This window comes from Cryptomeria japonica, chromosome 2, assembly GCF_030272615.1.
Source record: "Cryptomeria japonica chromosome 2, Sugi_1.0, whole genome shotgun sequence".
NCBI classification, from domain to species: domain Eukaryota; kingdom Viridiplantae; phylum Streptophyta; class Pinopsida; order Cupressales; family Cupressaceae; genus Cryptomeria; species Cryptomeria japonica.
Window position 1 is genome coordinate 590,603,216 of NC_081406.1, and position 72,089 is coordinate 590,675,304.

A 72,089-nucleotide genomic window follows, 5' to 3' on the forward strand; every position below is an offset into this window, starting at 1 on the left:
TCAAGGTGAAGGGTAGAGTGTTAGATATAAATCCTTTATGGATCCAGTCACACAAATTGTTGTGTGAGTTGAGAACTTGTTATGTGTGTTGTTTGACACCTTGAACAAACAAAACAACTTGGTTTGGACATAGTAGTTGTGGGTGAGAAGTGTTTATCACCTAGTTTGTTGCCTGGGTCTGCATCAAAATGTACTCATCAGATATCAAGATTTGTGACTGGCTACTAAGACATAGCACCCCTTTCCTACCTCCACATGAAGATTGATTCATTCTCTACACTGAAAGTCTTAAGAATCTGGTGATTTTCCTTGGCACTTGCTCCCCATTCTCTTGTGTACATGGCACAAACTCAGGTATGTCTTCACTTATGTGAATTTTGTCTTCACAATCAACACCATCTTGCTGCTCCCTATTGACTGCATCGGTGAAGTAATGTATCACATCTTCTGGATCAATTTCTAGCATACTTGGCATGAAAAGGGTTACATCATCACAATTGGTTTCTTCTTGGGTCTAGTCTGGTATGATAGCTTGTGTTGGCAAAGACATGCTTGCTAATGTATTTTCCAAACCCTCATTTGGCTGGCTAGTTTGTGGGGGCAGATGAGGTTTGGTAGTTTGTGGTGTCAAACTTATACCCTCAACTATTGCTTGTGTTTCACTATGGCACTCTACAAAATCTTGAATGTCTTCCTCATTAGAACCAACCAATCGCAAGCAAGCTTCCGCTGCCATATACTCTAGTTCTTCATCCCTTGAAGTGGCATCATGTTATGTTCCAATAGTTGGTTGTATATCAACTGCAACCTCAAATCCCTCACTTGGCCTCATATCATTCTGCAATGCAGATCGGTTAAGTGACCAAATCCCTATCCTATGGAAGCCACTAATTATATTAGCCGGTGTTAATGCTTGGGCAAAGGCCTTGCTCGCAAGAGTTGCCAACTCTTCCCTTCCAATTTTAATTTGTGGGTACTTTGGCATCCATATACTCCTCTACTTTTTGAAATAATTCTTGAAAGGTGAGAATACAAAAACAACAAGTGGCTGCAATTTGTGGCTTGTATGAGTAGGAAGACTTACCAAATCTATACCTATCCGCCTTTCTTCTTCAATTGTCTTGAAGGCTACATGGTTGCCATGACTGTCAAAGATCAGTAGGGCTCTACGTGAGGGTGAAAATTCACCAGGGACTAAATGTGCAAAATGTTCCAACCAATTTAAGAACAACTCCTTTGTCATCCATGCATGTTCTTGGACTGCCATGCATGCTCCCGAATCACAATTTGCAATGTACTTTCGAATATGCCTCTTGGTTTTGAACAAATAAAATTAAAGAATGCTGAAACCACATGCACTAACACATGATAAAATAGTAATCCACTCTCTACTCTTGGAAATTAGGTGCGGTACACACCTCTGGCCCAATTTGGCTATCACTCTCATTCCACAATTTATCCTAACTTGTACACTAGTCTCATCACAATTCCAAATCTGACTGCTCCCATAGTGATTGAGATTGTACATTACCTCCAAGTTGTCATAGAAAGAGGCAACAATACAAGGTCAAAGCATAATAGCCCTATTGGAGTCCACTACTTCTATTGTTCTCATCATCAGATCAAGGTGCCTTCATCTAAAACCTACCCACCATGACCTCCCTGGCATCTCATTTTTGAATGGATTAGGCCTATTATCGGTAATTTGGGCAATAGTTGATTTAAGTTGACTGATTTGGAGACTGTGACTAATTTCAGCCATGTCTTTGCACCATTGGAAAAATTCATCCTCTTCCTTTGCTGATAAAATGGCGTGTGGCTCCCATCAGCCATGCCCTTAAAGAGGCAATTGGGGTACCATACTTGATTGATGTGCCTCTAAGAGACATATAAAACTATAAAATTGATGTGCCTATATGTCGACAATAACACACACACACACACACAGAGATATATATTATTTATAGTGAGTATATTAACAAATTGAAGGCAAAGAAAACAATGAAATTGCCTAAAAAAATCTTCATTTCCCAAAGTTTTTAGGGCAATGTAGTTGACGGTAATTCATGCTAAGTGGCCCATAACATGTATGTGAGAATATTGTTATATGTAGATAATAACACACACACACACACACACATTAGTTACTGCTTCTCATGCAAGGATTATGGCCATAGGGTAGTTGAATGCAAAAAGAGGTCTAGGAATAGTAATTAATGTTCTTCCTAGAAATAACAACGTTATCTGCCAAAGATATAATGGTTTTGGCCACAGAAGCTCTGATTGCAGAAAGATGGGATTGCAATCATATGACAACTGATATAGTAGCTATGCTCAACATAGAAACAAATATAGAGCATATGGAAGTCAAAGACAAAATGCTACGTGGAACAAAAGGAGAAGAGGTTTTTTTCCTGCAAGATCAAGTGGTCCATCGATTCTGGTAGCTGGTTACAATAGCATGACCGGAAGATGATGGTCTAACTAGTTTAATAGAAGGTCCTCCAATCATGCAATTGGCATGAACACAATTTGCTTCTAAAAGAATGCTTTCGGTAGTAGTGTAGAATCCGGTAGATCAAGGACCCATCAACAAAAGAAAGTAAAACCTACTCCCAAGATTGAAAGTGGGAAAAAAAATGAAGTCAAGCAGGTACGGAGGAAGAAGCAAGAAGATGCAACCATGGACCGACACTGTGCATTCAATGCACAAGTGATATCCCCTAAGGCTTAAAGGAGATGCAGGACCTTAGGGGGAGTAGTACATTAACCATATTATTCACCCCCTCAATAGAAGAGGACAAATTGAAGAACAGGTTGCTACCAGCATAAAGGAAAAAAATGAGATGACAAGTGTGTGTAGTGGCTGCCTTGGCTCCATACATACAGATGAGAGATGGATCACTACTGCATGTGTCAATAGATGGGAAATTTTCAATTGGGATCGGAAGAAAATTGACACAAGAGGACAAGAGTTAGAGGAAGATGCTCTGATAGTGTTGATCGTCCGGTATGGAAAACCGATTTGTGCAGTAGGATACTAGTATGTATACTAACCGATATTTGCAGGTTATGTAAGACAATGAGTTCCAGGATCATTGCAATAACTCAAACGGTGTGATAAGAAGAAGTGGTTATGTCTCAAGTGGTATTGGAAAAGGCCTAAATGACACATGTTGGCCCAATAATTGATCTTGTATGCATGCATCCTTTGTGGGTTAATCGGCTTGATATGTGGCATGATAATGATATTGTATGGCATTGTGTACACCTAGGATCATGTCATATGCTATGGTAGAAATTGTGGAGATGATAGATCATCAAATTGATCACATATGCACTACTCAACTGGTATAAGGGGCAGGTTGGCTCTGGCTTAGAACCTAAGAAATAAATGAAGACCTGAGATGTATGACTCAGGAGGAGTTGACAACCATGTTTTTTTGACTTGTATCAGACTTGCTGGACAAAGGGGGTGTGCAAGTGTCTATGGTTGTACCAGTATGATTGTATCTTTGGAAGTGTAGGGGGTTGTGAGATATTTCAATATCTATCTGTGGCATAGAAATTAGGAATCATCACAAGATAAGTATATCAAATCAAAACATTAAACATAGATAGCTCAATCATAGGAAAACTCAATGCAAATGAACCTAATTTAATGCACATTCAATAGAGGTATGAAAATGAAGCATTCAAAAGAAAACATTATGCAAACCAGATTCAAGATTGAATACTCCTTCCATGCGGCTCCATTGTTGTTCTTTCCTCTTCAATAGTTTTGTGGATCTCACCTACAAGTGCTCTCACAATTGAAAGCAAAAAGCTCAAGAGTACTAGAACAAAAATTCAGTAGTTTGTTAGCAATTTAGAATTCATGAAGTGATTGAAGGGGTTGAAGGGATTTGAAGGATTCCAAGGGATTAAGGATTCGAAGGGCCGAAGGGTATTGATTGAAGAAAATTATCCAATTTATAGAGAAATTGGATAAATGACAAAATTGGCATGATGCAATTCAAATGGAAATTGCAAATCAATATGTCAATTATGACAAATTATGCATTTCCATGCACAATTTGATTGATTGATTATGACATATTTCATGTCAAAATTGATTGATTAATCAATTATGACAATTTCATGACAAATTGAAATGCCACTCCCATAGAATTAGGAGATGAATTAGGAGGGAAAAGGAATTAGAAATTTGAAAAATAGGAAATTGAAATTGATGACAAATTAGGAAATTGGAATTAGAAATTGATGAAAAATAGGATTTAAGAATTAGTGAATTAATTAATAATTTTTCATTTATTAATCAATTCACAAAGAAGAATAATTAGCCAATTAAATAAAGATTTAATTGTAATGAGAAGACCTAGGATAAATAAGTAATTTATTTAATCCTAAAGGAAGAAATGACAAATTAGGTTAAATGAATAAATCATAAAACCCTAGAAGACGAATTAGAAATGCGAAAATGACAATTAGGTCTTGATTAAAGATAATTAATGTCATGATTCTGAATTGATAAATGACCAATGCGACAAAATGATTTGATTGATAGATGCGCCAATTGACGAGGAACAATGACAAATTGATCCAAATTGACATAATTGAGACAGACAATGATCGATAGCAAAATTGATCGCAAAATGACAAGATTAACAAAAGGACAAGAATCGATGACAAAATGGATTGCAAGATGACAAGATTGAAAATGACCACGATCGATGACAAATCGATCGCCAAAATGACAAGATTGATAAGGACCACGATCAATGACAAATTGATCGCAAGATGACAAGATCAAACATGACAACGATCGATGACAAATCGATCGTAAAACGACAAGATTGAAGGATTGACGATGTCCAAAATGATGACAAATAAGTATGCACATTGATGCGACAGGGTAAAATTAATCAAAATCATGATTGGATAATGTTATCGACAAGACCAAATTCGAAGACGAGATGATTGAAGAATGTAGAAGAATGACTCGATGCTCGCAAATGATAAAAATCAAGTGCGTGACATAGGAGAAATGTTAATGCGACACAAAAACCTAAAATGAGGCAATGCGCAAATGTTAAAGTATGACCTCGCAAGCGTTGACCATTTTTGGGTGTCTACATTTTGCCCCTCTTTGAGACAATGCGATTCTGAGCGTTGTTTCAAAGAACAATAACGAAAATGCCCCAGACAATAACAATGACATATGCATGCCCCCTCGAGGAATTGGCCGGAAACATGCAGAAAAGAGGCCAATTGATCGATAAAAATGATAGAATCGAATAGACTGACAATCGGAGATCGGATGCATGACAGACAATCAATTTAAGGTGCACAAGACCGCGACCAACATAAGATGGAGAGGATGCACGTCCATCTATGCAATGACAAAGAGCTATAAATGAGACCAAGAGGGTGAAAATGACTCATTTGCATTAGCTAAAGAGGAGGATTTGTTGCTCTGGACAAGGACACTTGTAGACAGATGGCGAACATTCCAATGGCAGATCACCTTGGGGAACGTGTACGTACATTTAGACGATCAGAGGACGCAGGAGCAGCGGTATGTATCTCGAAAACCCATGTGTTGAATTTCATGAATTTTGATGGCTTACGGGACATTGCGGGGATGAGGAGGACAGAGGGAGCACCCAGTGACAGAGGCACGTACTCCTTATGACAGACAGTGGACATTATGTAGTTTGCCATTTTGTAGTCAGCCTGCGGGTCATACTTAGGACAGACAGTCCGATTTTGTACTCCGATATTATTATGATATGTGATATGATATGCATCGATATGATTGGATGCAATATGTTATGACTTATGTTTTTTTGCATTTATGGATGACTTATGCACTGGTTTATGAACATGTATGGATGTATTTTTATGGATTTTTGATGTATTTATGAAATGAAATGGACAAAATGCTTGATGCAATATACGTGATGGAATGCAAATGTACTAACCAAATGGATGCAGGATGCAGCATATGAGGAGTGGATATCGGAGCACTAGACCGAACTGACTATCCGACCGGACGGAAGAAGTGTTAGTAAAAAATAAATGAGATAGAAGACAGTTAGAGATGATGAAAGCTTGCTTTCAGTAATGCACTTTGTAGGTGAGAACCTTTATTTTTATTGAGCAAAATGGATGCGTAGCATCATGGCATTGAAGGCCAGAGCTGAAATGCAACCCGATTTGCATAAGACAAACACAGCATAAACAAACGACAATCACAATCAAAAAAGAAAAGGATCATGAGCCATCCCGGTCACTCTAAATCACTCAGTGACATCATCGAGCAACATAGGAACATGATCGAAGATAAATCAATAAAAAGATAAGATGCGCAAATTCAAACAAACAAACAAACATCTTGATCTTCATTGTCAAAAGTTGAACGTGCTGATAGGACGATCATGCTGTCTGGTTTCAGGAAATGTGGTACCCTGTCTAAGACAGGACATAGTCTGGTTTCGAGTATACCACACCCTGTATAAGACCCATGATAATGTGACAAGGACAAATGATTTTTAATGCGGATATTCGATTGATAAGACAATTTGGATCAGTTTGAATGCTTGGTTTGAGTTGAAAAAGTTCAACTGTTAATGCGTGATTTCATTAAAGCACAATGTTGGATGGCAAGTGTCGTTGGATGAATGCTCAGTGATTTGTCGATGCATAAAGGGAACACCTTATTGCAAAAATGCATGTTTTTGGTTTTTGGAGTTTTACAATTTTTTTGTTCGTTCATTCTTTTTTCAGGACTTTATTTGATTTTTATGAATTTTTTCAGGACATTATTCAATTTTTTTATGGATTATTTCAGGACAATTTTCAATTTTTTTGAATTTTTTCAGGACATTTTTCAATTTTTATGACTTTTTTCAGGACTTTTTTTGAATTTTTTATGGATTTTTTCAGGACATTATTCAATTTTTATGGAGTTTTTTCAGGACATTTTTGGATTTTTATGGATTTTTTTTAGGACATTATTTGATTTTTATGAATTTTTTCAGGACTTTTTTCAATTTTTTATCATCTTATTTCAGGACATTTTTCGATTTTTTTGGATTTTTTAAGGACATTTTTCAATTTTTAAGACTTTTTTTTCAGGACTTTTTTCAATTTTTAAGACTTTTTTCTTTTTTCAGGACTTTTTTGGATTTTTATGACTTTCTTCAGGACTTTTTTGGATTTTTATGACTTTTTCAAATTTTGCCCCCAGTGTCTAGCAATGCAAGGAATATGACAAATGGATAAATAGGCTTGCTGCAATGATGGTGGATAGAGAGAAGACAAAGGCCTTTTATCATGGAGACAATACAGATGCAATTTCCAAGGACTATGACGTGATGGGACAAGAGACTGGATATGACAATGTATAGCAGTGACATGGCATGAGGGACATGTCAAGAGGTTTCTGAAACCATGTTTAAATTTTGCGTCCTTATGTCAGATCAAGATCAAGGAATGAAACAGAGTGTATGGATAGTGATAAGATATGGATAGGATAAGCAAGACCAAGAATGGATAAAGGACATGGACTGAAGGTCAGGATAGGCTAAGGGATAGTGGCAGAAAGTTGCAATAAGATAGGGAATATGGATGAAAGGTTGTAATAAGAAAATGGATAAATGACCAAAAGCTATGATAGACTAAAAGCTGCAAACAAGATGCATGATGCTCATGAAGATCGTCAGCCTTGTCAAGATCAAAAGGTGGAAAGGGAAACTGGACATGAGGGACAATAGGATATGAAGGGTAATGACATGGTATGATAGGATAATGAAGGGCAATAGGATATGAAGAAGGGAATCTGCCCCCAAGTGTGGCGTGCAAGAAGTTCATAAATTACGCATGACGCCTGTTTGCTAGGTTTTCATCATGGTACTTGCCCAAAGCGCCTGTTTGCCAGGTTTTCACCAGTGGACGAATTATTTTTCTTTTTTTTTTCTTTTTCTTGTCTTTTTTTTTTTCACTTTTTTTTTTTGCTTTTTATTTTTTATTTTTGACTTTTCAATAGAAGATGGACACATGATAGGGGATGGAAGAAGGACTCAAGCGTCTTTTTTTTTTGGATAGTAGCCTTGAAAAAAATGGACCATGACCTTTAAAAGTATGCTCAAAGACGTTGGTAGGATAAGGACATGGAAAATGAGATGAAACTAAGGCGAGAATTTATGCAAAGGATTGGACGAGAGGGACGAAAGGATGGAAAATGTGCATTGGATAATGGATAGGGTATTGGAAGAATTGGGGTTGAGTGGATGGAAATGTTGGCAAGATCGACATTGGCACACACCTTGAGGGGTGATGGACTGATGGAGGACAAATGTATTTTGGATATTGAGATTTGGACGAAGGAAAGGCTATGGATTTTGGGACATAAGGGCCCAAAATGGATGAAGAAGGTGGTGGAGAAATAGACTTGGAAGGTTTGGATGGAGGAATAACAATTTTGGATGCCAAGTTGGATGTTTCTTTTTGTGCTTCAAGGAGCTTCTTGGGGATCCACATGGTTTTTGATTTTACATGCTTTTGTGGTTCCTTGGAGTGCATTGCTTGCACAAGGGATTTAGGAACCCATATATATTTTGACTTTGCTTTATTTTGCTCAGTGGGCCTTTTTGGCCTTTTGGATATTTCTTTTTCTTTATAGATCAATTTGTTCTTTGTTTTGACATGTCGATTATATTGGACATGTTGATTCTTGAATACATGTGGATTGCTAGACTTATGACTTTTACACTTGGCATCCAAATTGCTTGGAAGAGGAAATGAATGTCGGTGTGGATAGGAATGATATGGAGGCATGTGGGATGGATGAAATTTACTCAAGGATGTGTGCCTTTGTTGACCTTGCATAGAGGACGAAGGGATATAGGGACCTAGAATGGATGGAAGCGATGATGGGGAAGGTGGACATTTGGATTTTGACTTTGAAGGGATACCAACGCCTTGAGTGTGAGCTCTATAGCCATGACCATTAGTATATTCTTCGATATGGAGGGGTTCTTGCTTGTGAAGGTCTACCCCTTTGCCTTTATGAATATCTTGACTTGTAGGAGACTCTTTGCTTTGGGAAGAAGACGCGAGTCCATTATGAGGTGGATATGGTATGAGAGAAATAATGAGATCTTGAAGTGGATCAGATTTCACCAAAGTGGAAGAACCCATTATGCATGTCAAGGGTTCATGAACATCTTGCACTGACACGTTAGAATCATGAGGGAGATTAGGATCATGAGGGGGATTAGGATCATGTAGTGGACATGGTTCAATGATAGGCTCTTCAAGAGATGGAATGGGAGAAATAATGGGATCATCAAAAGAAATGTGACCTTGGAGTGGATATGCGGGATTAGGACGTGGAGATGGAGGGACAAGTGGATATTGTGGAGGATCTGAAGGAATTATTTGATCTTGACAAGGAGGAAGATCATTGGAATCCTCTTCAAAGGTGCTTTGCTCTTGACTTTTAATGGGATCATCGGAAAGGATGGAACGGATATCTTGATTTTCAATGGGATTTGAAAGGATATCGTGTTCATGAAATGGAATGGGATCGTTTGGGATTGGATGAACTGGGATATCTTGATCTTGCTCAAGGAATGGAGTATCAATAGGACTCTGGATAGGATGGACAAGAATAGGGGAATCATCGTGAGTGTCTAGGAACATGGGGTCCTGGTCAACAATTGGATGGGATGATAAGGTTTCAGGATCTTGATCTTGATTTACTTTAGGACTCATTTCTTCGTGCTCTAAATTATCCTCTTGACATGAGGTTGGACTTTGGATATACAATCATTAATGTCAACTGGTATGCATGAAGTGACCACCGGTGAAGTGACATGTTGATGGTTGAAGAAGGCATAGTGATGCAAATAGGTAATGTATGATTTCGGTATGAAAACATGGCATTAGAATTGATGAAGAGGCAAAATGATGACATCAGTAAGAGAGAAAGATGTTGGGATGTTGATTGCGATGAAGAGACGAAATGTTACAAAAATCACATCAACATTGGAGGGGAAGTATGTGTAGGCCATCGGTATGTTGTTGGATGCCAATTTGAAGGACTCCCACCAGATTAAGAGAAGTCTGACAGTGAGTATGCTCAATCAGATCATGTGTGTCTGATTGAAGATGCATATGATTAATGTTAGCTAAGGTATGTCAGTGCAATACCGGAAGCAAAATGAGATGAAAAGGATCCTCTCCCACCGGTAAGTGGTAATACTGAGCTTATCTCCCAATATACATGGAATGCAACATATCTCTCTGAGATAAGACATAAGAATTAAAGACAAGTCATTGAAGGCTCACCAGATCAACCAGTGAAACACTAAGTTGCCTTAGTTGTATGAGATCAGAGATAAGTTGCATGAGATCTGAGATTAGAGTTGCCGGTATAGAGAAGGAAATATATGTTTGTCACTTTGACAAACCATTTGATAGGAGAAACAGTCAATTAATGATGAAGGCAAGGCTGAGAAGCTATAGACAGAGAATGTTGCAGTAATAAAGATGAAGTTTGGTGCCGCCGGTGTGCATAGTATCTTACCAGTATACATGCAGAAGATACTACCGGTATAGATGTCAACCGGTAAGCTGAAAACGTGCAGATGCATATGGCTCCCATCTGTTGAAGATGTGCATGAGGTAGGTTGGCAAGAGTGCTGCGGTTTAGGTGTTCCACCAGAAGAGAAGCAAAGTACAAGGGTGAAGACAAAGTGGTTAGGGTAAAATTGACAAAATTTATGAACTGGTAGATGAACTTGATTGTGTGCTATTGGTCGGTGACCAAGTCAGATCGACATAGTGAGCCCAAGTGGATGTCGACTGGTGCAAGAGCACCTAGTTTCAAGAGGTTCCATGAGGTCAAGAGTGATTTCATGAGTAATTTCAATAATTTTTGAGCTTATAAGGTCTATTTGAGTCATTGTAAATCATAATGTAAGGCTATGTAAGCCATTTTTCATAAATTGTCCAAAAGGTTCTCATGAGGTTGAAATGTTCCAAAATGTGTTAAAAGACCCAAATAAGGGTAATAAGGATGTAAAATGCATAAATGAGGAGTTCCAAATTGGTTAAAGGGTAGTTATGAGAGTTCCCAAGGATAGGAATCACTATTTAAATGATGTAATGTTGATCCAAACCGAAGAGAAAGAAGGAGTACATTTTGATTGAAATTGGGAATTCAAAAACCTTTGTTTTGCAGTCATAAAACAATTATCTTCTCTATTTCCAGGCCTTGTCCATGTAAGGCCTCAAAATGGTGTATAAATATTATGAAAATTTAGGGCAATGAGTTAACTTTCTTTTGGATTTGGTTTGGTGTTTTTTTATGAAGTAATGAATGAGTTATGTTAGTTTTTGTAAAAACAGTTTGTAAACCCTCATTTACAAAGGTATGTGCAAGGGTTTGATCATATTCCAAATTTTAACCATGGGAAAATTCTGAATATTAGTTATTATGAGAGTAGATTCAAGAGGCTTTCAGATGGATTTTATTTCATATCAAATGGGTTTGTATTTTGGGAGGTATTTGATGCCCTAGGCGAACTGTACATGCACATTTCTTGTTTTTTCTATAACAGTCAAAATGGTCTCGATGAAGAGGGCATAAATCTTTAACTAACCGTTGGATCTTTACAATTTTTGAATATGTTTTAGAAAAATTAGTTATCTATGTCTCCACCAGAGAGACTTGCCAAATATTGTCTGGTTTGAAAGATGTTAATAACAGAATGCAGGGTATCAAAACTGTCACAACTGGGACAGATTTGGAAGGTGATTAGAAGCATGAATTGGATGGACTCATGATTGATTGGTATGATTTTTTATGGATATGGTAAAAGTTTTGTGATTAAATGAAGGTTATTGATTGAATGTTTGAGTTTATGGAATGTAAAGGTTGTAAGTATCTTTGATGAGATTGAGGAGCCTATCATATTTTCTATTGATTCAATGATAAGGTGTGTTGTTACATGAGAAATGCCTCTAAAATGTTGTTCAGATGATTGGATCAACATGATCCTTGATGGTTGGTTGGTTTTACATGATGCTTTACATCATCGACAAAGGTTCCACATGAAGGTGAACTAGCATGCATGCACAGGTCGGTGTGGTGTGTCGGTGAGGTCGTTGGCGATTGGTCCAACATTAAATGGTGACTACAATGTTGGCATTTGCATGAAGATTTCATTGATGAACTATTATGTTGTCATTGATGTCAATTGTAACTGGTAATGATGTTGTTTTGCAACTGGTAGGTGAGCTAGTGAAGGAAACTGGTATTACTAGAGAAGCAGTGAGATCAACCGGTAAACCCTACCTATTGATGTGCTAAACCCTAACCGATAGAGCCCGGTGAATCAGTTATATTGGTTAAATATGATCAAATGATGAGCGGTAATCATTATGCCACGTATGCATGCTATATGTGAAGAGTTTCAAATGGTTTTTGGCACGTAGAGATAACAGTTTTCTCTTGGGAATGAGGGAGTACATTGCATGTAATGGAAACCATGTGATGAGTTACATGGATCGATGAAGCGGTGATCAAGGAGCGGTCGAGGTTGTCTTGAATCATGTGCAATGATTGCTATGTAATCCAACGGTCATACTTGAACCTATTTGTTTGTAATCTCTATGATATCTTAAGTTTGTGATATGTTACCGACCTATTGTTTTGCTTATAAGGTCGATGAGTTGTTTTGTTGTAGTGTTGGAAATTTTTGTTGACTATAAGAGTGATTGGTTTCTGAACTAGGAGATGTATCTGCAGTATGTGTAAAAGCAGATAGGAGCATGAAAAGGATCTAATCAAGCAAAGTAGTGCTATTTACCGATCATCAAACCCCTATTGTTCTCTAACAATTACAACAGTCAAATCCCTTAACCGGGTAAGCTCTACCAAGCTTAGTGTTATCTAAATCCTCTAACTAGGTGATCCATTAGATTGGATTTCAAATCCTCTACCGAGGTTACTCCTAATAGGGTATTGCTTCTAATAGGGCATTATAGTCAATCCCTTAACTGGGTGGTCCCTAACAGGATCTATTCTTAATAGGACTTATTGTAAAGCTTTAATAGGCTTGGCTCCTAACAGGGCGAACTTCAAAAGAGTTCAGAATACTTGTGGGTATTCATCCCCACCGTGGTTTTTCCTATTTGCGTTTCCACGTCAAAATCATTGTGTCAAGTGGTGAATGTTTTTATGGTTATGTTTGCTATGTTTAATTTTCTTAATTTCTAAATCCACTTAAATATGATATGATGACCGACAACAATCTGAAATGAGCTTTTACTTTTGTTAGTAAAGTATTTGGATGTTTTGGTTAAAAGGTTTTGAGAGTTTCAGAGTTGTTTTATTGTTATTCTGTAATGATAGTCAACCGGTATACTTGACAGTGATATTGCAATTTGTAGTTCAATGTTTGAACCTGTCAGTTCTGAGTTTCACTTGAGAGGTTGTTTTTGAGTTTGGTGAAAGTCTAGTAATTTTCTATCTACTGATTCACCCCCCTCTCAGTAGTTGATTGGATCCTTATTGATTCATCATACCATCATGCAAAGCTCGAGGAAGGATGACAGAGGATTGAGTCTCAAGATCAAGGAAACAACAAAGATCTAGTACAGATTGATCTTGTAGATCAAAGTGGGTGAAGGAAACTGCACCATGCACGTGATTGACCAGACACAAGGCCAAAAATCATGCTACAAACAGCTAAAGATAGAAGACGTGCATTGAAAGGTAAAGAGTATGGCGATGTTGATTGATGAGTTGTAATTCATCAATCAAGTACATGAGATTTGATCATATATGATGTTCCACAATGATCAAAGATCAGATTTGATGCAGATTCAGTGCATGGTGAAAACCCTAGCACACAAATGTTTGAACTCACATCTAGGGAGGAAAGTTTGGCTATAAGAGTGAAAATCAAAGATGTAAATGGTGTTGCTACATGAGAGAGAAAAGCCAGTGAAGGGAGTCAAAAATAGAGAGCTAACCAGTCAAGTGCTGAACGATAATCAGAGAAGAGACTGGGTGTGTAAGAGAGAACCAATTTGAAGAGTTCAACCAGAGAGAGTGAGGCAATCGATAATCTACCATCAATTCTGACAGAGGAGTGCACCGGTGATGATTGAACCGACGGAGAAGAACCATAGTAAATTGAAAAGAGGAGAGAACATTGAGAATCATAAGAGAATCGATAAGATAAGAATCAACAGTAATCAGATAGCAGACAACTGACTGAATGAAGAAGACTAGTGGTGGCTAGCAACAGTGTGATAGAGAGAAAATAGAATCGACAGAGAAGAAGAAGAGGTTGAACCAATAAAGTTGCAACAGATAGTGAGTTGTAGCAGAAGATAAAGTTGTAGCAGTGAGAGGGTGAGCAGAGAACCAACAAAAAATTAGACTGAGGTAAACCGGTAGAGAGATTTGCATAAGAGTTACAAAATTCTTTTGTAACAAGGATATTACTTTTGTATCTAATATATGTTTATTGTAGATCACTAAGTTGGAGCTCGATGCAGGGGTTGTTGCTCCTTGGGTTGGTGCCCAAAAATTAGGGGTTGGTGTCCTAAAGAAGGAGAGGTACTCCCTGGGTTGGTGCCCTAAATGTTGTAACTGAGGTTTTCATTGTGAGGCTAGATTGGAGCAGTAGTCTCCAACAACACTTCTCACCGAGGTTTTTCCCATCTTGGGTTTTCCTCATATATCTGGTGTTATGAGATGTCCCTTTTATGCGCGGTTGCGTTTATGTTATACTCCCATCTAACCGGTATGTCTACTTTATGTTAGATTTGTTAACCGGTATATACACATAGGATAGAAAAGGGAAAAGATTTGGAAACCACTGTTTCACCCCCCCCCCCCCTCTCAGTGGCATCTTGTGTTCAATAGGAAAGACACTTTGCTGTAGAGATGGAAGGTAATCTTCTTTGATGGAATACAAAAATATTAAGGGATCATCATGGCTCTTGACAAGTGAGATCTTGATAAAAAATTGGATTAGATTGGAGAGTCATTGTATCTTGATCTTGATTTATGCTAGGACTCATTTCTTCTAACTTTGGATTATCCTCTTGACATGGGGTAGGTGTTTGGATATGCATAGGGGATTCTTAGAAGAATTCAACATTTTGGCACGGTAAGAATGGATTTTGAATGGGACTGTTTGGAGTATGTTTGATTGGAAAAGAAGAATATGGTAGCATTGGATCCAAGATTTACAACTTGTGTAAAGGATTTGTATTAGGATATGGATCATCTTGGATTTCTATTTTGGATAGCCCTTGAAAGGTTTCATCATTGGATGCATTGTTTGACAAATATGATCATGGGAAGGAAAAATGGTGGGAGATATGAGGGTTACTTGAGAGTCAATTTTATGAGAGGATAAGCTATTGATAGAAACCAGTAGATGATTTTGATCTTGCTTGGAAAGTGTGTTTTGGAAAGCCTTTGTGAGAATGTCTATTATGCAATTATTCTTTGGAGGAACATGTGAATTGTTTTGAGGGATAGACATGGTTTGGTTGTGATTTTGGGTTTGGCTATTTGAGATGTCCATGTTTCATGTGGGATTATACAACGGGTCACTGTTTGGATCCATCTTATTCTTTGTTTTCTATGATTTAGTTATGGGAATTAATGACACTAGTGATGACGCTAATGATGACACCTAAGACCTATGCAAGATTGTGATGTACCTAGGTTGAAATGCAAGACTCAAGACTAAAGGACTATAATGTATGTAGGCTATAATCACCCTATTGAGGATTTGGACGAGACGCTTGTTGTGGACCTAGTTGAGGATGTTGTTGTTGTAAGGCGAGCCTCTCAAGATCTTGTTGAAGGAGTTCTTTTGTAATTTCCCTATCAATTATGCAGACAATTTTATATTCTTGATTTATCTCATACTCAACTCCCATATATTGAGGTGCACTAGTTTTTAATTCCCAAGTCAAGTTGTCCAAGCCGTTAAGGATTTCTCTTTGACCGTCATTTGGCCATAAATTAGGTTGTTGAAATGGGAATAAACTATCACCTAGTAGACCCATTCTGACACATTCTTATGACTTCTATAATGACTATGTAGCTAGTGGGAGACTATGACCGATGTAAGTGTAGACTATGTGAGGACTTATGCCAAAATGATCCTATATGAGGTCTACATAACAGACTATGCAAGAACTGATATGAGGACACTACTTGATGTTTAACCTTGACAAACCTTGGACTTTAAGCTAAATGCAAATTGCGCATGATAATGAGGACTATGCAAGGACTTATGCAAAGTAAGAACGTAAATGAGGACTATAATGAGGACGATAATGAGGACTATGCAAGGACTTATGCAAAGTAAGGATTTAAATGAGGACTATAATGAGGATGATAATGAGGACTATAATGAGGACTATGCAAGGACTTATGCAAGGATTATGATGACTATGCAAGGACTTATGCAAAGATTATGATGACATAAATGAGGATGATATTAGTACTATGCAAGCATTTATATAATTAATTATGCAAAGATTATGATGACTATGCAAGGATTTATATAAGGACTTATGCAAATATTATGATGACATAAATGAGGATGATATTAGGACTATGCAAGGACTTATGCAAAGATTATGATGACGCATATGGTAACTCTATAAGGATACAAGTGAACACTATAGAAGGAATGATACAAGACTATATGAGGACTATAATAAGGACTATAATGCAAAGACTGATGCAAAATTAATGGACTCTAGGAAAACCTTGTTAGTCCCAACAAATACTGAGAGGGGAGGGGTGAATCAACACTATAACGGTTTTACCATATTTAACCTTAATCAAAGTTTCTATTCAAACTTAACACTTATCAGTATAAGAAGCATTAATAAGAAACATGCACACATTAAATCAAACAAACATGAATACCAAGATTTATCACATGGAAACCCAAATGGGAGAAAACCATGGTGTGAGTAGAAACTCACAAAATCTGCACTCTTCTGGAGTATGCCCAATGAGGAGCCATCCCTGTTAGGAGATTACAAAGACACTGTTAGGTGCCACCCGGTTAAGGGATATTATTTAAGGCCTGTTAGAACCTTTACCCTGTTAGAGGTAGCCTTGTTAAAAGACTTAGGATCATCAATTAAGATGTCACCCGGTTAAGGGATTTTACTGTTGTAGTTATTAGAAAACAACAAAGAGAATGATCTGTTGTAATAGATACTCTTAGCTTAATCAGATCCAAATGAAGCTCTTTGGTTTGACCACCGGTTACACTTGCTCTGCACTCTATTGGTGCTCTACATTCTTTCTCTACTATTCACACTATTTGAGCTCTGCACACTCTCTTCACCACACTGCAATTCACTTAGTAGTTATACCCTCTTCTCACCTTGCTGGATCGCCTCTCTTCAAAATTGCAGTTTGCAATTTTTACGATCAACCTTTTTGTTTTATTTCCAAAAACCTTTATACCATATTTTGCCAACACATACCCGCTGATTCCTTAATGAGTTTACACCTAACACTCACTAGATTTGAAATTCAAATCTTCCCAAATCTCCCCACACTTTCTCTGCATGCTCTCCATCAATCTCACTAGCAACTCATCCTTATCTACCTCCACAACTCATAATTTCACCAACCTCTGGGTCGTGTTTTATCTTTTTAATGCGAACCAAAAAATCCACACAAATCTCACCTTAACTAGTTGTTAATTGTTGTAGATTTCACTAGTAGTTTGTTTTGATGATATATCACCATGACCAACTCACCTTTGGTCATCGCATCCAGCTTACCAGTCACTGCTCTAAGATTCTTGGTGGATAGCATTCTTCAACCTGTATCACCAATTCACTGGTGTAACTCTTAATCTTTTGCCATCGGTCACTGATCATCAAGTAGATTGATCACCTGTTTGTCCAAAGTGTTCTGGTTGTACACAAGACTACTAAACTACACTCTGAGTCACCTCCTATGACCGCATCATCATTTGAACTGCCAATTTTAAGAAACTGATCTCAACACCTATCGGGTGCTTGACTGACCGGTCAGCTACTCTATTTATCCTTCAACCAATTAGTCTTCTACAAACATACTACTTAATGCATATTAGGGAAGCACTGAATCCTCCATTCTAGTTGCAACCATGACTAAACCATTAGGGTTTACCATACCTCCTTTCCTATGAGCTTGACCTTATTCATTGGTAAGTTTTAGTCATCAATGATAATACTAACTGATGAACCAGTTGTGCCAACACCATTAGTTATGCAAACAATCTCCCCCTTTGGCATTGATGGCAACACTTCAAACTTCTCTTTTAGCAACCAATCACTTATGCTTCTATTGTACCGATCAAATTCTCTATTTGAATCTCCCCATTTCACTAGCTTCCATTCATGTCAAATCTGACTTCATCTCACTTCATGTTCCATCTGACTTCACTCCCCTTTGACAACAACACCAAAGGTGTAGTCTAGACATCTTATTTCACATACTGCAATGACTTCTCCCCCTAATAGGAGTAGTCCACAATCATCAATCCAAATACATATAATTTTCAGGAAAATCATACTGGATTGATGTTGTTCCAATCTTCACTCACCTTAGAGCTTGTAGGGGAATTACCCCTAGCTTACCTCTGAGATACTCAAAATTATCCTTAGGTAGTGGCTTGGTGACTATGTCTGCAACCTATTCCTTGGTTGGCACATATTCCAGTCTAACTTCTTTGTCATGTACCTGTTCCATAAGATAATGATATTTTATTGCAATATGCTTGGTTTTAGAGTGTATTACAGGGTTTTTTGATATGTTGTTCGCACTTGTATTATCAGAGTGTATCACCACCGGTTCAGTCACCTTTTCTTGGATACCTTCCAAGATCTGCTTAATCCATACTACCTGTGTATAGTTGATTGCAGCAACAACATACTTCACCTTAGCTATGGATTGAGAGATACAATTTTGTTTCTTGCTTCTCCATGACACAATCCTATCTCCAAGAAAGAATGCACCTCCACTAGTGCTCTTTCTATCGTTAATGTTCCTTGCCCAATCTGCATTGGTGAAGACACTTAAGTTGAAATTTCCCTTATGTGGATACCAGAGACCATACTCATAAGTCCCCTTAAGGTATCTGAATATCCTCTTAACCGCCACCATATGAGTGTCTTTTGGATTTGCAACAAATCTAGCAACCAAGCCAACTGCTTGTGCTATATCCGGTCTACTGTACAATGCATACTGCAACTTATTTATCATGGATCGATATAGTGTGTCATTCACTTCATTAGCATCATCATCTTTGGAAAGCTTGCAACCTGTAACCATCAGGGTTCCAACAGGTTTGGAATCTTCCATTCCAAAGTTCTTCAATATTTCCCTTATATATTTGGTTTGGCTAATGAATATACCATTCTTAGCTGAGATACTTGCAAACCAATGAAGAATTTTATTTCAAGATCATGGACATTTCAAATTCTTTCTTCATTTCTTATGCAAAACCTTTGCTTATTTCATCATCTCCTCCAAATATGATGTCATCTACAAAAATCTCTACAATCAGATGTTTTCCTCCTTCTCCAATCTTCAAATACAAGTTATTGTTGTCACTGGTTCTCATGAACCCTATACTTATTAGGTATGAGTACAATCTCTCATACCAATCTCTTGGTGCTTGTTTTAGCCCATACAAAGCCTTCTTCAGCTTACATACCATATCTCTTCCATCCTCTGAAGCAAACCCTTTCGGTTTCTCTATGTAGACTTCTTCCTCTAGAACACCATTCAACAATGTTGATTTGACATCCATTTGGTAGACCTTGAACTTCCTGTAAGCAACATAAGCAAGCAAGATGCTGACCCCTTCCATTCTGGCCACTGGTGCAAATGTCTCTCCATAATCCAAACGTTCTTCCTATGCATACACTTTGCAAACTAACCTTGCTTTGTTTCTTACTACTTGATCGGTTTCATCCATTTTGTTTCTAAACACCCACTTGGTGCCTATCACATTTGTGTTCTTCAGTCTAGGCACAAGGGTCCAAGTTTCATTTTTCTCAATCTCCTTCAGTTCTTCATCCATAGCCTTGATCTAGTCTTCATCTTTTAGAGTCCCCTTTGTTATTTTGGGCTCAATTTTAGAGAGCAAACATGTACTCTCCCTTGCTTTTCTTCTAGTCAATACTCTTACATTCTTGTCACTAATAATATTGTCAGTAGAATGATTTATTCTGACATTACTTGGTGGTGCCAGTTCATTTCTTGGAGATTCTTCTACCGATTGTGCAGGTTATACTTCACACACTTCCTCATTTGCAGCTACACTAGGATTCTCTGCAGCAAGTTCGACGGGTACAGTGTAATCAAATCCTTGATAGTCCTCTGGTTCACTCTTGTTGTCCTGTTCATTTTTCTCAAAAAACTCATCTACTCTGACATTTGCACTTTCCACAATCTTATTGGTCCTTTTTTTCAAACACTGGTATGCTTTACTCTTTGTGGAGTAACCTAAGAAGATTTCTTCACCACTCTTAGGATCGAACTTTCCAGATTACTCATCCCTCTTGATGTAGCACCTTCTTCCAAATACCTTGAAGTAACTCACATTGGGTGAGTATCCACACCATAATTCATAGGGAGTCTTATTTATCCCCTTCTTCACCTATATCTAGTTCAAGGTATACACAACAATACACACTACTTCTCTCCAGAAGACATGTGGAATATCCTTCTGAATCATTAGAGTCCTTGCACAATTAATTAGAGTTTTGTTTCTTCTTTCGATAACCCCATTCCACTGAGGTGTTCTGAGTGCAGACATTTGCCTCATAATCCCCTGTTCTTTATAGTAATTTATGAACTCTTGAGAGGTGAACTCTCCTCCTCTATCCGCTCTCAAATATTTCAAACTCTTACTGGTTCCTCTCTCCACTCGAGCCTTGAAGACCTTAAACATGTGAAAGGCTTCAGATTTTTCTTTCAAGAATACAAACCACATCATTCTTGAGAAATCATCTACAAACAAAATGAAGTACCTGTCCCCATGGAAACTCTTAGTCCTCATAGGACCACACAAATCCATATGCACTAAGTCCAACACATTCTCAAATGAATAAGATTTGCTGCTGAAACTAGATCCGATCAACTTTCTAGTTGACAATATTTACACATAGCATTATCAAGTTTCATAATATCAGGCATACCTCTGTCAGACTTAATTTTACTAACCTTTGCTATGCTATCAAAATTAACATGACACAATATTTTGTGCCACATCCAACTATCTTCTACCTTTTCCATTAGGAAACTTCCTCCAGTGGTGTCTAGGTAGAACAGATAACCTCTAGTTTGTTTACCGGTAGCAATCAGACCTCTTGATTTATCACTTATTTTGCACATTCCTTGATTAAATTCCAACCGGTAACCCTTATTGTTAAGTTGTGCAACACTTAACAGACTATACTTTAGCCCTTCTACCCAGTAAACATCTTCACAATTGGTTTTATCATTTGGGGTAATAGATCCCTTACCTTTTACCACACAAGGAGCATCATTGTTGAATCTCACTAGTCCTCCACGCTGAGGAATTTGTTCCTATCACTAGTCATGTGGTGAGTGCAACCACTATCAATTACCCAGTCTCAACACTGGTTTGAACTAGAAATCAGTACCATATCACTTTCCTCTATGATATCTTCCTTTACCACTACAAATGCAATCCCTTCTCCATTAGATCCTTCTGATTCTTCATTGGTAACATCTTCTTCTGCAAGACAACACTCCTTCATTCTCTTCTCTTTGTGTCTTCTAAAGTTTTCCTTCCTATAATTGTCAGGACATTTGGATGCAATATGACCTATTTTATTGCATGATAAACACTTCAGGGGTAGTTCACCTCAGTACTTCCCTTTTCCTCTTGGTAGCCTTCTTGCTATTAGAGCTTCAAGCTCATCTTGTTCCTGTTCTTCAGACAACAAGTTGTCATGTTCATGAGAATGACCGGCTCTTGTGGTGGAACTACTTCCAGTTTCTTTTCTTCTCATTGTTGGTGCAAGTGTCATGGAAAATTTGAAGGCAACATCAATCTTTGGCATACTGTTATCATAGTTTCTCAGTTCAAAGGAAATCAACTTACCAATCATGGAGTCAAGTGTAAAATTAACTGCTCCCAAAGATTTGAGTTCTTGAATTGTAGAAACCCTTATGGCATATTGTGGTAGCAAGGTTCTCAGGATTTTGCTGACCATATCATCTTCCACAAGTTTTCCTCCAGTATTTCTAATTAAATTTACCACATCCTTTATTCTTTTGCTGTATTATTCTATATTATCTCCTTCTTGCATCCTCATCTCATCAAATTTGCCTCTCCAACTATCCACCTTAACCTTTTGTACATTAGGATCTCCTCCACAAATAGTCTTCATCTTATTCCACATCTCATAGGTTGTTTTTGAGATCTTGTACTCAACATACTCATTATCAGATAGAGTACTAGCAATCACCTCCATAGTTGTGATGTTATCTTGCTTTTCTTTGATCTGGTCTTTAGTGAGAATCCCTGTAGGTTCATTGTACTCTATGCTTACATGATTCCAGTATTTATCTCCTAGGGTTCTTAGGTAGAGATTCATTCTACCACACCATAATGTGTAGTTCTCCTTACAGAACTTGGGGCCTTCCTTTCGTATCATCTTGGATATTTCCTTAAGTTGTTAAGCTTTTCTGAATCTAAGGACCAGGGCTCTAATACCAATTGTTAGTCCCAACCAGTGCTAAGAGGGGACGGATGAATCAACACTATATCAGTTTTACCAGATTTAACCTTAATCAAAGTTTCTATTCAAACTTAACACTTATCAGTATAAGCAACATTGATAAGAAACATGCACACACAAAATCAAACACACGTGACTACCAAGATTTATCATGTGGAAACCCAAATGGGAGAAAATCACGGTGTGAGTAGAAACTCACAAAATCTACACTCTTTTGGAGTACGCCCGGTGAGGAGCCATCCTTGTTAGAAGATTACAAAGACACTGTTAGGTGCCACCCGGTTAAGGGATTTTTTTAAGGCCTATTAGAACCTTTACCCTATTAGAGGTAGCCTTGTTAAAGGACTTAGGCTCATCAATTAAGATGTCACCTGGTTAAGGGATTTTACAAAGGAACCTGTTAAAGTCCACCCGGTTAAGGGATTTTACTATTATAGTCATTAGAAAACAATAGAGAGAATGATTTGTTGTAATAGCTACTCTTAGCTTAATCAGATTCAATTGAAGCTCTTCGGTTTGACCACTGGTTACAATTGCTCTGCACTCTACTGGTGCTCTGCATTACACTTTCTCTACACGCTACTGGTGCTCTGCATTCTTTCTCTACTCTTTACACTATCCAATCTCTACACACTCTCTTCACCACTTTGCAATTCACTTAATAGTTCTACCCTCTTCTCACCTTGCTGGATCACCTCTCTTCAAAATTGCACTTTGCAATTTTTACGGTCAAACTTTTTGGTTTTTGCCAAAAACCTTTATACCATATTTTGCCAACACATACCTGTTGATTCCTCAATGAGTTTACACCTGACACTCGATAGATTTGAAATTCAAATCTTCCCAAGTCTTCCTGCACTTTCTCTGCATGCTCTCCATCAATCTTGCCAACAACTCATCCTTATATGCCTCCGCAACTCATAATTTCACCAACCTCTGGGCCATGTTCTGTCTTTTTAATATGAATTAGAAAATCCACACAAATCTCACCTTAACTGGTTGTTAACTATTGTAGACTTCACTAGCTGTTTGTTTTGATGATATCTCACCATGACCGACTCACCTTTGGTCACCGCATCCAACTTACTGGTCACTGCTCCGAGATTCTCGGTGGATAGCATTCTTCAACCTGTATCACCCGTGTAACTTCATCTTTTGCCACTGATCACTAATCATCAAGCAGACTGATCACCTGTATGTCCAGAGTGTTCCAGTCATACATAAGACTACTAAACTGCACTATGAGTCACCTCCTGTGACCACATCATCATTTGAACTGTCAATTTTAAGAAACTGATCTCAACACCTATTGGATTCTTGACTAACCGGTCAACTACTCTGTTTATCCTTCAATTGATTAGTCTTCTGCCAACATACTGCTTAATGCATATTAGGGAAGCACTGAATCCTCCATACTAGTTGCAGCCATGAGTAAACCATTGGGGTTTACCACACCTCCTTGCCTATGAGCTTGGCCTTATTAATTGGTAAGTGTTAGTCATCAATGACAATACTAACTAATGAATCGGTTGTGCCAACACCATTAGTTATGCCAACAAACCTATGATCACAAGTATGTAAGATTCTTTTGCTGCAAAAATTTTGGACCTTGTTGAACTATTGATGTTTCAAGATGGACATTGTCTGGATAATTTTGTTTGTGACAAGTTTTTTTGAATGTTTGAAAACAAGTATTGGCTGAATGAATTTTTATCCAACACATTCTGAGTATTAAGAGTCATGCAAGGAAGGGCGTGAAATAGCCGAAGAATCAAGACTGACTCAATACTGGTTTAACACAACGATACATGTAAAAACATAGCAGACACTTCCTAGGCTAGATATTTGAAACCATTCAATGAGGCCCTTATGAAATACCAAAATAAAAGAGACAGATAGAGAATCTAGCAGCATTGACTCCACTCCATGGCACACACTTCTCGGGCATACCAGTTTCTCTTTACCCCAAAGATCCAAAGATCTTATCACCGAGAAATTTCCATCTCATTAAGAAAGGTACATGAAGGGTATCTATGGGGTACGATCTGCACTCCCAGAATCATGAATGTAAGAATTTGGGTTACTAGATTGGTTTGTAGTGGGGGAACTTTCGGGGAAAATTAGGTGGCTATACATGCGGTGGATAGCTCATTTAAGAGATATCCTAGCCTATAGAACACAGGTTTTTATGCATCTGGCAAACAAGCACCAAGGGATTTTGACTTTCATGAAGACCACAATGGTATTTGTATGTCGATACTGAGGGAAACCATCGGTATAACACAACGACACCAGTTGGCTTATGGTTTTCAATAAAATCATGAATATTTATATAGCGGATTGAAAGTGAGTACCACTTGGGTCGTTCCCTTCTAGAACCAGCGGGGTTCCAAAAGGTAGGCCCTATTTCTAAAAAATGAAATTTTAAGTGTCGTTAACACTTTTCTCTTGCACCCAGGTCCACAAAAGCCAGGGGAGAGGATAGTGCATGTTAATAGTAGGACCACTCCAAATAGAGAGAAAGTGCTCAAAAGTTCTTTCCCTTGAGATATTTTAATGTGCGCTAAACTAAGCATAAGCCAGATTCACATCTATTTTAAAACCCAAAATTGAGGTGTGAAATACGCATGTTCATGTCAATTTTAAGCATCAAATTCAAAAGTGTATTCATGCATATCCATTTTAATTGCATCACATGTCAATTTTAAGCAACAAATCCAAAGTGAGTTCATGCATGTTAATTTTAAGCACCAAGTTCAAAAGTGAGTTCATGCATGAGAATTTTAAGCACCAAGTCCAAAAGTGAATTCATGCATGTCAATTTTAAGCACCAAGTCCAAAAGTGAAATCATGCATGTCAATTTTAAGCACCAAATCCAAAAGTGAATTGATGCTTGTCAATTTTAAGCACCAAATATGAAGTGTGAATTTAAAAACAAGAAAGATCCTACAATCACACAAGTCAATAATTTAAATGAAGTCTTCGACAAATCGAATCATCTTTGTTACCCTTGCCACATGCTACAGACATACCATTAGTAGCATAAATCAAAATTACAACATCAATTTATTTTATTTTATTTTTTTAATTAAAAAAACTTGATAAATATAGAATTTTGCTAAAAATAGAAACCTTTATTTTTAAATTTTGTTTTTATTTTCTTTTTTTTAATTAATAAAAACTTGCTAAAAATAGAAATTTGCTAAAAATGAAAACTTGCTAAAAATAGAAACCTGCCAAAACTAGAAACCTGCCAAAACTAGAAACCTACCAAAAAAAGAAACTTGCCAAAAATAGAAACCTGCCAAAACTGGAAACTGCAAAAAACATAAACCTGTCAAAAACAGAAACTTGCCAAAACTGGAAACCTACCAAAAAAAAAACCCTGCAAGCATACACAAAATTTCAAAACAGTGTGTTGTTGATTCATGTCGGGTTCACCAAATGTTTATCTGTAAAATTCATCATAATTAACTAGAAATAATAAGGAAATCACAAATATCTATTCTAGCTAAAGAATTCTAAATAAATATCAATAGAATAATGCAAACAAGACAATAAGGATGTATAATATTAACCAAAACTCCCTATTCCATGATTGCATATAGCTTCCATTGTTCTTCTCCATTTTGAGAATGTTGGCTCTCCTGCAAAATGGCACAAAGATTCAAAGTTCGTGATTGTTGAAAATGGAGAATTTATGCCGAGTTTATAGATTTTTGGGCGAGACTGGTTGAGAGGTGGAACTCAAGTGAGCTCACATGCTGATTGATAGTTGAACTGCTGATTTGGAGGTGGAATTGAATAGATTGAATTGATGACTAAATAGATTGAATAGATAAATGAGTTAACTGATTGATCAAAAAATTGATTCAAAGATTGAAAAGAATGATTGGAGGATAATTGAGAAAATAATTTAATTAATCAATTAATTGAAATGATCAATTAAATAGATTGAATTGTTAACTAGAGATGACTGATTGAAAGCTTTTTGGGAAAAAAACAAATTGGAAGATAGAAATAAATGAATAAGGTAATCTTGATTAATTTAACATGTGATGTAGGATATTTTATTTGAAGTTCAATTTATTGATTTGCATGCTTTTGAACTTAATTTAGATTTTAAATTTAATCTTTGCATGAGAATTCAAATATTTATATTTTAAATTCAATTTGATTTTTTAATTCATGCAAACTTGATTTAGATTTTCAATTTGATTTTGTATGATATTGAATTTGATTTTTGAAATCATGAAATTGAAATGCACATGTATTTGAAATAAGATGAAATTGTTAAAATTGGAATTTGAACTGGAATATTGAAATTAGACAAAATTAGAATTTGGGGATTTGAAATTTGAATTTGAATTAGAAGAATAAATTAGTTAATTAAAAAAATTATAAAGAAACTATTTAATTATTTAGAAATTGAATTTAATTAAATAATAAATATTATTCAATTAAAGGAAATAAATCATAATTAATTAAATAATTAATATTTAGAAAAAGGGTAAAATGATTAATTGATGAGGAAAAGAAATTAAAATAGGATATTTAGCAATATGATGAAGAAATATGAATTTAGAAGAATAAGATTAATTAATTTAATTAAATAATTAAATAATTATTTAATTAATAAAGAGGAATAACTAGTAAGTGATCAGTGAGATATTTTTAGGTGTCTATAGATCTAAAGCAATAATGTAATTTGAAAATGAATGGTATATAGATCTGAAAACTCACATAGGGATATGAAAATAACATAAAAACATACCAAACCCTAAGGGAAAGGTACAAGTCAATCAACAATCAGTGATCTCCTTATTATTCTTCAATATCTCCTAAGCTTCCATGGATGTTGAAAAATATTGATGAAGACTTGATTGATGATTAATTTGATGATTGAAGTATCACATAAAACTTGAACTTTCACTTCATAAGAGGTCTCCTTCAATTGTTTGGGAATGGATCCTTCAAATGAGGAAAGGAAAGGCTATATATATATAAAATCCTAACTTATTTTTGATCATAGGACAACCTAGAATTGATGAAATTTTTCACAAAGCAAGATTTAAACATTATAATACCGCCAAAACATGATCTCAAAATTCAGGGAGAAAAAGTTGGGACCGGTGTGATGGTCGCACACTAGTCCAACCGACCTTTTCCCAAATTTTTAGGGATGCAAGGTATCATGATTACAAAGTCAAATACAACTAGATGTGTCAATCCAAGGTGTTTAGGTATGCAAAAATTAGCTTTGAAGGTCAAAATATGACATTTTTTTATCGGTAAATACTTTTGTATTGCTTAAAAAAAATCATTACTTCTTGAACGTATCTCCAAACACTTAGAACCTAGATGTATAATGTCAACAGTTTTAAAAACATATAAACCTATTCTATCCATGCTTAACCAAAGTACAAATCCTCAACCCCTGCGATAAAGTCTTAACAATGTCGATTAATCAATCTGCAATTTTGACAAAATAAACAAAAAAAATTAGATAACTTGCTACATTCTAAGACGATTTCCTTGCCTTTCCCACTGGATGCTTCAACCTACTCCATCTGCTCCTTTGGGTCTTCGATATTATCATTGTCTTCAGGAGGGAAGTCGATCCATAAGGTACGTCGGTCTTGTTTCTTATTTGATCCCCTCGGGTGACCACGCTTCTATTTTGTGGATGTAGACCCTCCCGAGTGTGAGGATTTCACCTCAAATGCTCCCCACTTCTCCCTTTCTAGCTCCATCTCTTGCCTCTCCCACATCTTCAAATACTCTTTTACCCCATTCATCCATATATGTGTTGAGGCTTGATGAACCTCCTTGTTACAATTGGAGCTCCAAAGGAGGTAAGGGCGCAGGGACAGTTTTAATTCACTTACATGTAGCCACACTTTGTTCAGGCACACGAAACCCGCACCATCCCGATTCATCCTTAGAAAGCTGTCCAGACCTCCACACCACTCTTCACGGACACACCTTCACATGAGCCATTCAACCTGCTCCTTGCTTTCCAGTTCAAAGCACCAAGCCACAGACATGGGAACATTTTCAACATTCATACTGTATTTAAACCAACCATGCAAATTCTCAACTCCGAATACAATCTTGACTCTCGTGAGGAATTCCTTCTCCTCAAAACATAATATATTTGTCAATCTCTCATCAGAGATTTAGCCCCAAAACACCATAATCGGTCGCGTGGCTTGGAAAGAGAAGTTGATCTCTATTCATATTTCATACAAGTTCGCTATGTCAGAACTGAGATTGAGCAGAATAGACGAGAGAAAACAAACCTCTCATAATCTTATAACTTAGGCTTGTCAGAGAAGCCAAGCCAAAACAACTGCAATGTCCTTCTCCAAGAAGAATTAACTGCTCCAATTAGTCGAGGATGGCAGTGTTAAGTGGAAAAGACACTGCATTAATTCACATGCATGAGGTACTCCAACTTCACCACCACCTTGTTAGATAGTACAAATAACTGGAAGACAACTGAGAGAAGGGGGGGGGTGAATCAGTTTTCTCAGATTACCAAAACCTTAAGCAATTAAAAATTTAATACCAGAACCCAAAAGATCATTACCGGAATGCATAAACCAATTACCAAAATAAAAGATAAACCAATTAAGCATAAACAACAATCAGAGAATAAATACCATCCACATGACACCAAGATTTGTACGTGGAAAACTCGATAAAGGGAAAAACCATGGTGGGAAGCCTATCCAGAGTTAGATAATACTTCTGTAGTAAGTATGTGATTACAATTAAGTGGTCTGCACTTTCAGGAAGGCCAACAACCTAGAGCACACTTCTCATCACAAAAGGAGTCTCACTGACTACATAGAATTCCAGACTACAATTCGGAAGAAGGAATGAACTGCAAAGATAACATCTCCTATGCCTGAGTAAAGTTCCAGTTAAGCTCAATATCAGAGGACTAAATCCTCTTACATAAACCCAACGCGATCACCAATGATCGACCAAATCCTCTGCCTGAATTATTATTACATTATTCGCTCATTACATATCCATATCCCATTCCTATATGATCTACAATGAGATCTTACATCATATATATACAAACCCTCGACCACAAATAATCAGGTAGGCCACCAGACAATAAATCAATAACATAATTACAAACCATGTTGGCTAGAGACCAAACAAATAATATCCAATCCATAAGACATCCCAAAAACACATCGAGAGCTCCAATTCACATGTTACATTAAGTCGGTCCATAACCTAGATAAACCGGGACCCAATATAGGTCCACACACGATAAAGCAATGATCCCAATCAACCAAGTCTCGAACATGATCACCATCAGCATCCTGAATCTTCACTAGAAGCCACACAAACACCACTTATGCATATCATCAAAGATCTTCATCAAAGCTCTGTCGGTGAAACCCTCGCTGGAACAACAAACCAAGCTTGCCAGCAAACAAGATAGCATCTGATCACCAGATCAAAACCAACTGACTGAACATGAATCTTAGTAGCATGAATAATCCAATTCCATAACCCAAACATATCAAAGAATACCGAATCATGCCAGATCTAATCCAACTAGAAACTAAATAGCCTACTAGGACTAGAAGGATACCGACAATGCACCCAAAACAGCTAGTGTTGACATCAATGATAAAAAATCAATGCAACAGATAATCAATTCCTCCAAATGGCCAACAATCTCCCCCTTTGGCATTGATGGCAACACTTGATGTGAAAAATATCCAAGTACCAAGAAATGCCAAACTAATCTCCCATAAAAGATATAGCAATGAAGTTCTGAAACATACTCCCCTTGATGTATATATCCCTTAAGTTTTTCACATGAATATCTCTCCTTGTTTGACATCAATGCGAGAAATATGATAAAAATATCAAAGCAAAAATAAAAACCACTGAGTCACAAGGCTAACTACTCCCCCTGAGCAGTAACATCCCCACATCAGTCCAGAATGAATAATATCTCTGATAATGCATACTGGACTGATACCAAATAGCATCAATTAGTTTTTTGCCAGAGGGGCAGAAACCCCTAACCTGTCTTTGAGGTACTCAAACAATTCTGAAGGCAAAAGTTTAGTGAAAATGTTTGCAATCTTCTCTTTAGTGTTAACATAAACCAGTCTAACCTCATTTTCTTCCACCTTCTCCTTCAAAAAGTTATACTTGATAGATATGTGTTTTGTCTTAGAGTGAAATACCAGATTCTTTGATATGTCTATAGCATCAGAGTTATCACAATGAATAACCACCAGTCCAATGCAATGCACTTTAATGTCCTTCAACATTTGCATCATCCATATAACTTGTGTAAAGTTAGTAGCAACAACAACATACTCAGCTTCAACAGTAGATAAAGAAGTACATGATTGTTTCTTGCTGATCCATGAAGCCAACTTCTTTCCAAGAAAGAAAGCTCCACCGAAAGTACTTTTCCAGTCATCAACAAATACTTCAATAATCAATATATCATCATCAGTGACCCTATAATATAGTTTAATGTCAATATTTTCTTTAGTGAAACCAAGCTTCAAAAGATATTTATCTAAGCTTGCATACCAAGCTCTAGGTGCCTATTTCAATCCATATAAAGCTTTCCTTAACCTGAAAACCATGTTTTTATCATCTGAAAGTGAAAAAACATTAGGTTGCTCAATATAAACTTCCTCATCAAGATCCCCATTCAGAAAGGTACACTTAACATCCATTTGATAAACCTTGTAGCTTTTATGTGCAGCATAGGCAAGAAATAATCTTACAGCTTCAATCCTAGCTACAGGTGCAAAAGTTTCACCATAATCAATTCCTTCCTTCTGAGAATATTCTTTACAAACCAATCTAGCCTTATCCCTTGAAAATTGACCATCTTCATTCAATTTATTCCTAAAAACCCATTTAGTTACAATAACAATCTTATTTTTCGGTCGGGGAACTAAAGTCCATGTATTATTCTTCTTCTCTATTTGATCTAATTCTTCTTCCATAGCTTTCTACCAACATTCATCTTTACATGCTTCAATTATTGATACCAGTTCAACTTGAGAAATTAAACATACCTCATTAGTTTCCAGTCTTCTTCTTGTCATCACTCCATTGTTCTTATCCCCAATGATCTGACCTTTTGAATGATTCAATCTCATATACCTAGGAGTCTTTTTGGTGCAGGGCACCTAGGCATGATTTTTCCATTGAAGTTTTCTCAGTTTGTATGATGTAATAAGGATGATATTCCTTCATCCATAGGAGTGTTTTGATCCTCTTTGTGTGGTCAAGGGGGCTCTATGGTCATTCTATAAACCTGGAGTTGACCTTAGTCCACTAGGATCCTTTATAGGCCTTTAAGGGAATTTTTCTTGATTTTCATACTGTGGCATTAGGTGATATGGATGAAGTGTTTAGGGGTCATTTCATTCATATTTCAACTTGTTTTAGGATTTCTAAGTCCTAAGTTGTCAAAAAATGGAAAAATGCAAAAGTTGCAAAAAGTTGCTATGACAACATTTTGCAACTTTGACAACTTTTTTGAAAATTTGTTAAATGGTGGTTCTAACTGTCCCAAATCCCTCAAGTTGGTTTAAATTGATGGGGGATGCCTATTCAGGCTCTCACATCGATGCCCAAGTGGTTGGAAAAATTTGTAAAGAGAATATACTTAAAATTTTTGAACAAAAACCAGTTTTCTGAGCATTTACTGCCTGTACGGACATGGTACGAACCTGATAGACCTTCACCAGGAATATGATGTTTTAGGCATGTGAAATACCTTTCATTTGGAATTAGAGTGACTTCATTTGGATCTATTTGGTGCATTTTATAGCAATTCTTCTAAAAATTGTCTTAGAACCTAGGGTTTTAAGGGTTTTGACACCTAATGGGCATTATCTTGCATTCCTAGAGGTACTAACTCATACCCCTTTGGAATTTGCAAGGTGTCCATATGTATTTTATGATCCCAATTGCTCAGGGTCTGGCATGGACATTCTCAAGGTGTATGATCAGGTGTTAGGTTGAATATCCTCATGTATTCAGCTTGCAGATTGGTGAATGGAGGTAGCAGTCAAGGACAACAACAAGGAAGTTTGTGAAAACCATTGAGTGGTGTCTCAGAGAGGTGGATACACCTTCCCAAACCACTACCTCAGTCTCATGAACCCATCATCAAACTTATGCTTGTGTTCCACGCCTAACTTGGCCAATTAGGCCTGTGAGCCTTGTAGGGTTTGGCGGTGTAGGAGTGGGTTGAGGCTCTGCCCTCTTGGGAGTTGTGTGGTCACCTTGAAGAGGTTATAAAACCTTCAAAATAGTATCAGGTTTTTTGAGAAATTGGTCCTTTGTTACCCAATTTCTAGTTGTGAGACCTAGTAGCCTAGTAGGTCTAATAAGCGAATTTGGTGTTGTGAGGTTTGGGGAATCAAACCAGTGGGTGATTCTTGGTTGTTTGGGCTCCTTAAAGGTGTCCCTACTACTATTTTGGATCATAGAACAAATTTGTGTCATTTGCCCTATTTGAGTCTCATTAGGGGATTGAGTCTCTAAATCAATTTTTGTGTCTAAGTTGTGTAACCCATAAGAGAGTGGGTTTGGCCTTGTATAGGTCTAAGGGTTGAGTGAGGGGTAGTCTTCATACCCTTGTATGGTGTGAGTTAGGTGGATTAGGTTGGAGAGGCACCTTTTGAGTTTGGTAACCTGTGAGACCATTTTGACACTTCCTGTTGTGCTCTCTGCATCAAGTGGTATCAGAGCGCTACTAAGATCCCTGGGGGTGGAAAGATGTCATAAAATGAAGGAAAAGATGGGGATGAATTCCCTCAAAACATTACCAATAAGGAGTTAGCCAAAATGCTCAAGGAGCACCTGGCAAAGAGCAAGAAGATGTAGATGGAGTTGGAGAGACTCAAGCAGAGACAAGAAGGAAGAAGGGAGGAAGAGGAGTGTGAGGAAGAAGAGGAAGAGGTACCTATATCTCGGTTGGAGAGGTTGAACATACCAGCAGACCAAAGACATTTCTTGGAGGCTCTTGAAAGAGTAGGAAGAAAGGACAACAAACCAGATGTTCCAATGTTCATGGGAAAGATGAATGTGGAAGAATGCATGGATTGGGTGGAAGCCCTTGAAAACTACTTTGAATGTGATGATACACCTAAGAGTTCAAAGGTGAAGATAACCAAATCAAAGATGAAGGGTCCAGCATTGAGTTGGTGGAACTTCCTGCAGAATGAGAGGGTTGAGAACAACAAGGCACCTATCACCATGTGGAAGAGGATGTTGGCTGAGATAAAGAAGCAATTTGTACCAGAAGACTATGAAGTTGCCCTCCACAAGAAGCTACATAACCTGAAACAAAAAGATATGGATGTAAGTACCTATACAAAGGAATTTCACAAACTTACCTTGAAAACTAAAATATCTGAAACTGAAAATCAGAAGTTGGCTAGGTACTTGAATGGATTGAAATATAGTATTCAAGATGAATTAAGTTTATTTAATCCTGAATCAGTCCATAAGTGTCATCAAATGGCTTTGAAAATAGAAGAAAAACAAAGAAAGAGAGGCGAGCAAAGCAATAGGGGTGGCAGAGGTAATCAAAACTTTAGAGGAAGGGGCAGATTTCAAGGCAGAAGTTCATCATCAAGACCACAAGGTGAGGGCAGCCAACAAGATGCTGAGAAAGATTCAAGTCATAGAGGCAATCCTAGAGGTGGAAGAGGCAATGGAAGGGGCAGATTTGGAGGTAGAGGCCCTAATGTATTCACTGGGAGATGTTTCTCGTGTAACCAAGTAGGCCACCAATCATTTAGGTGTCCTGAGAAAGCAAGCAGTAGTTGAGGCCAGCAAGGAGAAAGAAGAGTGCAACTAGCCCAAGATGATGACCATCAAAGTACCACCTCATATCACACCACCTCATCAAGACTTGCCGATCTAGTAAGTGGAGAATGTATTATGTTCAATAGAACACTTTTGACACCAATCAATAAGGAGCCTCCACAAAGAACCAAATGTTTGGTGAATGGTAAAGTATGCAAGGTAATAGTTGATTCTGGTTCTACTGAGAACTTGGCTTCTACTGAGATGATTGAGAAGTTAGGATTAAAGAAAATACCTCATCCTAACCCCTATAAAGTATCATGGTTGAATAAGGAGCAGCAAACACTAGTTGATGATCAATGTTGGGTCAGTTTTTCAATTGGTGACTATGAAGACAAAGTTTTGTGTGAAGTAGTGACTATGGATGCTTGTCATCTTCTTCTAGGGAGACCTTGGCAATATGACACTAGTGATCAACATGATGGCAAGAGGAATGTGTATCACATTAAGAAGAATGGTGAAAATTTTACAATGACTTCCTTACCGAATGATGCTAAGGAGAAGACCTCAACTAGTAGTGTGATGCTGGTTGGAGAGAAGGAGTTCATGAAAGGCTTAAGGGAAGAGAAGACACCTTGTTTTGCTGTTGTGGTGAAGCCTAAGGACAACATACCTAAGAAAGAGAAAAATCAGAACTTGTTGAAGAATGTAGGCCCCAAGGAGGTTGTTGATTTGTTGGATCAGTATAAAGGAATTGTTGCAGATGCTACCAATGATACCTTGCCCCCTGAAAGGATGATAAGTCATTGTATAGATCTGATTCCAGGAGCCACCTTGCCCAATAAGGCTTCTTATAAACTCACCCCTGAACAAAATGCAGAAATAGCAAGGTAGATTCAAGAATTGTTGGAGAAGGGTTTCATAAGGAAAAGTGTTAGTCCTTGTGCTGTACCAACAGTCCTTGCACCTAAGAAAGAGGGAACTTGGAGATTATGCATTGACTCTAGAGCAATCAATAAGATAACAATTAGATACCAGTTTCCTATGCCTAGATTGGAAGATCTCATGGATTGTTTAGGAGGGGCTAAGTACTACTCAAAAATTGACCTCAAGAGCGGATACCATCAGATAAGGATCAGATAGGGAGATGAATGGAAAACAACTTTCAAGACCAATGAAGGTTTGTTTGAGTGGGTTGTAATGCCTTTTGGTTTGTCTAATGCTCCTAGAACTTTTATGTGCTTGATGAATGAAGTCCTAGCACCTTTCATTAACAAGTTTGTTGTAGTATATATGGATGATATTTTGGTGTTTAGCAGCAGCAAGGAGGAGCATCTCAAACACCTAGACATGGTCCTCAAGAAACTCCATGAAGAGAAACTGAAAATCAACCTTGAGAAGTGTTCATTCATGCAAGAAGAGTTGGTTTTCCTAGGATTTGTCATCTCAAAAGGAAATTTGAAAATGGATCCATCCATAGTTGAAGCCATCCTTAATTGGCCAACACCTACCAATGCAACTGAGGTAAAAAAATTTCATGGCTTATGTAGTTTCTATAGAAAGTTCATTAGAAACTTTAGTGGAATTTGTGCTCCACTCATAGATACCATAAAAGGTGGAAGGAAATGTGTGTTTGTATGGAACAATGAAGCTAGTAGGTCATTTGAGATGTTGAAAAAGAAGATTGCAGAACTTCCCACCCTTGTACTTCCTGATTTTCATAAAGTCTTTGTGGTAGAATGTGATGCTAGCAATAGGGCTATTGGAGGAGTCCTAAGCCAAGAAGGGAGGCCAGTAGCCTTCTTTAGTGAAAAGTTTAATGAGGATAAACAAAAGTACTCCACCTATGACCTTGAACTCTATGCTATGGTTCAAGCCTTGAGGAAATGGAGGCACTACCTACTTCCTAAGGAGTTTATTGTTTTTACAAACAATCATGCTTTGAGTTTTCTAAATAAGTAGAAGAAACTTCATCACAAACATGTTAAATGGATGGAATTCTTGCAATCCTATACTTTCACAATAAAACATAAGAAAGGTGTTGCAAATAAGTTTGCTGATGCTCTAAGCAGGAGGAGTTTGACCATCCAAGAAATTCAATTTGAAAGTGTAGGTATACACACAATAAAGGACATGTATGCTACGGATGATGATTTCAAGGAATTCTACAAGGTATGTGTTGATATGACAGCAAGGTATCATACTGAATTTTCTGAGTTTTTGGTGCAAGATGGATTCTTGTTCAAAGGAAGCTTGCTTTGTGTGCCTAAGGGGTCAATAAGGGAGAACATAATCAAGGAAAAGAATTGTGGGAGTCTAGCCGGTCACTTTGGGGTAGATAAGACATTGGAATTGGTTAGAAGATTTTATTTTTGGCCTAGACTTCAAACTGATGTAAGAAGGTTTGTGGAGACTTGTCTTGTTTGTCAAAAGGCCAAGGGCCAAACATCTAATGCAGGGCTCTATACTCCTTTTCCTATCCCTTCAAAGCCATGGGATTTAGTAAGTATGGACTTTGTGCTTGGTCTTCCAAGAACCAAATCTGGTTATGACAATGTGTATGTGGTTGTGGACAGATTTTCCAAGATGGCTTACTTTATCCCTTGCAAGACCACTCATGATGCTTCACATGTTGCAGGTTTATTCTTTAAAGAGGCAGTTAGACTCCATGGATTGCCTATGTCAATCATATCAGATAGGGATCCTGAGTTTATAGGTCACTTTTGGAGGACCCTATGGAAAAAGCTTGGCACCAATGTTGCCTTATCTTTAGAATATCATCCCCAATCAGATGGATAGACTGAGGTCATAAATAGGTCACTTGGAAACCTCTTGAGATGCCTAACACAAGAATATGGTGTAAGTTGGGATTCTATCTTGGCATAAGCTGAATTTTCTTATAATGATTCCATTAATAGGAGTACAGGTATGACACCTTTTCAAGTTGTTTATGGTGTGCACCCTAGAGGGATAATGGAACTCAGAGATGTTAGTCATTTGGAGAAGAAGAGTGCTTTGGCTGAAGATTTTGCAGAGGTAATGAAGGATGTGCATAATCAAGTAAGGAACCGGCTGCAACATACCACAGAAAAGTGTAAGGCAGTAGCAGATAAGAAAAGAAGAGATTTGCAATTCAAGGTGGGTGATCTAGTGATGGTACATCTGAGAAAGGAGAGGTTACCTAAGGAGAAATATACCAAGTTGCTGATGAAGAAGCTTGGTCCTTGCAAGATCCTCAAGAAGTGTGACAACAATGCCTACAAAGTGGACTTACCTTCTTCTATTGGTTTGTCACCTATTTTTAATGTTTCTAACCTGTATCCTTATAAAGGATCTATAGATGATGTTTTTGTTGCAGGTGAATCAGATGTCCAGCATGATGAGTCACTCAAGGAGATATCACAACCATCCATGTTAGAGATTGAGAGCATCCTTGACAAGCAGGTGATCAAACACATAAGGAGGAAGGTGTATTATGAGTACTTGGTCAAATGGAAACACCAACCCCTGGAGGAAGCCACATGGATGACTAAGGAGGCCATTGAAAAGGTAGGGTTTCAGTTTGAGTCCATTCCCACTCAAGGGACTTGAGTTCTTTTAAACTTGTGGAGTATGGTGCAGGGCACCTAGGCATGATTTTTCCATTTAAGTTTTCTCAGTTTGCATGATTTAATAAGGATGATAGTCCTTCATCCATAGGTGTGTTTTGATCCTCTTTGTGTGGTCATGGGGGCTCTATGGTCATTCTATAAACCTAGAGTTGACCTTAGTCCACTAGGATCCTTTCTAGGCCTTTAATGGATTTTTTTTTGATTTTCATACTGTGGCATTAGGTGATATGGATGAAGTGTTTAGGGTTCATTTCATTCATATTTCAACTTGTTTTAGGAGTTCTAAGTCCTAAGTTGTCAAAAAATGCAAAAGTTGCAAAAAGTTGCTATGACAACATTTTGCAACTTTGACAACTTTTTTGAAATTTTGTTAAATGGTGGTTCTAACTATCCCAACCCCCTCAAGTTGGTTTAAACTGATGGGGGACGCCTATTTAGGCTCTCACATCGATGCCCAAGTGGTAAGAAAAATTTGTAAAGAGAATATACTTAAAATTTCTGAACAAAAACCAGTTTTTTGAGCATTTACTGATTGTACGGACGTGGTACGGACCTGACAGACCTTTACCAGGCACATAATGTTTTAGGCATGTGAAATAAATTTCATTTGGAATTGGAGTGACTTCATTTGGATCTATTTGGTGCATTTTATAGCAATTCTTCTAAAAATTATCTTAGAACCTAGGGTTTTAAGGGTTTTGACACCTAATGGGCATTATCTTGCATTCCTAGAGGTACTAACTCATACCCCTTTGGGATTTGCAAGGTTTCCATATGTATTTTATGATCCCAATTTCTCAGGGTCTGGCATGGACATTCTCAAGGTGTATGATCAGGTGTTAGGTTGAATATCCTCGTGTATTCAGCCTGCAGATTGGTGAACGGAGGTAGTAGTCAAGGACAATAGCAAGGAAGTTTGTGAAAACCATTGAGTGGTGTCTTAGAGAGGTGGATACACCTTCCCAAACCACTGCCTCAGTCTCATGAACCCATCATCAAACTTATGCTTGTGTTCCACGCCTAACTTGGCCAATTAGGCTTGTTAGCCTTGTAGGGTTTGGCGGTGTAGGAGTGGGTTGAGGCTCTTCCCTCTTGGGAGTTGTGTGGTCACCTTGAAGAGGTTATAAAACCTTCAAAATAGTATCAAGTTGTTTGAGAAATTGGTCCTTTGTTACCCAATTTCTAGTTGTGAGACCTAGTAGCCTTGTAGGTCTAATAAGCGAATTTGGTGTTGTGAGGTTTGGGGAATCAAACCAGTGGGTGATTCTTGGTTATTTGGGGTCCTTAAAGGTGTCCCTACTGCTGTTTTGGATCAGAGAATAGATTTGTGTCATTTTCCCTATTTGAGTCTCATTAGGGGATTGAGTCTCTGAATCAATTTTTGTGTCTAAGTTGTGTAACCCATAAGAGAGTGGGTTTGGCCTTGTATAGGTCTAAGGGTTGAGTGAGGGGGATTCTTCATACCCTTTTCCAGTGTGAGTAAGGTGGATTAGGTTGGAGAGGCACCTTTTGAGTTTGGTAACCTGTGAGACCATTTTGACACTTCCTGCTGTGCTCTCTACATCACTTTTGACTCTCTGTTCCTCTTCCCGGTTCTTCAATTACTGTTGAATTTTTTGATATTGTTGAAGTAACTGGTTCAACATTCTATTCTGGTAAAGGTGTTACTGGTTCAGTTATGATCATTTCCACTGCTTGTTCTTTGTCATAAACTCTGATTTGACTTTTATTCAGCTCATCCACCTTCACATTAGTACTCTCCACAATTATCTGTAATCTCTTGTTATAACATCTATATGCTTTTCTTTCATTAGAATAACCAAGAAATATTCCTTCATCACATCTAGGATCAAATTTTCCAATGATATCATCTCTCCTGATATAACATTTACTACCAAATATTCTGAAATACTTAACTGTAGGTGTATTGCCAAACCATAATTCATAAGGTGTCTTACCGGTTTCTCCTTTGATATTTACTCCATTGAATGTATAGACTATTGTGATCATTGCTTCTCTCCAGTAGATATGAGGTAGATTAGCTTCCATTATCATTGTTCTAGCAGCATCCAAGATAGTTTTGTTCTTCCTTTCCACAACTCCATTTTGCTGAGGTTTCCGAGGAGTAGAAAATTATCTCCTAATACCATGCTTCTCACAAAAGTTATTAAACTCACCGGATGCTAATTCTCCACCATGATCTGACCTTAAACATTTAATATTCAATCCTATCTATGTCTCAACTTTAGCTTTAAAGATTTTAAACTTTTCAAAAGCCTCAGATTTCTCCGTTAGAAAGGTAACCCACATCATTCTAGAATAATCATCAATGATTAGCATAAAATATATATCACCTTGAAAATTTTTAACTCTAGCAGGGCCGCACAAATTAGTATGAATAAGATCAAGAAAATCATTATATTTGTCTTGTATATTCATAAAGGAGGTTCTAATATGTTTTCTCATTTGACATTCTTTACATATCAGATTATAGGGCTTCACAATTTTAGGTATATCTCTAACTGCCTTAGTTGAACTGATCTTAACCATGCAATCAAAATTCACATGACATAGCCTTTTATGCCATAGCCAACTCTCATCAATTTGTGCAATCAAACATTTATTCTCACCAAAATTCAAATAAAATATATTACCTTTTGTCTGTGTACTGGTTGCAATCTCCAAACCAGATCTATTAATGATTTTGTATTTTCCATCCTTGAACTATAATTGAAATCCCTTATCCACCAATTGTCCTACACTCAAAATATTATGCCTTAAACCTTCAACATAATAAATATTATTAGTATTTTGCTTACCATCCAATGATATAGTTCCTTTTCCTTTGATCGTACATGCTTTGTCATCTCCAAATCTAACCAGACCACCATCAAAATCTTGGAAAGATAGAAACTTCATTTTATCTCCAGTCATATGGTGTGAACATCCACTATCAATTACCCATTCATCCTTATCTTCAATTTTAGTAGAAAGTGCCTTCTCTTCAGGTACATTCTCTTCTAGTGCCGGAACATCTTCCTTGATAGTTAGGAACACCCATTCCCTCCCATTGCTGGAACCATTAGCAGAGTCTTGTGCCGGTTCATCATCAAAATCAGTCACACCTTCCTCATCCGCTATGTAGCATGATTTATCTTTGCTTTTCTTGTACTTATACTTGTTCTGATATCTAGGGTTAGGCTTAAAAGATCTTCTAGCTCTCTCTCTTCAAATCTTGAATTCCTTTCAGGATATCTAGATGCAAAATAACCTATCTTATTACATGCAAAACATTTAAAAGGTGCTTTTCCTTCATACTTACTTCCTACCGGTCCTTTAGGTACTCTTCTAGCAAATAGGGCTTCAAGTTGCTCAAATTCATCATCTTTGTTGGATACAATTGCTTAATTGTGTATTGTCTTTGATGTTACACAAATGTCATATCAGTCTACCGAGTTCAGAATGTTCGGCAAAGCAGTTAGACAGAGTCTACCGAGTTCAGAATGTTCGGCAAAGTAGTTAGACAGAGTCTACCGAGTTCAGAATGTTCGGCAAAGCAGTTAGACAGAGTCTACCGAGTTCAGACGGTAAGAGAAGCAAGTTACAGAGTCTACCTAGCACTCTTGTATGCTATACCGAGTTCGCAGTCTTTACCGAGTTCAGTCGGTCTTCGAAGAATATGTGAAGGAAAGTCAGTCTATACCGAGTTCGCAGTCTTTACCGAGTTCAGTCGGTCTTCGAAGAATATGTGAAGGAAAGTCAGTCTTTACCGAGTTCGCAGTACTTACCGAGTTCAGTCGGTTACCGAAGAATCAGCAGTGTTCACCGAGCATCAGTGAAATGTTTATGCAGCCGACCGAAGCAATATTTATTTATTGAAACTTGTATATGTAGCCGACCTATGTAATATTCATTTTAACTTGTAATTGGGCCGACTTGGTAACCTGAATGGTATATATGAGAGATCTAGTTGCGTTTTCGAAGTGTGGTGAAGTATAAAAAGTATGGAAATGTGAAGGAGCAGAAATGTGCGAATTCTGATGAAGGATCAGTGATATCCTTGAGGTGCAGAAAAGATATATGTGATCAGTAAGGATCTATTGGCGCAGAACAGAGATCTGTATCAACAAGATAAGTTGTATTTAATTCAGATCACTTCATTGTTGCTTTCTAACCATTGTAGCAGTGATACCGAAATCTCTTAACAGAGTTGGTCTAACAACCATTTTGTAAATCCTCTGACAAGGTGACAATTCGGTTGAATTGTTCTTAAGACCTTTCACAAGGCCACTCCTAGCAGGGTGATCAAATCCTCTAACAGGGTCACACCTAACAGTGTGTTTTGTAACCTTTAACAGGGTTGGCTCCTAACAGGGCTCACTTCAGAAGAGTGAAAATCAGTAACTAGTTACATTGGTGGTTTTCCCAAAATTGGGTTTCCATGTTATATCTGGTGTTACTTGTGTTCATGTTATTTGTCTTATGCATGTTAATGTTTAATAAATACTGATAAGTTAATTTACCGAGTTTCAGCAGTTTATATTTAAGACATCTAAGGGACTTGTGGATTTATTTTTGTGGTAACTGATTCACCCCTCCCCTCTCAGTTACTCCATCCATATTTCCAACAATCTTATCTCTTCATATCATCCAATTCCTTTGCATACAAAGCTTTCCAATCATGCTTGCTGGTTGATGATGTAGATGCATGAAAAACAGGCTTAGACTTCACAACTCCAGAAGGTCCAAATTCTTCAAGCTCAAAAGCAGATAATTTCCCAACCAAGGTCTCTGTTGACAAAATTATTAGCCATTGTTCTGAATTCATTAATTTCAGTAGCCTTCATCTTGTAAGCTAGTGGTAAAGCTCTCATAACTTTAGAAACTATTTCATCTTCACTGAGAGATTCACCACAACATTGAATTCCTATAACAATCTCATTTACCCTTTCCATGAACATAGGAATCCTTTCATCTTCTTCCATCTTCAAGTTTTCATATCTCACCCAGTAACCATGAAGTTTAACAATCTTCACAGTAGGGTCACCTTCATTAAGAGTCTCCAACTTATCCCATATAGCCTTTGCAAATGATTTGTCAGTTAATCCCATTATTTGCTGATCAGAAAGTGCACACAAGAGGGCTTCTTGCTCTATAATCATTCTCAAGCTCCTTATCGAATTTTGTCAGAGGAGGATTGCCAAATTCTGGATTATAATGGGTTACCCCATTCTCTGTGACTTCCCAAATATCCTTGCCAAGATATCTTAGATGAGTCTCCATCTGAATCTTCCATACTCTATAATTTGTTCCATCAAGCCTAGGAATATCTCTTCGAAAGATAGCAATAGATGAACTAGATGAACTTGAATTTTTAGTCACCATAGGATCTTCCTCAAGTAGTTAAGCTTCTACAGAGAGGACCAGAGCTCTGATACCAATTGTTATATAGTTTAAATAACTGGAAGGCAACTTAGAGGGGGGGGGGTGAATCAGTTGTCTCAGATTATCGAAACCTTAAGAAATTAAAACTTTAATACCGTAACCCAAAAGATCATTACCAGAATGCATAAACCAATTACCGAAATAGAAGATAAACCAATTAAGAATAAACAACAATCAAAGAATAAATACCATCCACATGACACCAAGATTTATACATGGAAAACCCGGTAAAGGGAAAAACCATGGTGGGAAGCCTACCCACACTTAGATAATACTTCTGTAGTAAGTATGTGATTACAATTGAGGGGCCTGCACTTGCAGGAAGGCCAACAACCTAGAGCACACTGCTCATCACAAAAGGAGTCTCATTAACTACATAGAAATCCAGACTACAATCCGGAAGAAGGAATGAAATGCAAATATAACATCTCGTATGCCTGAGTACAGTTTCGATGAAGCTCAATACCAGAGGACTAAATCATCTTACATTAACCCAACTCGATCACCAATGATCTACCAAATCCTCTACCTGAATGATTATTACATTATTCACTCATTACATATCCATATCCCATTCCTATATGATTTACAATGAGATCTTACATCATATATATACAAACCCTCAACCACAAACAATCAGGTCGGCCACTAGACAATAAAATAATTACATAATTACAAACCATGTTGTCTAGAGACCAAACAAATAATATCCAACCCATAAGACATCCTGGAAACACATCGAGAGGTCCAATCCACATGTTACATTAAGTCGGTCCATAACCTAGATAAATTGGGACCTAATATAGGTCCACACATGCTAAAGCAATAATCCCAATCAACCAAGTTTCAAACATGATCACCATCAACATCCTAAATCTTCACTAGAAGCCGCACCAACACCATTTATGCATATCATCAAAGATCTTCATCAAAGCTCTGTCGATAAAACCTTCTTCGAAAAAACAAACCAAGCTTTCCAACAAACATGATAGCATCCGATCACCAGATCAAAACTATCTGACTGAACATGAATTTGAGTAGCATGAATAAGCTAATTCTATAACCCAAACATACCAGAGCATACTGGATCATGCCTGATCTAATCCAACCAGAAACCAAACAACCTACCGGGACCAAAAGGATACCGGTAAAGAAGCCAAAACAACTAGTGTTGACATCAATGACAAAACATCAATGCAACACATAATCAATTCCTCCAAATGGCCAACACACCTTTCTCCACTAAGAGTGTCTCGATTTGAAAACCAATCCAACAAGGATTTTAAATAGATTACTTGATGTCAAAATGTCTCGACAATTAATATCATTCTCGACATGTTATTGCAAGAGCACTATTGGAATCAAGGATCACTGAGAGGGGGGGGGTTTGGGTGAATCAGTGATCTATCGGTAATCAATTTTTTTGACTTAATCTCAAACCACCAGAGCATATGCAAGAAAGTAAAATGCAGAAGCACAAGATAATCATCCACAAAATCATAACACCAGAATTTTTACGTGGAAACCCAAATGGGAAAAACAACGCTAGGATTTGAACCCACAATATTATTCCACTATGGCCAGTAGAAAAACAATATTACATAAAGGGAATACACTTGCATTCAGGCATATTACCTAGAGCTCACTGCTCAAGTACAAAGGGATACAACCCGAAGGAAGGATCACTGCCTTACAATTGATTACGAATTGGTTACAAGTAGTGAACTAGAAAATAGCATCCGACTATGCCAAAAATCAGTTCTAGTTAAGTGCAAAATGATCTACTGCAATTAATCTACTTATCTTCTCTATTATGCTCTACAACTGCTCACCGAATCAACCAAGATCAAAATGTGCACGTGAAACTGTTCTCAATTGCTCCAAAATGGTGTACCACATCACACCACACACTTAATGCATCATCCAAATCGGTCTTACACACACACACACATACAAATTAGCAAGATTAATCTCCTCCAGGTTGGCTTCATAACATGCAACATGAAACATGTAGCTGCAACTCGGCTTCAATATTTTCAAAAACTTTGTACCAGACCCAAAACACATTATCACAAACTTCCTATAGGTCTCACATAACTCCCAAAAACAATTCCAACCACCGAAATTAACTTAAACAATCCAGACACACACTACATCATCAAACATGAAGAATACTCTACTTTGGTGCTCTACTAGACATTGGATCTTCAAACAAGTGACAAAATCAATACTGGAGGTAGATTTGCATGATAATAGGCTTCTGATACTTAACCAATCAGCCCTGATCACAAAAACCAAAATCTGCTTCACCGAAAATGAAAAGTGCTCTCAAACCTGTACATTGAGCTTCATCGGGCAAACTGATCACAAAAGGCACTCCATATTACCGGTTAACCAAAACTTCATAGCAGATCAAATCAACAGGTTGAGTTGCCATCAATGACAACTCCTAAGCATCTGCAATCATCAGAGACTACCAATATTCACCGGAGCATCACTGGAACATCAAATGCCAACAATCTCCCCCTTTGGCATTGATGGCAACACTGGTGAAAAATGATAAGTATCCCAAAATTGTGATAACACCAAAAATCAGAATTCTATACACTCAATCTACACTGACTCCCCCTAAAATGATTACTCCATTTTTCACCGCTCCTCTCCCCCTTTGACATCAATGAAAAAGGGTGGGAATCCACAAACACATATGAACAAAAGAATGAATGAATGTGCTTAATTACATAAACTCAAAGATGTCTGACTAAGTCACCTTTAAGGACTTCAAATATTCATTCCATCCTCTTAGGAAATAGTCAAAGACATTTATTAAAGCACTCTACATAAATGCATGAATATCAAGACTAGGAAGGTCAAATGGAATAGGTTTGTTAAGGTACTTATTGCATCTTTCTGTGCTCCCAACAAGGTATCCATCCAGGGAGTTATCAAACTCCTCAGTTCACCAACTCATCTCAAAATTCTATCCTTGTCTTGATTCAAACCCTTTATTTTAGCATTATAATCCAAAATTTGTGCTTCAAGGGTACTTGGGAAAACTGATTGAGGTGCGAAAGAATGTCCAATACTGGCTAACTTACCCTCAAGTTCTCTTATTTGCAAATCAATTTCAGCAGTGAATTTGGACAAAAATAGACATGATTTGAAGATTTTTCCGCCCTCATCCAAGACCTCTTCTACACTCTTCATTTCATTTCTTAGGCTTTCTCTATCTCTCTCCACATATTTTAAATTCTTCAGCGATATCATCTCATTAAACCTCTTTTGTACAATTTCATCCACAACCTTTTCTAATGATACACAATTGGTATTAACAACATGTTTAATAAATTGTTAAGCTTTCTAGATGGAGAAGCATTGGAATCCTGACCAAAATTGGGTAAGAATTTTTCCAAAACCTTAGTGGCAAGAGTAATAACTTCCTTTTCTTATATTTGAGATTTCAACAGATCTTTGCTTGCCTTAATTTGAGCTTGGGTGGAAAGTCTCAACGCTTGAAGATGAGAAAGAGTTCTCAAGTCCACCAGACCATGGGAAAAGTCATCCTCAATAACAATCTGCTTACCTTTGTCAGAGACATTGGCCGTAGTCATGAATACAAAAGGTTCCTTTGAAGGTTCATCACTCTTCTCCTTCTCTACCTCTGCCCTTACACCCTTTTCACCTTTGGCAATCTCCTCTGCCATCATTTCTGCAATTACCTCAATCTCAGGAGGGTCCTGAGTAGCTTCACTAGAGACATTCTCAGTGGGTACATCTTGTACTACTTCTTGTTCAACCTTCTCAACAGATGGCTGATCCATCTGGCCACTGCAGACCTCTGCATGTATTTCTGGAATGGAAGTGTCTTTAGGAATGTCCTTTGCTGGGTGGGTGCCAACCTAAGGTTGATTTACCTCATATTTACGCTCAAGCAAAAATTCTTTCATAATTTGCTCAGTCTCATTGGTAACTTCATCAATTTTATCGAGAATTATTCGGTTGACCCTTTTCTTACTTCTGAACTTTTCTTCTCTAGAAATATCTGAACAAGAGTTAACCAAAACATACTCCTGCATATCCTCATCTTTTCGGCAGGAAGTATTTCTTCAGATATCCAAGATATCATACAATTCTTTTGGTAACTCAGATGATAATTCAATTAAGGCTCTACTAAAGTTATTCATATAATGAAAAACTGCTTCCTATAACTCTCTCCTCTCATTATCATCCTCATTTTTATAATATAAAGCAAGGTTATTCAGGTTACCATTTTTTAATGATATTATCCTTTATTTCTTCTAGAGAGTTAGGAGGAATAATCTTAACATTACCAGATTCCAGGGCTTCATCAATCTCAAATTTTTTCCTTTTTCTCCCTCTAGACCTTCCCAATGGCTCACCTTGGGTCTTTGACTTCTTTGGAGGTGGAGCATCACCAGATGGCTTCCAGACTACACGAGCATAGGTTGTAGTCTTTTTAACCTCTTAGACTTCTTCATTCGACTCTATCTCTTCCTCTGCAACATGTTGCCTACAAGGTTTCTCCTTTTTCCTTTTATCCACTCCACCGGTAGATATTGTTGGTTTGGGATTTGGTGGAGGTACTGGTTTCTTCAAACTGGATACAAGTGCAAACTTACTAGGTTGGGGCTGCCTAGTAGATGAGGATAATGATTTAGATTGCAGCTTGATCACATCCTCTTCTCTCAGAATGTTTAGAGCTCTAGCCCTCTCCACGACTTCCTTAGTTAGTCTCATCTTTTCTGCCACTGCCTGTACTTCCTTATGGATCTTCCTCTTCCGGGACGGTTCAGAGAACTTCTGATGTAAGCTTAAGTCCTTCTCCTTGAAAGTACAATATCTCACTTCTTTTTCATCAACCAGCTAGCTCAAAAAATGTTGAGCATAGACATCAAGAGTAACTGCATCAACTTCATATCCCATCAGAAGAATCCATACTGTCCTTGGCTCAATGACTTCCATTATATATTGATCTTTATCAATCATGAAACAAATGGTTTGCTCATATTTCTCCACAATCTCCTTAGGGATTATTTCTCTGCTCTTCATGGAGGCTTGAAAGGTTTTGAAATAGCCCCATAATGCAGATATTCTCATTATGGCATCTCCTATTCCCCACAATCCCTCCTTGATTTGCATTGCCATCGATCTATCATAGACCCATTGGACCTTTCCTTTTACACAGGGTATCTTATTCAAGAAATATAAGGCCAAGCAAATAAAAAGAGATCCATACTTAAATGTGTGCTTCTTGTGTTGCATAATTTTTTTCAAATTACTCATCAGTTCATTCAGAAGGACTATACACAAATTATACCTCATGTCATCCTTGAGCATCTGATATGTTGTATATATGGCAATTTCAAAGATGAAGTTCTATCTACTCAATTGATAGACTTTGTAATCAACCACCATCGATGCAAACCTTACATCATGCTCCAAAATGTCATTGATAGTCATTGCTCTATTATCGAACTTGGAACCGGTAGTGACTATTGTAGACGTATATAAATGACTGTATTCCTAAATAAATATTTAATGTTCATTTATTCCCATTCCTCTATTTAGTTAAATTTAATTTAACTAAATCACCCACATTCTTTTATTTAATTAAATAAATTATTCAATTTATTTAGTTAAATTCACTTATGTTGGCATTACAATAGAAAGGAGATTGTTGGCATTTCAATAAGGATATTGAGAAGGTTGCTGGAGATTATTGATATAACTGAAGAAGGATGATTACTGTCTTAATAATATTATTTTGTCATTGATGTCAAGAAATTGATTTTCTGATTCAGTATGATGTTGCCATATCTTGAGAAGTATGTTTTGATGAGTATTAAGAGGTCGGTAAGTGACACAGAAAGAATGTGATAATGAAGGGGAATAATAAGTTATTCAATGGGCAACTATTACTGAGTTAGACAATGACGAGATCATGTTGTTTTGATTGTTTTGATATGCTACATATGTTGTTGATTATAAGTCTAATACTGTACTATGTCACTGAGCAAAGAATCTAGTCGGTAAACCCTAAGGTACCTAGTCGGTAAACCCTAAGGTTATCGATATCGGTTAAAGAAGGTAGAATGTCTACCAAGTGAAGTTCAATATTAACTGAGTAACAACCGAGGTATAATAGATCGCATTGGATGAATAAAAGCATTATTTAATGAAGGATGCTGATGAGCTGGAGATGAATAAATGATTGGTATGTTGCGCAAGAAGTTTGTTGAGGATCTAAGACAATGGAAAATCAAGAGGAAGATCTACAACACAGATTGAACCACAATAACCTAGCACAAGTTCCAAGGAAGGAATACAAGTTCCAAGGCAAGGTAAAACATTTTTCAGATCGAAAGATACATTGAACCTAGTCAAGTTTGATGATCTGATAGCTAAGATTTATCATGGGAAATGTGATCAAGGAGATTAAGCGGTTAGAAATTGTTTATAAATAAGAAATTATTGATGAACAATGTATGCGGGCAAATGTATGCACATTAATGCTACAATAATGTTTACCGAGCATAGAAGCTTGAAGATCTGATTGAAGAACATATTAAGAAGCCCAACAAGCCCAACAAGGGACAAGATAAGTCTTATGACAAGATTGTTTTGAGCACATAGAATCCGCTTTAGCATTTCAGATGTGAAGTTGCAGATATATTTTATTACTGTTATTTATTTTGTAAGTGATAGGAAATATCTTAACTGAGTGGACCTAATAGTCTTATCTGTAAACCCTCTAGCAAGGTAACATTCTAAATGAGTGTTTGAAATCCTTTGACAAGGTCACTTCTAACAAAGTGCAAGACTCTAACAAGTCTGAGGGAAATCGCTTAACCAGGTCACATCTTGCAATGTGTTTGTAATCTTTAACAGGATTAGCTTTTAACCGAGCATACTCTAGAAGGGCATATTTCTTAGTGGGTCCGAAATCCCATAGTGGTTTTTCCCTATTTGGGTTTCCACGTTAAATCTGATGTTAAATGTGTTATGATGTTTTTAGTGTATCTGTTTATCAGTATTTAATGATTTATAGTCATAGTTGCATATTAGTAAAGGCTACCGAGGTTGAATCTGTCGAGTACATTGTGTTGTGAAGTTTCTATGATTCACCCCCCCCTCTCATCTTTCCTAACAATTGGTAGGTATTAGAGCTTTGGACTCCAGAAGAAAAGTTTAAAGGTACTTGAGGCAAAGATCCGAAGATGTATAAAAGGGATGCACCAAAGCTAAACAAGTCAAGTTTCTCCACATGGCAGAAAAGGATGAAGCTACATTTATCAGGAATTGGAGAATATGCAACATATTATTTGGAGAATGATTACATAGAACCTAGCACCAACCCGATGACAATGGAAGAGATAAAGGCAAAGAAAGCTAAGCTATGATTGAAATAACATCTGCATTGACCGACTCAAAGTTTAAGGATCTAGAAGGCTGTAATGATGCAAAAGCAATGTGGACAAAGCTCATATCTATGTATGGTGGTGATGAACATGTTCAGAGAGCAAAAGTAGACAGTCTAAGAGGTCAACTTGAATCCATGAATGAATGAAGGTGAGAACATAACCCAATACAATACAAGGTTAAAGGAAACTATCAATCAAATCAAAGGAGTAGGAGGAACTATTGAAGAAAAGGATGTAACAAGTAAGTTGCTTAGAACACTTCTACCTGCTTATGCCATTCGAGTCTCTGCAATCAATGAATTAAGGTATGTGCCAAACATGCCAGTTTCTTTGGATGCTACTATTGGTAAGCTACATGCATTTGAGTTAAGTAATTTTGATAATAGTGGGTCCTTGGTAAATAAAGTTGAATCTGCATTCAGTTCTTTTCATATTGGTGAATTTGATGATTACAATGATAGAATGTATAAGTATACTAAAGGAAATCACAGTGGAGCAAGGGAAAGATTTCACAAAAACATGGAAGTGGTACACAAACTATATGAGGAAATCAAAAAGAAAGAAGAGTTTGAAGCATTATTAGCCAGAAGGTTACTGAGAGGCAAAGGTAAGTATAAAGGAAAGTTACCTTTAAAATGTTTTAACTGTGATAGAATAGGACATATGGCTTCTAACTGTCCTGACAAAGAATCTAGTGAAAAGAGAGAATACCAAGATGACAGATAGAAAGACAACCAATACAGAGGACACCGAGACTTCAGAAGGAAAGATAGAAAGACATGCCTAGTAGCTGATGAGGAATCCATCGATGATAAATCTGATGGGACTAATACAGAGGAATTTGTTTATGTGGCTATCAAAGATGGATCAGATGAAGAAAGGTATGAAGAAAAAGCCCTAATATCTCACATAAATAAAAATGATTCTTGGATAATAGACAGTGGATGTTCACATCACATGACAAGTGATAAACGCAAGTTTGTTAAATTAGAAGACTATGATGGAGGATATGTAAGATTTGGTAATGATGCACCATGTCCGGTGAAAGGTAAAGGATCTATAACACTTCTTAACAATGCTAAATGTGATGATGTATACTGGGTTGAAGGTTTGAAATACAATTTGTTGAGTGTAGCATAGCTAAACAATACAGGATACCGAATAGAATTTCAGAAGGGAATTGTCAAAGTTCATGACAAGCATGGAAAGTTGGCTGCTACCGGGACACAAACAAAAGGTAACACATTTCATCTTGACTCAACTCGGAACAATTGTCTATATGCAAAAATAGAAGACACCTGGTTATGGCATAAAAGGTTTTATCATGTAAATTTTGATAACCTGATCAAAATAAGTAAGAAGCATCGAGTAAGAGGTCTACTGAGCTTGGAAAAACCTGAGAATGCTATGTGCCGAGGATGCAAGATGGGTAAGATGACAAGATCAAGATTTACAAGTAAGTCCTGCACTTCTAAAGGAATTTTAGATCTAGTGCAAACTGATCTTTGTGGTCCTATGAAAGTTCAAAGTTATTATGGTGAAAAATACTACATATTATTTGTGGATGATTACTCAAGGATGATGTCAGTTATGTTTTTAAAACAAAAATAAGAAGCGTTTCAAATTTTTAAATGGTACAAGGCAAGAGTTGAAAATGAAACAGGAAGACAACTGAAATGTCTTAGATCTGATAGAGGAGGAGAGTTCACTTCTGATGAATTTAACTTATTTTGCAATGATCATGGTATAAAAAGGCAAGTATCTGCACTGAGAACTCCACAACAAAATGGGATAGCTAAAAGAAGAAACAAATCAATTGTAGATTGTGCTAGAACCCTGATGATAGAAAAGAGGGTACCTCAAACATTTTGGAGAGAAGCAATCAGCACTGCAGTTTACACCCTGAACCGAGTACAACTGAAAAAAGGAACTATGAAGACACCATATGAGATCTGGTATGACAAGAAACCTAACGTAAGCTATTTTAAAATATTTGGAAGTAGATGTTATGTTCACAAAGATGACATAAATGGAAAGTTTGATCAGAAAAGCGAGGAAGGAACATTTCTTGGTTATTCTTCTAGAAGTAAAGCATTTAAATGTCTGATCAAATCATCTAACAAAATAGTGGAAAGTGCAAATGTGAAAATTGATGTATTTGCAAAAAGAAATGATGAAGGAAATTCGTAAGAACCAGAAAATTATGAAGAATTTGTTTATGTTCAACCGAGAAGTCCTACTGAGAAAGTTGTTGAAGAAAATGAAGATAATATCCAGTTACCGAGTGATGAAGAAGATCATACAGAGCCTACCAAGCCCATATTAGCCAAATATGTCAGAATAAATAATGCATCAAGTCAGATTATAGGAGATAAGGATGATCCAGTGATGACAAGGAACAGACTGAGACAAAACACATGTCTGATATTTGAATTTGAACCGAGAATAGTAAAAGAGGCATTTAGTAATGAAATTGGATAAATGCTATGACAAAAGAAATTGAACAAATCAAGAAGAATGAAACATGGACACTGGTCCCAACACCGAAGGACAAAATTGTAATCGGTGCAAAGTGGATTTTCAGAAACAAGCTAAATGAAAAAGGAGAGGTTATTCAGAATAAACCAAGACTAGTTTGCAAAGGATATGCTCAAGAAGAAGGAATTGATTATGGTGAGACTTTTGCACCTGTGGCAAGACTTGAGGGAGTGAGAACATTGTTGGCATATGCTGCTTTCAAAAATTTCAAGGTATATCAAATGGATGTTAAATCTACATTTTTGAATGGTATACTAGAAGAAGTTTACATTGAACAGCCTGAAGGATTTGTTGAAGACAAGAATAAAGATCAGGTATGTAAATTGAACAAAGCTTTATATGGTGTGAAACAAGCACCTAGAGCATGGTGTGAGAGACTGCACTCTTATTTGATCAAGATTGGATTTATAAGGACAAGTGAAAACAACAACCTGTATATGAAAAATGATGAAAACAATGGTATACTACTTTCAAAAATATTTGTTGATGATATTATTTTTTATGGTAATGACTCCTTATGCAAGAACTTTGGAAATGAAATGTGCAAAGAATTTGAGATGTCATTAATCAGTGAGATAAAGTATTTTATAGGTTTGCAGTTACTACAAATAAAAAATGAGATTTTCATTACTCAATCCAAGTATATAAAGGAAATCTTGAAGAAATTTGGAATGGAGGATTCTAAACATGTAAGCACTTCTATGACTACCAATAGTAAATTATCAAAGAGTGATGAATCTGCATCTGTTGATGAGACACTTTACCGATCTATGATTGGAAAGTTGCAATACGTGGTTCACAACAGGTTAGATATAGCACATGCAGTAGGAATAGTTGCAAGATTTTTGCAGATCCCAAGAAACCCATTTGACAGCAATCAAGAGAATTTTCAGATACCTGAGAGGCACTGAAGATTATGGCTTAGTATATGAAAAGAGGAATGATTTTGATTTAAAAGTTTATATTGATGCTGATTGGGCAGGAAACATTGATGACAGAAAAAGCACAAGCGGTGGAGCTTTCTTTTTGGGAGATAGACTAGTAAGTTGGCTTAGCAAGAAACAAGGATGCATTTCACAGTCAATAGCTGAAGCTGAATATGTCACTGCAGCATTGAATTGTACCAATATAGCATGGATCAAACAACTGTTGGAAGGTATGAATGAGAAATTTATCGAGCCAGTAACTATATTATGTGATAATACTAGTGTCATTAACATTTCAAAGAATCTGGTAATGCACTCTAAGACAAAGCATATCTCTATAAAGTATCATTATCTCAGAGAAGAAGTTCAAGAGAAGAAAGTTGTGCTGGAATATATTAGTTCATAGTAATAAATAGCAGATATTTTCACAAAGCCATTACCAAGGGACACTTTTGAGTATCTCAGAAGTCAGTTAGGGGTTCTACCCCTATCTAGTACTTAGTGATAGAGTTCGGTGAAAGCATCAATTCTATGAATCTAAAGGACAACTGTTTATGAGTTGATGCTTCTTTACACACTTTAGGAGGTTGCCTAAAGTTGTACAAAGAAAAAGTGATTGAAGACAAAGATGCTCTGGATGTGAATGAGACTACAAGGAAATTACTTCACAAAGGAAGAAATCATGAATTAGTTTTTCTTTTTGGCATTGTTGTCAAAGGGGGAAACGACTAATTTGTAAGGAACTAATAGAAGAAGCTGGGAGAAGACTAATGATAGGGGGAGAAGACTTCAGGAGAAGGTTTAAACAACTTAAGGATAACAAGAGAAGTCTAAAAAACAATCTGAATCCGAATCAATTGGAATAAATCAAGTTGGTATTGCCATCAATGCCAAAGGGGGAGATTGTTGGCATTACAATAGAAAGGAGATTGTTGGCATTTCAATAAGGATATTGAGAAGGTTGTTGGAGATTATTGATATAACTGAAGAAGGGTGATTACTATCTTAATAATATTATTTTGTCATTGATGTCAAGAAATTGATTTACTGATTCAGTATGATGTTGCCATATCTTGAGAAGTATGTTTTGATGAGTATTAAGAGGTCGGTAAGTGACACAGAAAGAATGTGATAATGAAGGGGAATAATAAGTTATTCAATGGGCAACTATTACCGAGTTAGACAATGATGAGATCATGTTGTTTTGATATCCTACATATGTTGTTGATTATAAGTCTAATACTGTACTATGTCACCGAGCAAAGAATCTAGTCAGTAAACCCTAAGGTACCTAGTCGGTAAACCCTAAGGTTATTGATATCTGTTAAAGAAGGTAGAATGTCTGCTGAGTGAAGTTCAGTATTAACCGAGTAACAACTGAGATATAATAGATCGCATTGGATGAATAAAAGCATTATTTAATGAAGGATGCTGATGAGCTGGAGATGAATAAATGATTGGTATGTCGCACAAGAAGTTTGTTGAGGATCCATGACAATGGAAAATCAAGAGGAAGATCTACAACATAGATTGAACCACAATAACCTAGCACAAGTTCAAAGGAAGGAATGCAAGTTCCAAGGCAAGGTAAAACATTTTTCAAATCAAAGGATACATTGAACCTAGTCAAGTTTGATGATCTGATGGCTAACATTGATCATGGGAAATGTGATCGAGGAGATTAAGCGGTTAGAAATTATTTATAAATAAGAAATTGTTAATGAACAATGTATGCGGGCAAATGTATGCACATTGATGCTACAATAATGTTTACCGAGCACAAAAGCTTGAAGATCTGATTGAAGAACAGATTGAGAAGCCCAACAAGCCCAACAAGGGACAAGATAAGTCTTATGACAAGATTATTTTGAGCACATAGAATCTGATTTAGCATTTTAGATGTGAAGTTGGAGATATATTTTATTAATGTTATTTATTTTTTAAGTGACAGGAACTCTCTTAACCGAGTGGACCTAACAGTCTTATTTGTAAACCCTCTAGCAAGGTAACATTCTAAATGAGTGTTTGAAATCCTTTGACAAGGTCACTTCTAACAAAGTGCAAGACTCTAACAAGTCTGAGGGAAATCCCTTAATCGGGTCACATCTAGCAATGTTTGTAATCTTTAAAAAGATTAGCTTTTAACTGAGCATAATCTAGAAGGGTATATTTCTTAGTGGGTCTGAAATCCCACAGTAGTTTTTCCCTATTTGGGTTTCCACGTTAAATCTAGTGTTAAATGTGTTATGATGTTTTAAGTGTATATGTTTATGAGTATTTAATGATTTACAGTCATAGTTGCATATCAGTAAAGGCTACCGAGGTTGAATCTGTTGAATACATTGTATTGTGAAGTTTTTATGATTCACCCCCCCTCTCATCTTATCTAACAACTTAAGACCTTTACATCATTTAATTGAATATATCATTTTATTTAATTAAAATCCCTTCTTCTTACCTTTTAATTAAATTTACATTTAATTAATAGTTTACCCCAAATTGAATAAATCTAATTTATTTAATTTCCTAACTTGCAACCAAATTGAAATAAAGAAATTTATTTTAATTAATTCTATTTTCCCTCACCCACTTGCATTTTCCTACATCTCCCACTTGCATCCTAACCCTATTCCTAATTTCTTCTAGATTCCATCTAATCCTAATCAATTAACCCAAACCCATTCATTATCCCCTTTCCCTAAATTTGAGGAGGTCACTTCTCAAATTTGGAGTAAAGTCTTCTAAAAGCATTAAAGCCTTTATCCATTCAACAAGCTAACTTGTTGAATACCCCCAAATTTGGAAGGACTCTTACAAATTTGTCCCCAAAGTCTTCACACCATTAATGGTTAACTAATCCTTAGTGGCATGGTTAGAGACTTTTTGCCTAACTTAACCTCCATTTAACCCAGGGGTCTCTTCAAGCATTCATTGCTTTGACCATGGTTATCCCTTTAACCTTTGCACAAGAGTTTATCCCTTGGGTAAAAGCTTTATCCATTGGATAACCCTAACCTAACATTAACCCTTACCTTCTAAGGTAACCATGAGGTCTTCTCAAGCATTTAATGCTTCTTTCCTCTCCTCTCAAGAAGTCTTATGTTGACAATTGTCACCATTTCATTGGTGAAAATTGTAAACATGGATTGATAACTTTCAATCCTGACCCTTGATTGACTCCTTCAATCTTGACCATCCATTGCCCTATTTTCACTATAAATAGAGCTCTCATTCCTCCATTTTAAGGATCCATGCAAGCTTTTAGTATCTCATTTATGCTCAAATTTATCAATACATCTAGCTTCTCTTTGCAATAGGAATTAATCTAATAAGAATTTTAGACTATTTCCTTTATCATTAGCTTAAACCATTAACTAGTATATCATGTTAGGATAGTATTGCTACTAATCTTGTCATCTTATAATCTAGTTTATTGCATTTGTAGAATGATGCATAGATAGGATGCATTTCATATGCACATCAATCCAAAGCATCCCTTGTTCTTGCATTCTTCATCCCTAAGCCACTTTGCTCAGTGATCTGAGAGCAAAGGCATTGGCTTGAGGGACCTTGTGAGATAGAGAACCATGGAACCATCCTTGGGAAGTTGAGTCATTCTTCATGACTCCATAACTTGCACCAAGAAGTCTTGTGGGTGTGTGAACAAGCCTCTTTGAGACCGTATTTTCACATTTTGAGTTTCATTGGCCCGCTTTTCCCGCACACATTTATGGTTCCCACCATGGGGCACTACCCCATTAATCAAATCAGTTTTTAAAAATAAACACTTTTGCAGGTACGCAGGAAACAGGAATCAATGCACAAGGAACATCCCTTAATGCATTTGGTTGATCTTTCAGTGCATCCGACTCACTGTTTGGCACGTGGGACTCATTCCCCAGCGCATGTAGACCATACCTTAGCGCATCATCCCCACTAACATTTTCTTGTAGGTCTCATCGCGGGAGAATAATAGAGTAGCGCATTCGAAAAACAGTTCAGCGCATCGGGTCTGTCTGATAGCGCATCCTGATTATCTTGTAGTGTGTACAGTCTGTTCTGTAGCGCATCACAAATAGAGGCAAAATTTATATATAAAAAAAAAATTGTAACTGAATCTAAAACTAGACTTGTTAAAGTCCACCAAATCCATAGTTTTTTCTAACGGTTTTACTTGATATTTTGCAAGGTTTATGACAGTTTCTTGCAGATGAGAGCTTAGTTTTATTTCTAGGAGCATAAATAGTTTAAATTGTTACTAACTTATTTAAGTTAGTTAGAATTTAAAGTCTTTTTAGTTCTTGTTAAATAAAATTGAACTCACTTTATTTTGGCTTTAAAAAGAACCACAAAACAAAACAATCTTTCCTTGCTTTTTAAAAGGAACAAATCAATTTTTCAAGTTTTGCAATCAAAAGGGCTTAAAAAGAACTTAACCATCCTTTGGTGCATAAAAGGATCCATTTTTAGTTTTAGCAAAGTAAAGAATCACACAAGTCCAAAAGTCATTTGCAATTAAAGAGGGAAAATCTTCCCCTTTTCAAATCGATTTCTTTTATTGACCAAACATCGCATTTATTTTGTTGACCGGGTTCCTTTTCAATAGATCAAAAAATCATTGCCTTGAAAGGATAAAATAAACACCATGATTTCATGGAGCAACATCTCCATATAGAGTTAGCAAATCACTTCTTTAAAAGGCTAAAAAGAACTTGTGTGCTTTGTCTCAAAAGTGGAAGGTATATGCTCTCCCCTTAACTGGGTGATCAAAAAGCCAGACCACTCTTACACTTTCAGTCATACAGCATTTAAATCCTTTAGCAGGCCTGCCTTCCTGAGGGGTTGAAAAAATCTTATAGCCATTTTTGGCCGGTGTGAAGGGAATGATCTAAGTGGGAAACGACTTTGAAGCCAAGTGTTCCTACCCACTATAATCAAAAGTGGAAAGTGACAAAAGTCCTTTTCAATGGTTGCGTGCAACGAATAGCCTTCCTCTAGTATCCTTGAGATACATAAAGCCTTTGTTCTAAAGGTTGGGAAGCGTCCTGAGGGAGTTTATCACTGACAAATGAACGGGAAGCTTGATTATGAACCTTAGCATAGAAACTTTGAGCCGAGTCAATATCCAGACATTTGCAATATCATAGTGCAGGGGTGGGGAAGAATTTGCCCCCAAGATCGCTCACCATATATCTCCCAAGATAACTACTCAATTGTGAAACAATTCACTTTGAGTTAATTTCTGGCAAAAGGCAAAAAAACAGGCACCCCCTAGGGGGTGACATGACTGTTTGAGCTGACAGAGTATCGAGACTAGTGGGCTATGATATTGCTTATGACCCTTGAATAAAGAGTTTGACTGAAGTGCATGTTTTATCTAAACCTGTCAAAATATTGGGGATTTGAACACATCCTCGCAAAACATACACTCATTGTTTAGATTAAGAAAAATGGTTGTCTCTTTTGTGTTGTGTCTTCATTTATTACTTTGGAAAATCATCCATCAGCACTAAAACTCAAAGCAAAATTCCAAAAATCGCAGAAAAACAACCAAGTCAAAACTATCAGGGCAGTTTAGCGCATAAGAGCAACTTCTTAGCGCGTAGAAACCATCTTTTAGCACATTAGACCTTCACCTTAGCACATTAAGTGTAAACATTAGCGCTTCAACATAAACCAAAACTAGTATTTTCAAGTAGCACGTTGTGAAAATAGTTTAGCGCGTTGAAGCATTAGCTTAGCGCATGGAAATCAAACCTTAGCACGTAGGGTTTAACAGTTAGCGCATTGGTGACCCATATTGGTGCATAACATTTTGAACTGAGGCAAAATCAAAACAACTAGTTAGTACGTTGTAGGGGGCAGCTTAGCGCATGGAGTCTTTTCTTTAGTGCGTTGAGAACTTTCTATAGCGCATGGTGTCTCTGCTTTAGCGCATAGCCAAAACCAGAAAAACAGGGGACAAAAGAGAGGTCATTTTTGAAAATTTTGAAAACAATTTTAGAAGCTTTCCTTCCTCAACCTGAACTTCATCAAACAAAAAACCAAAAACAAAGTATCAAAAACTATTTCCAAAGCAAGTTTTCCATCAAACAAAGTTGTCCAAAATCTAAAACTAGTCGCAAGATAACACATCTCTCCTATCAAAATCAAGAAACCTCATCACAAGTATCAAACAGGTCCTTCAATCAAACAAATTTTTATCCCAAAACACACTTGTTTTAAAACTCTGAGTTGTCAAATTGAGTTTCCATATCGGGAAAGCTCGTATTCCATATCATTTGAAACACTTTGTCGTGAGGGGGCATCTAAACCTTCATTTTGATAAAGTAAAACTTGAGTTTCCATAACAAGTTGAACTAAATCCAAAACAAATCAAAGGAAACCATTGATCACTTGTGCATGACTAATCCTCATATTCTTAGAAGAAAGAGTATTTATCATAACACTAAGTTGAAGAAACAACAACCCAGCTCTTCAAAACTTGCCAAAAGAAATAAGTTTTTATACATCAATCGCCAACTCTTCATATCTCATCGCACATTCCTTCGTCATATACGCTTGTATCTTCAAAACAAAACCAACAAATTTGACAAGGAACCATTGAGGAGTAGGGCATTGTATCAAAAATCAGCATTCAGTCAATGCATAAATCAAGGAGGGAAGATCAATCTGGCCTTCTTTCCTGAAGACTGCATCACTTATAACATACACCGATTTGAACCACCAGCCCCTAAGCAACACATCGAAGAGGAGTTCATTCCCTTTGTCACATATTTTTTTTACTAGATGCTCATTGTTACTTGCTCTCAACGAAACAAACAAAGCAAAATGCAACCGAAATCCAGCATGAATCAGATATTATCAAATCCTTTCAAGGGTCTGCATCTAAAGTGTTACAAGCTAGGGTTGCCGTTGCACCAAAAGATCGACCTGTCAATGCCCGATACAACCACTAGACTTATAGAATCCATAGGAGGCTGTCAAACCATGTCGCGAATCCCTGCAAGGGGTGCTGGACCACTGCCAACAATCCCCCTCCTAGTGTCACTCATTGCGCCCTGCATGATTTGAACCCGTGACCAAGCTCTGATACCACTTGTTACAAGCTAGGGTTTCCATTGCACCAAAAGATCGACCTGTTAATGCCCGATACAACCACTAGACTTATAGAATCCACAAGAGGCTGTTAAACCATGTCGCGAATCTCCACGAGGGATGCTAGCCCACTGCCAACATAGAGGACATTGAAATTACTGAGGAACTCCTTCAAGAGTGTCAAGAAAGTGCTTCATTTCAAAAGCTTGTGGAAAGGCTCATGGAAAATGATAAAGAAAAATATCTGCTCATGCTCACAAGCAAAGGAGTTAAACTTCTTGAAGATTTGGACACGAACATTTTTAGAACAAGATCTCAACATTATGAATATCAAGAATGACAAAGAGAGGAGGAAACCCATGACCCTGAACAAAACATACATGAGCAAAATCTACTAGAACAGAACTTGCCCGAGCAAGATATCCCTGAGCAAAACATTCCCGAGCAAAACATACCATTCCACACACCATTTCAGCCTAGAACTAATGCAAGGGAAGAACTCTTCCCTCGGCAAAATAATGCACCTTTGATTGCTCTCACTCAACAAATGCAAATGTTACAAAGACAAATGCAAGACATGCAACAAGGGACAACAGTACGGTACACCTTAACTAAAATTTGTCCTTATCCTTTTGACAAACGATTGAACATGGTGCCTTTTCCCCTAAACTCAGACATTCCCAAATTTGACAAATATGATGGGAAAAGTGATTCTCATGATCATGTGCAAGAATTCTGTACAATGAGTCTAGAATTTGCCCATGATGACACCTATTTAATGAGGTTATTCCCAAGAAGCTTGGGAGGGCAAACAATGGAATGGTTATCCAAAATCACACCTCCTGTCAGATCATTCGATGAATTAGTCAACAAATTCATAACTCAATATTCCTATAACATTCAACACACTATCACCATGTTAGATGTATGTAATACCAAACAACTCAATATTCCTATAACATTCAGCACACTATCACCATGTTAGATGTATGTAATACCAAATAGAAAAACATTGAAACATTCATGATATTCCTTCAACGTTGGCCACATATGGTTTTGAGATATCCTCGAGATGTGCCTGAAAAGGAAAAGATGGAGATCTTCATCGACAACATGAATAGTGAGATGAGTTACATACTCAAACTTTAGTGTATACCATCTTTTGCCAAGTTGATTGAGAATGGCATCCAAGTAGAAGAAGCATGTGTCAAGAAAGAAACATTAAAATTCTTCAAAGAAGGAACAAGTTCATCCAATTACAACAACCAAAACAACAACAACTTAGACAAATCTAGATTCTGGACTAGGAACAAAAACAATGGAAATGAAGGAGGCAATGAATCAAATGACCCAAAATCCAAGCAACCAGTGCTAGCTTTACTAGGTAATCCTAAAGCTACAAAAAATCCCAAAGGTGCTAACCAAGGCACTAACACTTATGCACCGAATACCAATCAAGATCAACTCAACACAGACAACACAAACAATGTCCAAAATAATAATACCAATCAAGGACCTAATCCAAACTCACGAGGTAATGCAAACAACTTTCCAAAACGCATTTACACACCACTAGGGCAATCATTGGAGTCAGCATTCAGAGAACTCTTGGCAAACAAAATTATTTCCTTACCAGCGATCAACAACTTTGAACCACAAATCAAACCACCCTGGTGGAATGACTCACACTTTTGTGATTTTCATCACAACAAAGGTCATCAAACAAATGATTGCATGAGGCTGAAAAACATTGTTCAAGACATGATCGATAGAGGCGATTTAACAGTCGATGGTCTCAAGACAAATGGTGACCATGGAGCCTTTAAAAATCCTCTTCCAAACTACAAGGATGGAGCTTCAACCTCAAACGATACATGTGGAGCTCGTATCAATCACATATACAATAACACCATCAATCATATATCAGCTGAGGACAATCAAGTAAACGTCATCATAATCAGAGATAAGCGTGAACATGAATCTGTCAACGTAACAACTAGAGCTCAAAAATATGTCTTGAAAGGGCATATGTCAAACACCATACCAAAAATTCAATATGATCTAGTCAGGCAACTGTGCAAAACTCCTGCTCAAATATCTATACTGGAGTTACTGAAACTTTCACCAAAACACAAAGACATCTTGGAACAAGTGTTACTAGAAACAAATGTACCTCAAGATCTGGATGTTGACAAATTCCAAGCCATGGTAGCTCATATGACAGGGCCTCATGACCTTACTTTTTCTAAGCATGATAATATCTCATTGAGCCATCCACACAATACTCCACTCCACATTGAAGTCTTGGTCTACAAGCATCGAGTCAAAAGAGTATTAATAGATAGAGGAGCTAGACTCAATATCTGTAACTTAAAACTTATCTATGCATTAGGCTTCTCTGAGCAATCTATTTACCCACATAAAAAGATCACTATCAAAGCCTATGATGATGAAGAGAGATCATCCAAAGGAACAGTAATGTTGCCAATTCAAGTAGGCCCAATACAAAAGGACACTATGTGCCAAGTCTTAGACATAGACCTCACATACAATATCTTATTGGGTCAACCTTGGATACATGAAATGCAAGCAGTACCTTCTACTTATCATCAGTGTGTTAAGTTCCCCTACAATGGGCAGGAGATTTCTATATCAGTAGATCACAATCCTTTTCAACATTGTAATGCTACGGGGGCAGCCCAAGACAACTTGGTTCCACATAATAGAGAAAAAAAAAGTAACTCAACACCAGATCTTCAACAAGAAAAGTCTACATCACTATCTATGGATTTCAAACAGAAGATGAAAATCGAAGAGAAGGGCATGGGAGAATACTCTTTGGAGTCGTTATGTTTAGCCAACTTACTAGTATCACCTAAATCTCATGGGCTACCTTCAACATCAACACATCAAGCAACACAACCCATCACCAGGTTTGATGGCAAATTTATTCAACTAGGCACTCTAGCACATGAATCAGAGGAGAAAGACATCCTTAGTTGGCTATACAAGGATGAGGAAGAAGACAAAGCGACTAGTGTGGAGGTGGCTATTAGAACGCACCTGTATGGAAAAGGTTACCTAATCATGCAATGAATGGGATACCATGGCAAAGGACTTATCGACAAGCGTCAGGAAGGGTCATAGAACCATTAGATCCTCCTTCACAATTTAGTAAGGACAAAAAAGGATTGGGTTATGAACTCATTCTACCATGAAGGAAGACACCACGCAAATATCAAAAACTTGAATGGAAAGCAAAGAAGAAATACACGGAAGATTCCTAGTAGAAGGCACTATTTCAGTCTGCTGAGACAATACGTAAAGAACGTGAAAATCAAGAACAAAAGCAACATCAAGAGAAGGCCATCAATCAAAATAAGGAAACATCTACTGCAGAAGCACATCATATTCAAGAACTAATATCCAACAAAGAAGAGTCACCTCCTGATAACATTATTCCTCCTCAAGGAGAGACAATATATGAACAAATGCAAAGAGTGGAAGAAGGATTTGACATAGAATTAGAGAAAACTATCAAACTTGTATCAATCATCAAAGACCTGTTCTCACCCTATAATATACTAGTCCATAGCACTGCCAGAATCTAGGATAATACCTCTGAGACTGATTCCAATGAATATGAATGGCACAGCTGTTCTAATGTTATTGAAGATATTTGTGCAAATGACAGTCATACACCCATCTCTAAAGAAGAACGCAACACAGAATCTAGACCACTTGAATTTGGTCCACAAAATATCTATAACGCCAAGGAAAACGAGTAGTGACATTATGAGCAAGTCTATACAGAAGATGATACCATCAAAGACCTTGATGAAATCCTTAACTTCTTTAACACCCCGGCCAATCACGATGATAACTCCGTCCTGACACTTACAGCAATAGAACTTGATCGACCAAATGACTCCTTACCACTTGTCTTTCCTAACCTCATAGACTGGGATGAACCTGGAACTCATGATATACCAATTTTCCCAAATGACGAATCCATTATCCATTACTTATGTACTGTTAACCCGAAGACATACTATACCAGTGAACAAAGTAATGACATCTGCAATCAGGGGAGTGCCAAGTCTCGCAGTCGCAAAAATGAACAAAATAAAAGATCTATTGCTGAAAACCAGTTAATGGCAACAATAGATCACAAAAAAGTAAAAATAAAGGACGCATCTAAGGGTGAAAACCTTTTTAAGGCACCTAAGGATGGGAGACTTGACACTCTTCCGGAGCATTATCACGAGCGATCACCCATATTGATTGAGCCCACTCAATCAATCAACATTGGTACTATAGAAGCAACCAAAAATATACACCTTGCAGAATCTCTGACAGAGGAAGAAAGATCAAAATTTATTAATTTTTTTAAAGAAAAACAAATCAACTTTGCTTGGTCATATGCAGATATACCCAGGATTGATCCATAATTAATCATGCATCACTTATCCATTACTCCAGGAGCAAAGCCATTCAAGCAAAAACTGCAAAAGATGAATCCACATGTGGCACTCATGGTTAAAGCTAAGCTGAAGAAACTATTAGATGTTAGATTCATTTGACCTATCGACTATGCTGAATGGATTTCCAACATTGTACTAGTATCAAAACCAGATGGCAGTATTAGAATATTCACTGATTTTAGAGATGTCAACAAAGCATGTCCCAAGGATGACTTTCCTTTACCCAGTATCGACATAATTGTAGACCTCACAGCAGGCCATGCAATGCTATCACTAATGGATGGTTTTTCAGGCTATAATCAAGATAGCCCTGGAGGATCAAGATAGAACAACATTTACCTGTCCTTGGGGAACATACTGTTGGAATGTCATGTCTTTTGGCTTAAAGAATGCAGGAGCAACTTATCAATGAGCAATGACAATAATCTTTCATGACATGATGCATACCTTCATGGAAGACTATGTGGATGATTTACTAGCTAAATCATTCACCAGAGTAGATCATTTAAGTATCTTAGAAAAGATTTTTGATAGATTGGAGAAATTCCAAGTTAGGCTCAACCCTAAGAAGTGTGTCTTCGGGGTTACATCAGGCAAGTTACTAGGCTACATAGTTTCAGCTAAGGGTATTGAAGTGGATTCCACAAAGGTACAAGCCATTATGGAGATGCCACCACCAAAGAACATCAGTCAGCTCAGATCTCTACAAGGATGACTCCAATCAATCAGGCGATTCATCGCTCAATTAGCAGATAAAAGTCTCTCGTTCAATCATTTGGTACATAAAAATGTACCATTCAGATGGGAAGCTAAATGTGCAGAATCATTTTATCCAATCAAGTAGTATCTCATGAACCCACCAGTTCTAGTACCACCAATAGCAGGGAAGCCACTCATTCTCTACATTTCAACAACAAAAATATCACTGGGGGCATTGTTAGCACAAGAGGATCAACAAGGCAAGGAAGGAGCTATATATTACATCAACAGGACATTAAACGGATATGAACTCAACTATACATTCATTGAGAAGGCTTGTCTAATAGTTGTATTTGCCTCTCAAAAGTTCCGGCATTACATGCTAGCTCACACAATTAAGCTAGTTGCAAAAATTTATCCTCTCAAATATTTAGTCAGCAAGGCAACTCTTACGGGCAGATTGGCTAAATGGGTCATGATTCTCAGTGAATTTGATATCCACTACACAGAGCAACGAGTTATCAAAGGACAAGCAATTGCAGATCAATTGGCTGAAGCATCACTACCTAGGGAACAACCTATGGAGATTGAATTTCCAGACAAAGACGTTCTTACTATTTCCACACAACAATGGACCCTATACTTTGATGGATCCTATATTCAACATGGCTCAGGTGCTATCATTTTGTTCATCACTCTTGAAGGGCACACCATACCAAGATTATATAGGCTTATGTTTCAATGCACAAATAACGTTGCTGAATATGAGGCACTGGTTATAGGCATCAAAATGACCATAGAATGGAGAATCACAATTAAAAGTCTACGAAGTTTCACAACTAGTCATTAATCAAATCAACAATGACTATCAGACAAAGGATGACAAGCCGCTACCATACAAGCGAATGATGGATGATTTTAAACAATATTTTGTACACATCACCTTCAAGAAAATACCAAGGTTGGATAACAGAGCAACTGATGTAATGGCTACTATCGCTTCACTACTACAAATTCTAGAGCAACAAAATCATTACGAGTTTCTGGTAGAGCAACTGTTCTCCCCAACCTATGACTATTCTGATTCCCATGTTATCTATGCCTTGACCGGTTCAGACTCTCCATTATATGGACTGATATACGACTATCTTAAGAGTAACATCCTACCCATTGACCTATCTCGAAACCAAAAATGCAACTTTATTCGGCAAGCCGCCCGTTATACTCTTACTGTTGATACTTTGTACCGTCGAGGTCTAGATGGCACTCTTCTTCATTGCCTTGATCGTAATGAATCTGATTCCGCTTTACAAGAGCTTCACAAAGGTATTTGTGGCACACATTCAAGTGGTCCTACTCTTGCTAAAAAGATTCTAAAGATGGGATATTACTGGCCAACAATGGAAAAAGATTCTTATCACTTTGCAAAGAAGTGTCCTAAACGTCAAATCCATGGCAATCTTATACATGCACCAGCACAGGAACTGCAGCCATTCACAACATCCTGACCCTTTTGCCAATGGGGACTGGACTTGGTCGGCAAAATTCATCCTTCATCTTCAAATGGACACAAGTTCATTGTAACTTCAATAGAATACTTTACCAAGTGGATTTAAGCGGTCCCCATGACCACAGTAACTTGGAAACAAATAGCCTCTTTCATCCTTAATTATCTAATCTGTAGATATGGCATTCCAAGCTCCATCATCACAGATAATGGACGACCTTTCAAGAACCAAGATGTATGAGAAATATGTGAAAAATTCAAAATCCAACATCATTTCTCTACACCTTACTACCCACAAGGAAATGGTCAAGCATAAGCATCCAACAAGACAATATTAAAAATTCTAAAGAAAACAGTGAATGATGCAAGCAAATATTAGCATGTACAACTCAATCCAACACTTTGGGCATACAAAACTAGCATCCACACACCTACGGGAGCTACACCTTATTCATTAGTATATGGATCAGAAGCAATTTTACCATTGGAGGTATAAATTCCATCAGAGTCTCTTTGAAAGGCCTAATTCCAAATGAAGAGTATCAAGTTAACCGACTGCAAGAGCTCAAACTTCTAGATGAAAGATGTCAACATGCCTACACTCATCTCAAAGCATATCAGCAACACATGTGTAGGAGCTACAGCCACAGGGTCATTCTCAGAATTTTTAAAATTGGTGACCTAGTACTCAAGGAAAATCCTAGGAATCAACAAGATCGGGAAAAGAAAGGGAAATTGAACCTAACTGATTAGGTCCCTATGTCATCATATCAGCCTATGGATCAGACACTTATCAACTAACAACTTCAGAAGGAGATGTGCTTGACGAACCAACTAACAACATCCATTTGAAGAAATACTACACTTGAGTAGTCTAAATGCACAGAAAAGTAAAAAAAATAAAAAAAAATCAAAAAAAATCAAGAAAAAACAAATAAAAAGGTACAATAAAAGCAACTGGTGAAAACCTGGCAACAGGCACTATTGTGAGAGGACAACTCCTCTATCTATATCATACCAATATATCCACAATTAAACATTATCGGCCATCACCAGACATTTTTATCACAATATCCATCCAGGACATACTTAGCGTAATCACTATCCTGGTTTATCATCATATCCTTTCGCTGCATCTCACCATGGCTTGGTAATCACTGTACATAGCCACATTAAGAGGAACACTCGGCTAGGGGCAGTATCAATTAGAGCTTGCAACACATTCAAGACGTCAAAAGCTTGTCGCAAACTCAGAACATCATATCCAACAAACAAAACTCAAAAACCACACATTGATCACTTAACGGGATTCACAAAATATGATGGATGATTTTCTGAAGTATCAAATGTTGCATCTTGCATAAAGTTTTGACTATTTTTGCACTTGAAAATTTCAAATTATTGGATCCTCTACATTTTCTCAACAATGCTCCATGATAAAAAAAGTCGTGGGGACTCCAATACTTTTTAGTTTTCTGTCTGTGAGGTGATCATTTGTGCTGTGTAGATACTTGTCTCGACACGTATTCACAACATATCATTGAAGACAAGATTCCACTTTATGCATACAATGGTTCAATCTTGTCTGTTTATACGCAATCCACACTCAGGTCATCCTGGTTCAATTATACCTTGATGCTTGTGCTATCTTGCAAAATCAAAAAAATAATGTAAATTTTTCTCAGGTCATTATGGTTCAATTATACCATTATGCTTGTATAAATTTTCAACATATCCCAAACAAATCAATGCTCAATGATGATACCTACAAAGAAAGAAAACATGTGGCTATACAAGGATGATGAATACATAATGACGATGCTCAAATCAATTAGTTGCATATCATTTTACAATTAGTTGCATGTCATTTTAAATCTTACATCTCACAGCATATCATATCATACATCTCATTTTCAAGATACATCTCACAACATCATGCATTATCACATCATATTCTTCACGTATCACATCACATGCATCTATCTAAGCATTGCATCATCATAAAATAATCAAAAGCATATAGAAAGCATAATCTATAACACATCACATGAGGATCAAAGAAAATGGTGTCATATATATATATATATATATCTCAAAAAATGATCAATGTACAAAATATGTCATGTATGTGCAATTACAACAAAATGATCAAAATACAATGGAGACAACGTCTCTCAGGTATGACTATCTCCTGAGGGAGACAGTTTCGCTACAGATGTCCTAGCACCTGGATCTCCAGGTGGATCTTGTCTAGGAGGCCCTGTCATGCCTCTGCTCTCTTTCCTCAACCTAGTCTCTCAAGATCGACTAGATCTCGACGCTGTGAAACTCTGTAGTCGATACTCCCTGGGCACTGCATCCTCATAATGTCGCCTATAGTACTCCACCTCCTTGGCTCTCAAAGCCAGCTCTCTCAAGGTGTCTCTCATCGGGCCACCTGCTGTCTCTCTCTACAAACTCGCTGCGAGCTCCTCTGCTCGAACCTGATGCTCTATCTCTGTATCTCGCTCTGTGGTCAACTGAATAATCTGACGCTGATGCACCAACAACTATGTCTGCAATTGCTGCATTGACAACTGTAGAGATCTAATCTGTGCATCCTCCAAATGCATCAGAATCAACATCTGCAGGGGTACCTGTGAAGGGGTACCCCTATCCCTCTACCTATCCTCAGTGCTGGTGGAGGTAAAACATCTGACCTCCTCCTCTGGGCCGATCGTCTGAAATCATCATACCCTCCCATTGCCACTATCACCTCTCCAACTCTCTCCTCACCCCCAGCTCTGATAGCCAAACCTCCTCTCCCTCTATCCATCACAGCTCGCCGCACTGCTCTCTCCACCCGTATCTCTCTATCACCACCATCTCCACCCCTATCTCCTCTCCTCCCCCGATCCAATCTCTCCCTATCCCCTCGTTGACCCCAGCCACCTCCTCCACCATCTCCACCATCATCTCCTCTTCCATCACCACCTCCCTCATCTACCTCCTGACCAGCCTCTCCCCATCTGCCTAGCCTCTTAGGTTGATCATCCTCATCATCATCAAAAGCAGGAATCATCTCTGCTGGATATGATATCCCAACCACTGCACGTGCTGCAAAGAGTGTTGCAAACTCATTAGTCATCCCTACATCCAATATCTCCGTCGAGCATATAGGCATGCTCCCTGTGGAATCCCCTGCTATCGACCATACTGTCGCAACACCCGACTATGCAAAAACCTCTCAATAACAAAGGGTGTCCGCCCTATTAGATACCTAGACATATATACATAGGGCATCTCCATCTCGTACTCTGCCCATACCTCGCAACCTGTATATGGTCGCCAGATGACCGTATCAATATCATCCAAAACTGTCCTCCAGTGCTCTAGTTTGCCCAACTTACATAGGACAACTATCCCTCGATATCTGTATGCGTACACACACCCAACAAGCCTATCTCTGTCTGCCAGTGGCCTAGCTGCAAGAATATGCTTTCATGCCCATACCTATAGCAATGTGACTCCAGCGGATAGACTACAATATCCCAAATATACCATCTGATGCAAATCATTGTATAAGTGGGCCAGCATAGCTGACCCCCATGCAAAGTGGCAACCCTGCGTCACCATGTCCTCCAGGACAAACCCCCATCCTCCTGCCAGTCCCTTTGACCTACAG